The 72,089-nt window shown below is 36.5% G+C and overlaps 1 protein-coding gene and 2 pseudogenes across 1 annotated transcript; all 3 read right to left on the bottom strand.

Annotated features, from left to right (window-relative positions):
* Positions 1 to 268: 268 nt before the first annotated feature.
* Positions 269 to 52,265, bottom strand: TM9SF2 (transmembrane 9 superfamily member 2). Its single transcript, XM_019756917.3, has 17 exons — positions 51,905 to 52,265; positions 39,926 to 39,993; positions 38,172 to 38,265; positions 33,246 to 33,373; positions 28,352 to 28,481; positions 26,713 to 26,837; positions 25,683 to 25,794; positions 24,423 to 24,502; positions 23,545 to 23,653; positions 16,290 to 16,422; positions 13,935 to 14,054; positions 11,713 to 11,770; positions 9,340 to 9,499; positions 7,412 to 7,563; positions 6,228 to 6,339; positions 2,996 to 3,167; positions 269 to 960 (listed from the first exon to the last, which is right to left on the bottom strand). Exons 1-17 carry the CDS (start codon positions 52,073 to 52,075, stop codon positions 893 to 895), a joined length of 1,992 nt encoding a protein of 663 aa, XP_019612476.1. The 5' UTR covers positions 52,076 to 52,265; the 3' UTR covers positions 269 to 892.
* LOC109460978 (high mobility group protein B3 pseudogene) lies at positions 22,479 to 23,401 on the bottom strand (annotated as a pseudogene).
* A 12,588-nt stretch (positions 52,266 to 64,853) lies between the features above and the next one.
* Positions 64,854 to 68,841, bottom strand: LOC148755119 (tRNA methyltransferase 10 homolog A pseudogene; annotated as a pseudogene).
* Positions 68,842 to 72,089: the final 3,248 nt, after the last annotated feature.

The raw sequence follows: 72,089 nt of genomic DNA on the forward strand, positions 1-72,089 counted from the left end.
AATGATAATGCAGGAAGGCCTGTATTAACAAGACTTACATCATTCATCTGGCTAGATATGCACAACTAAAATTTCTAGTACTGCCTAATGGTGAAAATTTTAGATCTGTCACAAAGCCCAGGGTACTGGAATTTCATTTAGATCGAAACTCAGAAAGTGTTACGTTAACAAAAGTTAGTAAAATCTGATAAAATAGTGTAATTAATTGTAAAACACCATTATTTATAGATTCTCGTTAAATATACAACAGGTAATGATGCAATGAAGATGTTTTTACAATATTTATTAAGATAACAAATTTATAAATTGAAAGACTCAGAGGCACATAATTTAAAAGGCCAATACCATGGGAATAATGAAGTCAACATAGGAAAGAAGGTATGAACAATTACAACCAATACAAGATTTTTTTTTAAAAGCCACATCCCTCCCCAATAAACACATCATACGAATCATCCTTCAAAATTACCATGATAAAAAGTTATTTCCTTCAAAGAAAAATAATTCTTTCCACCTATCGAGCCTAGAAAATCCTATTTACAATGAACTGTCCTGCATATCATCAGTATTGTTTAATATGGCCTCCTCTATTACTGCCATTAGAAGTATTGAAAATTTTATAGCTATCATATTTACAAATGCACATATTTAAATTTGCTCTTCACTGAGAACAACTGAATATATACTTAATCAAATCACAATACAAATGTTTAGTCTGGATAACACATTTTGTGGGGACAAGTGTTTGGGAAGAGGTGTATTTAGCATTATGTTGTTTTTGAAGGATTACTAGGCCAATAAGTCTAATAAAACTCAAGGTAGTCACAAAAACAGGTCTTTGTTGATGAAGAATTTAATTTATTTCTGTTTTAACTGGATACACTGGGCTTCTTCAGTCAACCTTCACCACACTGTATATTTTGGTAACAAACCAGAAGCATGCAAAGAAGCCAATTGTTCCTATAAAAGAAAAAACAAAAATCCTTTTTCAAAGGAAGCTTTATAACTTACACATAAATACAGATTTAAAATGACTGATTCTTAAAAAAAAAAGCCACAAAACTATAAACTCTTACTTACCAGGAATAAACCATAGATCCATGAGCTTTTTCGAAAAATATGCAATCACCTCAAATCAAACTTCTTACATAAATTGATAGAAAGAACTTTTTATACTATACCTAAGCTTTTTGTTACATGCAAAAGACTGAAATTAAAAGATGAGAAGGATGACGATTTTCCTTTCCTTTTTAAGAATATTTTATCATAAAATGGAAAGCTGCTATTCAAGTTAATTCAAGGTATGATATGAATAGCTTAAACAGAATATCAGATTCACAGAATAATTAAATGGGGATATTTTCTAAGTATAGTTGTTGGGAATTATCAGTTTTCAAAGAATCATAACAAAATAACTCAAAGTTTTTACAAAGTGTTAAATTAAAAGTAATATAATTAGGATATTAACAAAAATGAACCCCCCCCCCCCACTGAAAATGAAAAGTGTCGTGTAACCAAGAGGACAGAGCAGCTCTGTCAAGAGCTGTGTGTATCATCTTTGGACTAGTGCACTGAAATCTACAAGCCCATTTCTTTATCATACTAAACAGAGATAATTTTATATCTCCTAGCTGCCTCCACAGACTGTTATGTAGTGTAAATGAGATGATTCGTGATGAAATATATGCTTTGATTTTCAGGTATCTTCATCTATCTAGATTCCAAGAAATCTGAATGCTATACAGGTGACAAAAATGAGCCTCCAAGGGGTTAAGTAACTATGTAATACCTCATGGCTGGTAAGTAGGGCCAGAACTCAAATTCCCTTTTTCTGGGTTCAAGTGTAGTATTCTTTTAAACTATACCATGCTTAGATTTACTAAATATAAATTCAGAGACTCTGTTTTACAAAAGGATACATACTAAATCTGTGTGAAACTGTTTTGTTTTTTTTTAACCTCCAAACAATTTCAAACATGCCTTTCTTTTCCATAAGTACACTGATTTTAATCCAGAAATGTAAACATCCCTGGACCTGAAGATTCAGTATCTATATGGAGTTCAACAAATGATTTCCTTGACAGTAGATTCCGCACAGCACTGACGTGATCAGTGGTCAGCGTGTTTGTAAATGGAAGTTCTGAATTCAGACCAGGAGTTACATGAGTGTTACTGCCCTCAGTTTAGAGTTAAATAGCACTGGGCAGAGCCCTGAATTAAAGATATATTGCTTCTTCATTGGGCAAAACTGCCTTTTTTTTTTAAAGTTTTTTTCTTTTTGGCTCCTATATTTGTTCACATAGCATGCAAAACAATCTTAGATAACATTTTTTAGATGTACATTTTATGTGACAAAGAAAGGTCCCACAATTTTCTTTTTTCAGTTCAGTCATTCCACAAATGTTTACCAAGCATCCACAGGACTCTAAGATACAGAAAACTTTTGTCCAGATGGACAGAAAAGATACACACATATAAAGAGCAATACAAAATACTATATATCCCATTAGGTACTTGGATTTTAAAGTGGAGAAAACTGCTAAAATAAGGGATATCCTATGATTATCTTTTCTTGATATCATTAATTCTGAATCTCATCTTGACTTCACCTCCCCAATTTCTACTTCACTCCTAAACTTAGGTAGCTAGAGCTTTTTTATCCTATTTTTGAAATGGACAAAGGAAAGACTTTACCATTAAGAGATTAATACGAGAGAAAAGAAAACCTTGAGATGTACTACTTGGTCCAGGTGACCCTGTACTTTTAGCACAATAATGGACCCTGTTTAGTCTTCTTCCCTTAGGTTCTGCTTTCTCATCTTTATTTACTGATATTCACCTCACAGGGGGGCAGACCAAACTATGCTCCATTGTGCTGCAGACTAAATAAAGGTGTGTCGAGTAGTAGAAGCCTTCACGGGTTTTATAAAAGAAAAATATTTATAAATAATTTGACTAAATATTTATTCATTAAAATAATCATTTTAATTCTTACCTGTAAAAAGAAAGAAGATCAAAACCATTATCATTGTATAACCAAAGTACAGAATTGTACTTGCTGTTCCTGTGATTTGCAGTTTTGAAAAGAAGTAGTGTATTGCATATATTAAGAAATAAACTGCAGTAAAGCCACTAGTAAGGAATGAACGCCACTGCCAATGATAATCCTAGGCAGAAAAGAGAAAATGAAAGAACAAAAATCACTTTCCAATTAATATATAATATGTAGCAGAATAAAGTTACAAAGCAAACATAGCTAAGTGAAATAGGCCCCAAAACCTAAGTTTTGCTATCAGTTCCAGTCTCTTTCTCCTACTGAACTTTGTCTATTTCCCTCCTCACTAAAGGTGTTAAGAAGCACCCCTTATCTTTGATGGAGATACTTAAAGATTAGCTAAAAATGTGTGGAAAAATCTGGAACAGTTTATGAATAATGAAGCACTATGTTTTTAAATGTATGTTTCCCAAAGAAAAGGAATATACTTTTTACTTACAAAACTTACTTACATAGTTCAAAATTAGTATTACCTATCTTATAGCTTAGTCAACTTAACATTAGGGAGGTTATAAGCTCTGGTTGAAACCCATTTTCAGTAATTACTAACATAATTTAGACAAGGTAATTTTTTAAAACATCTCTTCTTACTTTTATGTAAAGTGGCTTATAGTTTAGCAGGAGATCTTGTAAAATAAATACTTCACTATCTCTCCTATTATTTGGAATACGTGAAAAATAAATATATTCAAAAAGAATACCAAGATTAGGAAATCCAAAAGAATCCACACACAAAAACTACTATAGCTAATAAACAAATTCAGCAATGTTGCAGGGTACAAAATCAACATGAAAATCAAGCTGTAGCTTTATACACCAACAATGAACAACCCAAAAAATGAAATAAAAAAAATTCCATTTATAACAGCATCCAAAAGAATAAAACACCTAAAATGAAATAAAATATATTTCCATTTATTTAAGTCCTCTCGAACCAAGGAGGTGAAAGACTTGTACACTGAAAACACAAAGCATTGCTAAAAGAAATTAGAGAGGACTTAAACAAATGGAAAGATATTCCATGTTCACAGATTAGAAAACTTAATATTGTTAAGATGACAATACTCTCCAAGTGATCTACAGACTCAATGCAATCCCTATCATAATTCCAATGACCTTTTATTTTGCACGAACGGAAAAGCTGATCCTCAAATTCATATGAAATTGCAAGGGGCCACGAATAGCCAAAATAATCTTCAAAAAGAACAAAGTTGGAGTACTTCACTTTTCTGATTCAAAACTTACTACACAGCTATAGTAATCAAAACAGTGTGGTACTGGTGTAAGAATAGCATATACACCACCGGAACAGAACTGAGAATCCAGGAATAAACCCATACATCGCTGGCCAATGGATTTTAAATAAGGTTGCTAAGGCATTCAATGAGGAAAGGATAGTCTCTTCAACAAATGGTGCTGGGGAAACCGGATATCCATATGCAAAAGAATAAGTCGGACTCCAAACTAACACCATATACAAAAATTAACTCCAAATGGATCAATGACCTAAATATATAAGCTAAAATTATACACTTAGAAGAAAACATAAGGATACATTTTCATAACCCTAAATTTAGCAATGAATTCTTAGATATATAGCAACAAAAGAAAACAGATAAATCAGACTTCATCAACATGAAAAACTTTCATGCAAAGGACATTACCAAGAAAGTAAAAAGACAATCTAGAAAATGGGAGAATATATTTGCAAATCATTATTTGATAAAGGTCTAGTATTCAGAATACATAATGATTTCTCACAACTCAACACCACCACCACCCCACTTTATAAATGGGCAGAAGAATTGAACAGACATTTCTCCGAACAAGATATACAGATGGTCAACACAAGAAAAGATGCTCAACAACATTAATCACTGGAGAAATGAAAATCAAAACCACAATGAATACTACCTCACACAGACTAAGATAGCTATAATTAAACAAAATAAAAATAAAAATAAGTGTTGGCAAGAATGTGGAGAAATTGGAACGCTGTGCACTGCTGGTAGGAATATAAGATGGTGCAGTCACTGTGGAAACAGTTTGGTGGTTCCTCCAGAGGTTAAATGAAGAATTACCACATGAGTCAGCAATTCCACTTCTACATATATAACCCCAAAATTGAAAACAGGTACTCAAATAAATATTTGTACATGAATGTACATAGCAGCACTATTCACAATAACCAAAGGTGGAAACAAACCTAATGTCCATCAATGGATGAATGGATAAACAAATTGGGAAACTGGGATGGATACACACACACACACACACACAAAATGGAATACTCAGCTATAAAAAGAAATGAAGTACCGATACATGTTACAATGAGCTGAACCTATTCTGTTAAGTAAAAGAAGTCAAACACGACAGGCTACACATATTGTATGATTCCATTTATGTGAAATGTCTAGAATAGGTCAATCTGTAGAGACAGAATTTAGATTGGTGGTTGCAGGTAGGAAAGGGGAATGGGAAGTAACTGCTTAATGGATATGGGATTTTGTTTGGGGGGTAATGAAAATCTTTTGAAACTAGACAGGAGTTTACAAAACACTGCAAATATACTATGTGCCACTAAAATGTTCACTTTAAAATGGCTGATCTTATGTGAATTTAAACTCAATTTTTAAAAAAAGGATCTCAAGTTTAATGAATACAGATTTTATTTTCTGTATAGAAAATAAATATAAAAAAATGATCTAACACAACTTAAATCTTTAAATATCAACTCTACCTACTACATAAGGATGCCATTCTTTTGCCATGGTGCCATGAATATCTCATTACAATGTAATGTTTTAATGAAAATTTCCACTTAAAATCTGTTTATTGTTATTAAAATTTCAGTTTAGAAATATCTGTGTTACAAAAAGAATATTAAGTCAGACACTTAAAAACTAAAAAATGAAAATTTAGCATGATGTGCTATTCTCAGGAAATTAACATTTTAAAGTTAAGCTCTAAGTAAATACTATACTCAACTGGGATACTATCTTAAAGTCATTCCTAAAAAAGGCTACATTTGATTTAGGAATACAGGTCAATTTCTAGCTTAACAACACATAGCTACAAAAATTGTTTCAATTAATAGTATTCAAAGTGGCCTTATGCCAAAATTATAAATACTGTCTACAAATTAACATAAGTGAATATTGCTAATACGTACCTCGGCACATAGGTGGAAATAGCAAAGAAGTATAGTTGCTTCAGAACATGTAATAACCAAAATGATAAACACCAGAAATAGGAAGCCAAACATGTAATACATCTGGTGTGACCTATAATCAAACATGTCAAAATGAAACTATGAATATTTGCTCTTTGACACAGTAAATGACACAATCTTTTTATTTTTCTTGAATTGCAAATGCTTGCTTTTCCTCCCAACTAATCACAGAAAACAAATTCCCATAGGTTTAGACAGTAGAGACGCAGGGGAGGAAGGATATGGCAATGTCACAGGCTTTGCCTTCTTGCTTAGGTACAACCGGCAACTCTTATTTATTCAAATATGCTTAGTCTACTTATCTACTGGTGAGTCAGATAAATTTGATAAAAAATTAACGGAAAGATAGAGCCAAACTAAGAAAAGGTTACAATTAGTACATACTGTTTCTTATCATATATGATAAAATCAGTTGAATTTGGAAAACATTATAACAATCGGGAAGGAGAGAGGTTCTAATCACTGAAAAGCTCAAATTTAGTTCTGACTTTATGCTACCTTGAACTTTGGCGCTTTCTGTAACATGTCAATGTGATCAAATAATGGTCATAATATAACATAACGTATACACCCTAACAGAGTGGCTCAAATGACCACTGAGTTTGTCCATGCAAATAAGAAATCAGAGAATGAAGGAATCTTGGGGTTAGAAAGGACTCTGAAGCTGATCTAGTTCAACCCTGCCTCCAATGCTTGCTCGAAAACCCTCTATCAAGAGCCCAGAGTATCTTCTCCGAAGCACTACAGATTATTTATTTAAGAACATAGGTTTCGAGAGATTTTGATTAATTTTCTGTCACATGATAGCTGTGTGACACAGACAAATTACTTAACTTCTAAAGCCTCATTTTCAGCTCTGTAAAATGGGGACAATTCCCACCTCATAGACAACTGAGAATTAAGTAAGAGTAAGAATTAATAAGCCCTCAATTAAGAAGAGCTGTTACCACGATTATTTTTCCCACATGAAAAAGATAAAATAAACTTTTGGCTCTTAAAATTTCTTATTCCTGGAGAATGGTTTACATTTATAAGATATAGAAAGTAATCCACATAAACAAAAACAGAAAGCTAGTTCTACATATAATGGCGATGGGAATAAGAGGACTTAGTCCTTAGCTTACCAAATACTATTGAGAATGAAGAAAAGCTGTATAAAGATGCACCCAAAGGGTAAAATCCCTCCCATGATAATACCAGGCAACGGCTTTGTGTAGAATGACTGTTCAGGAATCTGACGTGGAATCTGATTGGTTCGAACTGGGTGTTCAATGGCCTTCAGTAAAGAAAGAAAGGATTCATGATTATATATATATCTATTTTTAAAATTCTTCTCTGTACTAGATTATTTGCCTGTTTTCTCTCCGCTTCCATTCTGACACTAATGGCAATACAAGTCTACTTAAGTCATCAAACAGGAATTTGTATTTAGAAACAATAAACCAAACACCTTCAGGTACAATATTCAGTCTGTCTACTGGAACCAGCCACCACTGCTTCCAGCAGTTATTCACAAACTAATCGCTTTACGCCAAGTAAGAAACACACAAAAGGAGATTACACAGTACTTGGGAAATAATAGTTCACAAAAATGTAGTTAGGTTTTCCCTTTTAATTATATACTTACTGTAAGAAATCAGCTGGTTCTGAGGTTACCGTCAATGTATTTTTATTTGGAGATGAGCAATGTCATCTTCATTAAAATTGCTCAATTTTACTAAGTCTTACGAAAATGAAGAAGACAATGAATGGCTATAAGAAGCTTTATGACCATAAGGTACTGGTGATGTTCTCTATTATTCTCCCTTTCATACACTATATGGTAGTATAAAAACAACTAGAATCTAAAGTACCTAAACATAGTTACATGACGGGAAAAAAGGGCATATATGTAGAAATTCATTTTCTTGCAAAAAAGTTCAAAACATACTTCGTGATGATATATCCAAGTTTTCATGATGATACATCAAAATTTAAAACTCGGATGTCTCAGGGATTAAACTCCATGGACTGGATTGTTTTACATGTAGATACATGTGTTTACATGCATGGAATCATTATATATCTTTCTTTAATTTTTATACTTTCAGAATTTTAAGTACTTATTTAATCTATGTAATTAAATAAAATTCAAACTGTGTCAGTTTACTATTTATGCCCTATAGATTTTAAATAATAAATTAAACAAAATGCCAAAGAATTGGAAAATCTTTTAGTAGACTGGCATGGTAGGTATAGTAGAGACTATGAAGCAATGATAGTTTCTTCCAGGGCATTCCAGGTGGCCTCACAAAGTATACTATAATAGTTACTCTTTTAACCTTGTGGACTGAGTATTTTCAGAGACAAGCAAGCACAGTGAAGTGGAGTTAGAAAAAGACACTGAAGAATAAATTCTCATTTTCTTAGCCTGATGGTAGAAGGGGGCAGCAGAGGTGGAGAAAAACAGGCTGGAGGGAGGGACTAAACCCTGATTATAATCTTCCTTAAAATCAAACATTAGTAGGTAAGCATATAAAATTTATTCCAAAGCTACATATTTTAAAAATTGCTATTCTTACTTTATAGTCACTGTTTTTACACAACTTCATTTCCTAACCCATACTCTTGGTTTACTTAGTTAAGTAATGTAAACTAGAAACACTTGTTGCTAAGGAAAAAATGCACATACTTTTTGGATTATAATAAAAATAATTTATTTTTAATGTCAAAAATTCAGTTTTAATTAGTTTAAATTAACTTTTAATTTAATCTATTATTAGTCTGTATTAATAGTTTCTAGTATTAATACTAGTCTTAATCCATATTAGTTTTCACTTACTTAAAAACTTTGAAATCTAAGTTTATATCTGTAATATCTCTACCACACTCCCAAGTATGTACTTCTATTTTAAGAATGATTGCAATCAAACTATGAAGTCATCAATTTTCTATGAAATCCATATCCCACAAGACAAGTTAGTATCTTTTAGACACATATCTTTTTTAAGTTGGCATATGCTAGTTTCCACAGTTGAAATTCACTTGAATAAGTTAACACCTATACACTTACATTCTTCTTAAAACCAAAGTATGCACCAATAAATGTCAGAGGCACAGATATGCAGAACCAAAGGGCCAATATGGCAACCAGCGTTCCAAAAGGAATAGCTGCTGAAGATCCTTCTCCCCAGAGAATCAGATTCATTATAAAGAAGTCAGCAAATACAATCCTGAAAGACACAATAGGCTTTTAGATAAAATTTGAGTTAGAAGCAAAATGATATAGTAGCAACTATATGTAATTAATATTACAATTTCTGTGTTATATACAAAGAAAGTAGAATTACTGAGTCATGGAGTGTGTGAATTTAAAACTTTAGTAAAAATTGCCAAATTGCTCTTCAGATTGGTTTTATCTGACTTAAACTCCTACCAGCAGCTTATGAGTTACCTCTTTACATATTTTCCCAATCACACTTGGGATTGTCAAATTTGTTGTTTTAATTTGCATTTCCTACTGACAACTGCAGCTGAACATCCTGTGTTTTGTGGCTTTTTAGGTTTTACCTTTGGTAACTTGCTGGTTATAACCACTGTTCATTTTGCATTTGAGTTGCATGGCTTTTGCAAAGTCACAGATGTGAGTTAATTATATACTCCAGAAACTAACTACTTGTTATATATCTTGTTCTCCCAGTTTATTCCCAGAGAAATGCAGTTCTCCCAGAAAGCATTTCTCGGGGCGGCCGGGTGGCGCAGGTGGTTGGAGCGCTGTGCTCCTAACACCGAGCTCGCGGATTCAATTCCCACATGGGCCAGTGAGATGTGTCCTTTACAGCTAGATTGAGAACAATGGCTCGACCTGGAGCTCTATTGCCGTGAGCTGCCGTGAGTGGCCGGTGGCTGGTAACCGACTGGCTCAGCTGGGTAGAGTGCAAGGCTCATAATACCAACATGGGCCAGTGAGCTGCGTCCTCCACAACTAGACTGAGAACAACGGCTTGACTCGGAGTTGGGGATGGGAGGGGGAGCAGGGGGAGGAGGAAGTACACACCTACACATCTACTGGTACACACCTTTTAAAGGGGAGATGCAGACAAATCAGAGAAGGGTTGTTCAGAGACATAAAAGAACAGGCATAGGATAATTTCTATGAAGCCAAAAAGGGAAGGAGTTTCAAGGGGAAAGTATCCCAATGTTACGATGTAGAGAGGTAGAATAAAGACAGAGAAAAGGTTTCTAGATTTGAAAATGGTAACATCGTTAGTAACCTTAGAGAGTTCACTAAAGTGACAGGACAAAAAAGACAGATGATGTGTGATTACCCTGCAAATGTACATTGAGAAAATGAGAGTAAGGGAGCATAGATTACTTTTTCAAGGTATTTTGTTGGGAATGGAAAAGAAATAATATGATAGTAGACAGAAGATGCTTATGAGAAGCTCTTTTTAGGATTTGGGAGACCTAAGCATATTTGTAGGAATAAGACATAAAACACATGAACAGAACACAGAGAAAGGGAGAAATGGACGACGTCAGAGATATGGGAAGTGTTTGAAAGGCAAGATTCTGAAGGAAATCGTGGCTGACAGTCTTGGTAAGGAGGGATACTTCCTGAGTTGACACCAGAAGGAAAGAGGACAAAAGACACAGCTTAATTAAAAGCATAAACATTTAAATAAAACATAAATTGTTGAGAAGCATGTGACTCTTCAATGGAGGTGAAAATCTGAGAATATTTATCCCAAATGTGTATGAAAATTCTGGCTATTGTAATGCTTTTATTTCTGGCCTGCAAATGGAACAGTCCTGGCTTCTACATTTAACCTTTGGCTTGCTTTATAGCTGCTGACTGTTCAGAGGCCAGTTCTTGCCCATCATGTGTGGAGAGTCGGGGAGTTGGGGAGAAAGTGGGTTCTACTTCTAGGCCTAGATGTACATCAGATACTTGATACCAGAAGCTATCCTCCAAAGGGGCACAGATGTTTTGTTTTTTAATGTGGTGGGCCTTAAAACTTTTTTAGTATGTTTTACTCTACTTAATGGAATAAACTCTAAAAAGTAGCAATGCTTTTGATAAAAATCTGAAATGTATTCTCACCTGAATTATCTCAGGGGAGGATTCCTTTCCATGATCATGTCCAAAGCTTTAAAACGCACCACACATGACAATATGCCAGACTAACTTCTACAGACTAAGATTTATACTTTTAAAAAAAGAATATAAAAATTTACCATATCTAGAGGTTCTTTTTCCAGATAAGGCATGTAGTAGTCATTCTACAAATGTTTATTAAATATTCATTTTAGCCCTTTTAAAAAATTCAGTTCATTTTCTTGAGTACATGGTTTAGACAGAGAAGATTAAAGACATAAGGGATTAAAAATTTGAGAACTAAAAACTGACTATGTTAAGAAAGTTATTATTGAAAAAGTCACTTACCCAGGACAAAGAAATGATGTCAACAAAACGTTTGTTTTCCACTTCTCACCTCCAAAAGCTGTAGAAGAAAACAGAAATGCTATAACATAGACTTTTCTTCAAAGCAATATTCCAAGTCTGGTACTGGAGAAACTGCCAGATAGCACTGGGTGCCTATTCATAGAAAATGACACCAGCAAATAATCTGATATTCCCTAACCAAGTGATACAAATCAGAGATACACATCACAGGACTGCCGTGGGTAAGTCCAACTCTAAAGATTTTTGCTTCAGCATGAAATCAATCTAGCATCAAAGGAAAGTCATCCAGACCAGTTTTTCTTTTCTATTAATTTTTGTCCCTTTTTACCTCAAAACAAAACAAACCCTTAAATTCTAAGCCAGTTACAATCAATGGGGCTGGACTGGATAGAGAAGGGTGCACTGGAGATTCTCCTTTATCTTGAGGTCTCAGAATTTGTTATAAAGCCAGGAACCCTAAAGCCTGACATGCAGCACATTTAAATTTCCATATTAAGTCTGAATCTTAAGGATTCCTCTAGCATTACAGTTTCTGGTAGGGTATGGGTGGGGGTGGGAAGATGAGCGTGTCAGATCAGGTATCCCAGAAGCGTAGAAGGGTTGTGGTCATTTGACAGAGCAAATTTGCTTATGAACATTTTCTTCTCCTTTGCTCCTCCCCTAATTTTCTCCCCTTTTAAAAAAAAAGTCAAAAACTTAAATGCATAAAGTGAAAAATCAAAGTACTCCTCTGCTCCCAGTTTAAAAGTTGAAGATGAAACTGGCTGAGGTCTGAGAAGAACTTTGTTTTAAAAAAGTTTTAACACAGTTTATAAGCAAGTTTAAGTACCACTTGCCCTAAAAGAAAATGACAATTATATATATGAAATGAAGTCATGGCATTATTGATAAAGAGACTATTGTGAAATTATAAATTTCACAAATTGGAATTATGCAATTCCAATCAAAATTCAAATAATATTTTTTGGAAACATTAGAAATGATTCTATATAATGAAATATTTTGTGACTGGGGCCATGTAACAGCACCTCTCAGAATGTTCTGCCTGATTAATATGCTACTTAATTCACAGAAGGGAGATCTGAACAATGGAGAGGCGTTAAAGAGGGGGATTTGTCTGGGGTGAGGGAGTAGGGAATGGAATTTCAAGCAGAGGGAACAGCATGTGGAAAGGTCCTGAGGCAGGTGTGACGGTCCACACCCTGACTGAAGAACTGAAAGAACGCTGGCATAGCTGAAACAGTCAGACTGGGGGAGCTTATGTGGCAGACAGGGGCGCAACTATAACTCACACATGTTAAAATACATAGTACCACCCTAATCCTGGAAAAAAAAAAAAAAAAAAAGAACTCAATGCAATTCACAGAAATTATACACACAGACATAAAAGATTTCACATATTCAGGAGAAAACTGTATCTTGGAAAGTCTAACTATTTTTTCTACTTGGGGCTGTCTAGTCAACCACGTTTTAGCTCAAGCCTTATTCATATTAACCCTAGCTCTTCCCGTGTTTGGCACTTTATTTCACACAGATTACCTGTGGGACCATCTCAGTGGATTTCAGGACTCCTAAAGGAGGTAAATCCTGGCATTTACTGACCCCAGCAAAGCTTCCCTGTAAGTCCTCTAGTCATATCCCATCCTTACTCTGGCCTCCAAACCGTTTTTTCACTGAACTTTATTTTTGGAAAACTAATTACATTACAAACGCAATTTACTTCAGGCTCTATAAAATAGTGAGATCTTAGTTTACTTTAAGCACAGTTCACTTTAATATATATTAAATTGGTACAATTCTAAGTACTACCTCTCATGTAAGAAAGGTATTCCTTTATGCATTATTTTAGTGAATAAATTGGTGATACTCATTTGTATACTTTCTTCCTTTATGAGTCTATACATGGTTCGACGAATGGAGCAAATCTAAGCTGTTCAGCCGAACTTCAGTCAAAATTAAAAATAAATGGAGAAAGGGGATGGTGGATACGTAGCACCTAAATTTGCTTATCTTACTGTACGAGCATTTTTGAACAAATAAATCTAGGGACAGTCATCCACTTCACAAGCTTCTTTATCTAAGGATATACACTTATAATACGTATTATTTCAGGAGCACCAACAACCAGACACAAAGTCTCAGACGCAGAGGTAGCAGATCAGATGCCTGATCTGACACCAGCCAGGCTGGCTTTTACTTACACTTATAGAACCTGGCAGCGACATAGCCTGCAGGAGTACCCAACAGCACCCACAGGACCACAGCGCAAGTCATCAGCGCTCCTCGGTTGGCAGGTGACAAAAATCCCAGGCAAGCAAAAACTAGAAAATAAGTAATTTAAGGTTACAAATTTCATTCCTGTTTCCTTTGTTGTGAAGTGATACAAGACCCCTCTCATTTTTAAAATACTAAACTAAATGTACAACTTCATGAAAAGACGCTCCTCCCATGCAGCCACACTGAATCTTAGTTAACATTTCAGGTGCTGCATCAACAGGACTGTACAGACAGGCAAGCTCCACCTTGGAAGCTTCTTGTCAGGGTCCACAATACCCCACCTTTCCTGTTATCAGAAGAGGCTGACTGGATGCTCATGAGTGCTTTCAGCTCTTCTAAGATTGAAATATAGCTTTTAAAATTCACATCAATAAAAATATGCCCACTGAAATATTCTCTTTGTTCCTTTTAAAAACAATCCTGGGTCCTCTGGGGTAAAAAAACAACAACCTTAAAACACTCAACATAAGAGGTAAGACAATCTAATCAAAGAATAAAAGAGGGGGAAAAAGATTTCCTAGTACCATTAGCTTTTTGAACACAAGTTACTGAAAGACTTGGTCAAGGACTCAGGTAAATTCTGGCTCCTACCCTTGTTCAGTTGATTTTATTTGTTCTTCCCCATACAACTGTTCCTATTAATAAGGATTAAAATGCTACCTTATATTTCTAGAGACTTGTAGCTTTAAGTTGGGACTCAGAAATTATGATTTGCTCAGAAAGAAATTCAAGTGGCTTTCTAATCCTGGGAATAAGAAAGTTCCTGGTGTTTCCCGAGGTGTCCACGACCCAGCACGTGTCCGTGCACCCCTTCCCTTCAGCACCCGCTGAAGGGCAAGAAGAGAAACTCACGATTCGCGAGAAAGCAGGAAAATGATCAGGGTAACTTGAAAAGATCTACCAGAATTTCAGCTAAGATACACCCTCTCCAATTCCCCTGCAGGACTGAGAGACGGACTTTCTGAAGCAGAAAGTTCATATTCAAGCGTTTAAGGAAAACGACCCCTATCATTTCCTAACCTAGGCTCTCCAAAACTTTCCTTCCTCCTAAGTTCACTTCCTAGCTGACCCCAACAAAGGCCAGATGGTGGCAGAAGGCAGCTCTGGTTAAAACTGTAAAGCAGAATTTCATCTTCAAGCATCGATTCTGCTCTAACTCCACCCTGGCTCTCTATTGCCTTCAAAATATCTACCTTGTGTCCAGATCTTTTTCACGATGACTTCTCCCAACCTACCCTCGAGTATAATATACTTACAAACTGTAGCCCTACCCATCACAGCTGCATCTCCTTAGCTAAGTAGATAACGATATATATTCTAGTAATCTTCAAGTTAGTCTTCAAACTGAGCCTGGAGGAGTAAATCTTAATAACTTTCCTAAACTTATTCAGGTGTCAGACATTTGGAAATAATAATCCTCTCTTTGTAAAGCATTTATGTAGTTAATTCCATCATAAAAATTTGGAACAATTTTACTAACAGAAAATGACTTTAGTATTATATATTTAACATGCATAGAACATTAAGAACAAATGTTCACTAAAAAGTTTTAAGGTCAGTGGTTTCTGAATTCTTCTAATAATATTCATTTGCTACTGTTCATCAGTAAAGGAAACATAAGAAAAATGCAAAATTTAGAAAATCCTATTCATAAACACTTTTTAAATTGTAATTCTTACAATTAGGAAGGCTGGAGGACCATGGAAATAATGTAATCCCAGGCAGTAGTCTCAGAACCACTAAAAAAAAGAAAAGACTGTCCCAATTGAAAAATTTTAGGTGAAACTCCTGAAGGTTTCAGGAGGCACAAGGAGATCTTTTTTGCATAAGAAGATCTTTCCCAAACACTGCTAGGAAAGAAAGAGCTCTGGCTTCCTAACTCCTTCCAAGATGAGGAAGGTGTACCACAAGCTTCCTCCCCCGCCCCTTCTTTTCCTTTTCATCCTCTCAGTGGAAGCCAACGTCTTGGATCCCATCATACTGCTTCCGGCGGGCTGGGATGGTCACCCTCTGTGACCCTGGCTCCAGGCCATGCAGACCCAGATGGTCTTTCAGGACCTAGTCATCTCCAGCTCCAGTGCTGGGTCTCTACACAGCTGAAGAGAGATATGAAGAGTCAGCTACTTCCGCCCAAGTCACACACAGCCAGAGCACGCAGATACGAACGCCAAAAGGACGCTTGAGACAACCTAGCCTGGCTACCTTCACTTAGGAAAACTGGTTTTCAAATAATTATTTAGAAAAAAGTATTTTCTACTTAATTTTCACTTGACACTTACACAGAGTCACAAAAGTCATAATTAAAATCTGTGCTCCCGATCCTAGAAAGACAGATAGCAGCATCCCTTTTCGCGGAGGACGGAATATATCACCATGAACTAATTTCCAGCCAAATTCTTCCTGGGCGTCCTCCTAAAAAAGGGAATGAAATCGTTTAATTGTCACATGATAGCACCAAGACAACTAGACAGTTTATTCATTGTTGAATATGCTGATATAGAAATATTTTTAAAAACTTACAATTCTTAATATTTATTTCAATTTTGAAGTGTAAAGCTTGACTCATAGAGCTTTATGTAGTCTTCCTGAATTGTTTTTAAAGGAATGTTGTGTGTTAAGGTCTATAAATACAGTCATTGAGAAACTTTAAAAGAAATACACATTATGTGATGCCTACCTAGTTCTAAGCTTTACGATGCAACTTGATGTCTTAATTTTTAATCACACTCTATCCTTTTCAACCGACATTTATTAATCTCCAAATAAGCAAATGGTATTAGGTCTCATAGCTACTTTGCTGGCACAGTAGGCTTGGCTGTGAAAATATCAGTAAGTTTGTGTTACCGGCCCGAATTGTCCCCTTGATCTTCAGACACATGTAACAACTGCTTCAATTCCACTTCACTGTTTAATGGACATCTCGAATAGAATTACGCACAACTGAACTGATTCTCTCTCCTCACCTACACCTGCTCTTCCTGCAGTCTCCCCAGTAGATAAAAACTCCATCCTACCAGTTGCTCAGTCCCCAAAACCTTGGGGTAATCCTTGATTCCTCCTTTTTTTTCCCCACACTTCAAATACAATCATCTAACAAATCCTATAGCGTGACCTCCAAAATGTAACCACAGGACCCACCCCTGGCTCCTGGTTCAAGGGGTCACCTCTCACCTGGCTATTGCAACATACTCTAAACCGGTCTCGGTTTTTGCCCTCGTCTCTCCGTTCAGCCGATTCTCAATACAGCAACCAGAAGGGCCTTGTACCAATAAGGTGGCTGGGACCAGAAACATGGGGTCATTCCCTGACCTTTCTCCCTCTTCCAACCTTTCCACTCAACTGGTCAATTAGGATTCCATCCCATCTCCTAAACACCCTCTGTCGCGATCTATCTACTTCTTCCTTCTTCCCTGCCACCATCCCATCTCTGTCAGTTCTCACCAGCCTCTGGCTGGTTTCTATACCTCCTATCTTGCCCTGCTCTGAACGATTCTCCACATAACATTTAAAGTGATTTTTACTAAGACACAAATTTGGCCATGTCACAGCTGCTTAAAATTCTTCAACAGCTTCTCAATGACCTTCAAACTGTACGTGTGGCTTACAAGTCCTTCAGAATCTGGCCCCTACTACTTTTTCAGCCTTCTCTCTTAACATTTCCTCCAGCGTATCTCTGCCCAATTCCCATGCAAACTTCTATCTTTGCAAACAGTAGATAATGCTATTGCTAATACATTACATTTACACATATTTTTAGCAAATATAAATCAAATGAAACTTGAAACATGGAAAATATCATGTAGGTACAAAGCCTGCTTATACAATGGCTAATTTATAAGACAATAGTAAAAATCAAAGTATGTCCTTCCACTGGTACAAAATATTTAAACATACACTGGGAATTAGACTTTACTTGCTCATTTACAATGAATGTACAAAGTGAAGTTTTATTAAAATTACATGGGCTCTAAGTGGATTAAATTAACATTGTACTTGGGACTGACTTCAAAATAATTGAGGGGGGGAAGTAGGTAAGATTCTACAGATAAAACAAACAGGGTAATAGGTATACTAAACTCCTTGTTTTTGTGAATGTCTGTTAAAAGTGTGGGGTCACCCCAACAAATTTAATAATACACATAAAGTACGAGGGGAAAAGTATATGAACCCTTTTTTTAGGTGAGGCAGTATTGGATAGACAAGGGACCGTTTCTTACTTTTTTATTGAATTAGTACTAAAAAATTTAAAGGATGCAAGTGAAAACTAAGTTTCCCATAGAAAGCCAGGTCCCTTTTCTTTGGACAAACATGACTAGTTTCTTATTATCCTTGCAGAGATATGCTACCTATACACAAGTGAATGCATATATACGTACATTTTCTTTTTTTGCACAAATGGTAGCATACTACATAATTTCATGTTTTTTAGTATAATAATATCATGGAGGTGCTTCTACATTTGTATACACAGAGTTGCCTCATCATTCTTTTTAATGATTACACAGTATTCCATTGTATGGATATTCCGTAATTATTAAATTCAGTCCCCTGATGAGTATCTGGGTTTCTTAAAATCTTCTGCTATTATAAACAACACATATTTATTGTTTTAAGGCAAAAAATAAGAACAATAAATTCCATCCAATCCAGATTAGTTTCTAGGAATGGAATTGTTGGGTTAAACAAAATTATAAACTATTGCCAAATTGCCTTCCTTAAGTACACCAATTTACATTCTCATAGTATGTACCAAAGTGTTCATGTCCTCAATCCCCCACCACAGTATCATATCAAACATTTTAATTTCTGCCAATGTACCAGATGAACAAGCTTGCATGGCAGTTTTAATTTGCATTTCTCTTATTATGAATAATGTTGCATCTTTTTACATGTTTCAGAACCATTTGTTTTTCTTTTTTATGCACTGTTTTTTCATGTACCGTGCCCAGTTTCTTATTGGGCTGTTGACGTTTCCTTAATAATTCTAGGATTTCTTTATTTATTGAGGAATTTAATAATTTGTGACAGGTGATAAAGTATTTTCCAATTTGACTTTTATCTTTTTACTTAGTGGTATTTTTGGCAAATCTATGCAGATTCTTTTTTTTAATGTAGTAATCATAGAGCAATCATTTCTTTTATGGCTTCTGGCTCTCTGTCGCACTTATAAACTTCTACCCTCCTCCAAGATTTAAAAATAACTTACCATGTTATTTTTCTAGGGTTTTATAATTCCACATTTTAATTTAAAGCATTAATCATTTAATCGAAAGGAATAAAGTTGGACTCTACCTTTTTTTCCCCCCAGACAACCACTCACTTATCTGATAGTATGCATTCAATCTGTTTTTTCTTTGTTGATACTTTCGTTAACATCCAATTTCAGACTCATTATTATATTCACAAAATGTTTACTTGGAATTTTTGATTCACCAATTCTTCTAAATCTCTCTTTAGGATTGGTTTTTATGTATTTATCTTCTGCTAAATTATTTCTATAGAAATTCCTTCAGTGAAGGTCTGTTTGTGGTCAACTGTTTTGTTAATCTGAAAAAGGTATTTCACCTTTATTCTTGAAATATAGTAGATACATGATTCTATGTAAAGTGTTAATTTATCCCACCAATTTAAAAATATTATTTTGTCTTTGAGCTTCCATTGCTAATTTGTTTTTTCTTTGCAGATGCTATCTTTTTTCCTCTGATTCTAAGATCTCTTTTTTCTGATGTTTTATGGTTTGGACAGTTGATCTAGGTATGGATTTCTTTTTATTTATTCTGCTAGAAATATACTCTGTTTTCTGTATAAATGGATTATTATCTTTCATCTGTTTTGGAAAACTCCTAGCTGTTACTTTTTCATATATTTTATACTCTGTAACTAATAGTTCTAGTATCTGAAATCTCTGGGGGGGTGTCTAAATGTGTTTTTTATTATATTTTTTTGTGAATTTCTGCTAATAGATCATATTTTATTGATCTTAGATTGGAGGAATCCTGAAAAGCTAAATCTGGGGGACTTTTCTTCAGAGAATTTCTACTTGAGCCTGCCAAGAATCGGAAGATACTTACAAATCTAGAATCAGTTGCCTTCCTTCAAGAATCCAGGCGCGATATAGGAGGAGACTGAAGTTCACCTCCCTCACTAATGACCCACAAAGTTTAGTTTCCCAACTGGTTAAAGACTCTATCTAAGCATTGACCCAAAGGATAACTTCAAACTCTCATGCCTTCATTGCTTCCTGCTCTGGCCTTAGCTAACTGTTTTTGGGGGTGTAGTGGAGTGGGAATCCATGTATCTACATTTTTTACGGCACAAATCTGGTACATAAAAGCCTAATTCATTCGTTCAACAAATATTTATTGAGCACCAAGTACATGCTCAGCACTGTTCAAAACACCAGAGACACTACAGTGGGTGTAACAGAAAAATCCCTCTTCTCCTGAGTACGTGTTCTCATTGGGAAGGCAGATAATAAGCAAAGTAAGTAAATAAAATATATAGTACATTAGATGGTGCAAGTGCTACAGAGAAACATTAGGAAGTATGGGTGTGTTATGTGGGGGGAGAGGATATCACTTTCATGGAATGGTCAGGAAGGTCTTGCTGGGAAGAAGGTAAGGGAGCTCGCCATATAAACGTCTGAGGAAGGAACATTTGAGGAGAAGGGAAAGCCAGTGTGCAGGCCCTGAGGTGGGAACACCTGACACGTCTGAGGAGCGGCAGGCGGCCAAGGCGGCTGGAGCAGAGCTCCATGCGGCAGGTACTGCAGGGCCTTCTGGGCCATTGTCAAGACTCCAGCTTTCACACTGAGAAAAACGGGAAGCCACTGGGAGGCTGTGATCGGGACTGAAACGATCTGACATATTTGAACAGATTTGCTCTGAAGGTTCCAGTTAGAAACTGAAGGGAGGAAAAGAATGAGACAAGAGTGGAAGCAGGTTGCCCTGGCCCATAGCCCATGACACACCTGTGCACAAATTAAGAAAAAAAACTTCGTTACGTCAGCAATTATTTGTAATTGCCAATTATAAACAGAGTATCTTGAAATTATCTTGATATTTAATAAAACAATCAATAAAAAATATTGAATGTCAACTACAATTAAAAAAATTTAAAAAGGGGGTGAAAAGGTGAGGGGAATAAGAGGTCCAACTTTCCAGGAATAAGACAAATAGTCATGGGGATGTATGCACAGCATAGGGAATATAGTCAAGAATACTGTGATAGCGTGCTATGGTGTCACACGGTTGCTGGAGTTATCATGGTGTATAAATGCTGAAAAACTATAGTGTGTACCTGAAACTAATATAATATTGTATGCTAGCTGTATCTTAATAAAAATCTTTTTTAAAAAAAATCAGTAAAAACCATGGAAAAGAATTGTAGAGAAGTGCTAAAAAGCTTATAAACATTAATATGTTCTTTTCAAAATTAGAATAGGATAGAAAGGTTGAGGGGAAAAGGCTAAGAAGCTGTACTTTGTATTTTTGTATTTATTACAAGTCACTGTGATTCTTGTGGAAATTTTGTAAAAGAGCTGCTAGTATGAACTGAAAAAGTATAAAATGTGTAACATTATGCGACTTAAAATGTTTGAGAATAAATGAAATTGGGACATTAAATTACTTTTGAGTATACCAAAGGGTTGAAATGATACAAATTCAGTTAAAATTCATTTTAGAAAATTAAATACACACAAACATAAATTGTTTGAGAGTTATTCTGCTCAAGTTTGCTGTTTCACAACCTGGGTGTATGCTGGAGACTCTGATAGAGCTGACGGCAGAGAAATGAACAAAGAGGAAGAGTGGGAGCTGTGCACCTACAGCCACTCTGCACAGTCCACTGACAGACGAGGCTGTGAACAGCTCAGCGCTGAGTGCTGTGGTGACTCGGTTTCTGCAGCATACCAATTCTTAAGGAACATTTTCTTACTTGAAAATGTAAGTTCAGGGTAACTTTTTCCTCCCAATGTAATACTGTTTATTTAACTTCAAAGACATTTCGGCATTCTAAATACAAAAAATAACAAAATGTTGCAAACTGTGTTTAGTACAGAAGGTTCCTGAACTTTCATTGATGCAGTAGCTCTTCGTTTTGCTGACAAGGAAGAGTTCTGCAGTTTGTTTAAAAAACAGTTTAAAACTACCACACTTAACTGAAAAAGATCTAAACACTTCTCAGGCCAGCTGCGCCCCCTTCCCACAGCTAACAATGGCAACAGAACTCTATGTCACTATATACAAAAACAAGACAACCTGAAGCTAAATGGATGCCCATGGCAGTGTCCACAGGTCCAGCCTCAGTGCACGCCGAGCTACGGCCCCTCCAAAAGGCATCTCCCTCACAGCCTCAACGCCAAGCGATGAGCATCAAGAGCTTGTCTCGGTTGTTCTGTTCTTTTTACAAACTATACATACGTACAGTTGATAACTCAGGATTTCTAACCAATAACCTTATAGTTAGCACCACCTTATGGATTAAAAAAAGGAAATGCCAGAAACATCTTTAAATGCCTTGTCACACCAACAGCAAAGGGCATAGAGTGAGGAGAACAGGAGAGCCTTTTCCTTTAAAATATTTGGAAATATGTACAACTTTGATACCGTTTCAGGGTGCTCCAGACAGCCATGGCACTTCACGTAGACCACTGACAATTTCTGGAGCGCACGGAGACTTCTGCTGTATGACCATGATCCAAGTGTAATTAACCCCAGTGAGGGTAAGAGCTGTGTCAGTGACGGCGCTTCCCTCCTCTAAGGTCTTCACAAGGAGACACGAACAGTTTTTCAGTCCTCCTCCTCGTCCCCCCCCCCGCCCCCTGTCCTTGTCTTCTTCCTCCTTCTTCCAGGCAACTTCAGTGGGACCCTCTGTGCCATCAAACTTGCCTTTAGCCTTAGAGTCCGCAACAGCTTCTCATACTTCTCCCTCCGCTCTGCCGCTTACTGAGGGAAGACTGCTATTCACGGTCACAAGTTTTTCCACATCTCGCCCAGCTTCTTTGTGAAATCTCCAATAGAGAAGCTAGGGTTTGAGGATTTGATCTTAAGGCAGAATTCTGAACAGAACAGGAAGAATCCAGACGGTGCTCTTTTGGGGGCATTAGGGTCCTTCTTCTTTTCTCCTTTAGCTGATTCATAATTCCTCATTTTCCGATCATAGTGTACTTTTTATCTGCCTTTGCCATTTCATCAAATTTAGACTTCTCTTTCCCAGACATTGTCTTCCACCGCTCACAGCACTTCTTGGAAAATTCTCAAAAATTGGCAGAGACCTCTGGGTTTTTCTTCCTATGTTCCTGTCTGAATGTCTGCACAAAGGCATAAGCAGACATCTTGCCCTTTGGTTTCTTTGGATCACCTTTATTTAGCCACCCTGACTGTATTGTTTGCTAGTCTCAAATTCAGGATAACCTCTGAGAAGAATGTTTTAAAAGCAGAGTCTGCCTAAAGTTATTATTTAAACCTTTTCCAAAGAAAAAATAAAGACTATTTTTGGAAGACCAAAGAACAATTCAAATGTTTCACTCACCGTGGAATCCATCTGATTATATCTGGCAATATCTTTATGCAGTGTCCGTAGCATAATCATAGCGACCATTCCAGACAAGAAGAGGACAATGACCAGGGAATTCATGATGCTATAGGAATGAGCATGTCAGGATTAATCTGTAGCTTAATCTTTTTAAAAACGATTTACTGAGTAACATTAAAATAGCATTTTTCAAAATCAAAACTTGACCTAAAATCCAACAAATTCAATGAACTGTGTTCTGCCATGTGTCCTTCTAGTGGAAACATAACTCTATATACTCATAATATAGTTTTGTGGTCTGTTGAGAACTAGAATTTTTTTTGGTCCATGGTCAATACTATTAAATAACTGCTATGCCCAAATCAGTGCAACACAAGCTGCAAGAATCAACAAAGGACTGATGTGTCCCTCAAGAAATTTACTGAAGAACAAATTTACTCGGTAAATTAAAGAGTGTCAAAAGGATAGTTCAGCAAAGTAGGAAAAGGAGAGTAATGGCACCATGAACAGCTTTCTAGATAAAAGTTTTGAGTAACGCGTTTAAGAGAAAATGAAAACTAGTCAACAGCAGTAGCAGCTTGTTTACTGAGCCTTCTTCCATGGCAGGTAAGGTGCTTACATGCTCTGCTCCATTATCTCCTTCGATTCTCAGAACAGTCCTATGAGGCAGGTATTTCTAGATAAAGAAATGGACTCTGAAAAATTGAGTGCCCTGGCCTGATTCACAACCAGTGACTTAAGGCCAGGATTGAACCCAAGTCTGAATCAAAAGGTCAGATTTTCAAGTAACTGGAGAGGATTAGAGAGTGAATGAGATGTTCAAAGGCACAGAGTAGAACAGTACAGAGCATAAAGCAGATTAATCTCAGTCTTACCTAAACCACTGAATATGGGTATGAGGCATAGATTCCAGAATATAGTCCCATCTAGATGCCCATCTGACCTCTTTATTTTCCTGAATTTAAAAACAAAACAAATAAAACTCTTTAATTAAGCATTTGCTGACAGGGTATATTAAGAATCTAAAAATTTCCATTCACAGCTTGACCTTCCATTCAGTCAACAAATGCAATTTCTCATTATCATAACTTGGGTTAGTCATGAGATTCTGGGAGTTTCAATTTACTCAAGTCTCAGGAAAATCAGGATGAGATTAAGCAGTAAATAAAACATAGTAAGAGTTCCTAAAGGTACCTACTTGTTTTTTAAGTATTTCTTTAAATTTTAAATAGTAAGGGTTTATTTTAGATATCAAATTTTAGAGTTATATGTTTAATTTTTTCAGAAGATTGAGTAGAATAACTTAATTGCTTTGACGCCATCTATCTATACCTATGAGACACCTAACCAGACCAGAGTCATAACCTAGGTACACTCAACATCTGGCAGATGTTACTTACACTGAGTTCTTAACACCTAGAAAGAAACATATTATTACTTATTGCACTAGGCTTGCAAAATTATACACTATATGGGGATAGTAAATGTCACAACTATATTAGATTGCCACGGTAGTTTATTAAAAATAGAGGTGGAATACTGCCTAAGATTCTCATAAAATGAACTTTTACTTTCCTCCTAAGAAACTTCTCCTTTAATGAAAACCTTCCCTTGAATTCCCTAAGAACATATATAAATCATCTACCACCAAGAAACTCTCCATTTAAGTTTATACTCAAATCCAGATTTTTAAAAATGGTGTTGTTTTCCCAAATGCTTGTTGCATATATCTTTGACATACTCACACCATCCTCTAAGTCTATTTTCTACCTTTTGTCTTACATGTATCGCTTATGGCTTAACACTTAATCAGTCTCAGTTCTCCAATTTCCTGTATTTCTTATTTAAATGAAGACTTAATTTCACATGTGATTATGTTACCTGATGCACTGACAAACTATTCCAAAAATAAGCTCATTAAAAACGTATCTATTTATGTATTACAGAATCGTACACCTGAAATCTATGTAACTTTACTAACAACTGTCACCCCAATAAACTTTAATTAAAAAAAAAAATTTACTAAACAAAAAAAACTTATCTGACAAGCTTAATCATTAATATTTTTGATTAGTTTAAGTAGTATGCATTTAAAATCAATTTCTGGGTTATACTAAAGATAAAAACAAACTCACCTCGAAGCTAACAGAATAAGTATAGGCAATTTTGATCTCCCCAGAAGCTTTGTTACTTATATCCATTGGGGGTCCAGAGCAGTCTGGTTTATCTATATGGGTATGTCTGAAGCTGTGGGAAGAAACATTTTGACAAGATGCTGATAAAATATCGTTTAGAAAAATGGGGTAAAGGTTTGAGATTCTGTACATATTTCACAATGTTACTGATAGCCAAAGGTGAAATTATTCATGTCACACTTAATATTAATACAAATATTTACTTTGTATAAAATAATGGGCTTAGTTGTAAGAATGAGTACAAATTATTACTCGAAATTAGAAACAAACTTTTGAAAACAGTGTACTTAAAAAGCATTAACTAATATTAAAAAAATAAAAAAAACACTGAGGGAATTTAAATTAACTGCCATCTTATTACGGAATACATTTCTTTACACCAGTGGCATGGGAAATTGGCTAATTCAATGGGGGAAGAGGAGTCACAGAAAAAATGGAATACTCAATCAAAAAAGGATCTCACAAATAACTGATAGGTACTTTCACACTAAAAGTTGATAGCCTGAAGAGATACCCGTTCAATGACTTGTCACATACTAACATCTAAATCTGCATGAAGATTTTCAAAATGACAGCACTAATTAGCTCATTTGGGCCTCTGTTAGGCGGTCAAGTTGCAAGTATCTGAGGCAATGCTTTTTCACTGTGAAAGGGAACACTGTTCCAACCACCTTTCCAAGCTGACATGGAAAAGCTGTCCAAACTTCCTGACTGAAACACCAAACAAAAAGGTACCTTGGCTTTATCACTTTGCCATGACAGGAAAAAAAATATTTGTGTGGTTTTTCTGGACAACCCATAACTTAGTAACAAATCATGCTAAAGGGAGTTTTAGTAAAATCAATCCTGAAATACCACATTATATGCTAGAGTACTGATTAAGGAAAAAGTTAATTAGGCCCCAAATATTTATTCTTACAGCCTAAATTTCACTTACATTTATTTACTTCTTATCTGTTTGTATAGTTACCTTTTTGGTTCAAGTTTAGCAGCCACTAATCTTGCTCCCATGGATCCAGTTTCAACAACATGATAGTGTATTGTGATGTCAACATGGTTGAAGATATAAAATGTATCTCTTTCATGGAATTCTGACTATGGAGCAGAACTTAAAGTTAAAGGCAGAAAACTGGCTATACAAGAGTCAAAACATAAAACTTTTAAAATGAGGCACAAGTAGAAAAATTTAAGCTTGGACAGGATTTTAATTCTTCCCCATAAAAATGTTTTAAGTTTTTTAAAAAAATATTTTTATTGGGGAATATTAGGGAACAGTGTGTTTCTCCAGGGCCCATCAGCTCCAAGTCGTTGTCCTTTAATCTAGTCGTGGAGGGCGCAGCTCACTGGCCCATGTGGGACTCGAACCGGCAACACTGTCGCTCAGAGCTCGTGCTCTAACCAACTGAGCCATCCGGCCGCCCCAAAAATGTTTAAGTTTTAAGATTGTAAGCCAAAACTAATTGGCAGAAATACAAATTATGCTTCTTCAATGCTTTAATTCTTACATAAAGCTTAAGTGCCTATTTAAAAAAACACATCTAATATTTTCTAGCTTTTCTCTTACAAACAATAAATTTTAAAATATTACATGCTATGAGCATGCTAAATCTTATACATTTTAACACTTTTCCTCTATGGAAGTTTATAACTTTAGACTAAACTAATAACCTAAATTATTCAAGTGTCTCTGGTCAACTCTCATAAAAGTATTAACGGTTATAACCAGTTTCATGAGCAAGTTCATGCTAACTTCTACTACCAGGTCACATTAATTAAGACATTAAATCAGGGTGACCTGACTACATAAAATTTAATATATATTCCCCCAAATTTTAATCACCATTTAGTTAATGTCTTCACTTTATTATTCTGTGTTTAAATATAAAAGTATGGTCCCAAAGACAGATACCTTTTTAAAAAAACATATAATACTAAACTTTGGCAATACAATAAAATACCGTGTTTCCCCAAAAATAAGACCTAGCTGGACCTAGCTTATTTTCCTAGCTGGAAAATAAGACCTAATACATCTCTTGGAGCAAAAATCAATATAAGAGCCACTCTTATTTTACTATTAAGAGATGGTATGATGTGATGATGTGATGTGATGTGATATATATGCTATAATACAATATGATATAATACTGGGTCTTATATTAATTTTTGCTCCAAAAGACGCATTTAGAGCTTGATTGTCTGGCATGGTCTTATTTTCAGGGAAACAGGGTATTTTATGGACTTAAATGTGCAATGCGAATTTCATGGATTTACGAGATCCTTTTGGCACTCCACTGTTTACATATTTTTATATGTAAGATTTATGAATCTAATTTTAACAGAGCCAGAACGTACAACGTCCCAGCCCTTACTACAGTGCTTAGCATATAATAGACACTCTCAGTAAATGTTGAACTGAATCTGAATTATTTTAATTCTAGAGTTAAATTTGTACACTGTTAATCTGGCTTAGGTGTAAGATCTTAGTAGTTGTACTTCAGAACATCTAAATTGTACTCATTTGATGAATATAACAATTTTCGTCTGGGTGAAAACTGAATACGTCTACCAAAAAACAGTATTTCAAAAAACATAGTTTGTCACAAACTTACATTAATAACACAGGCATCTTTGGCACGACCTTTATCTGTAATGTAACAGCCAATAGGAAACCCAGGATTACAGAACCTCTGACCATCTTCAACATCATAACACCATGTTACAGGCATATTGTCCACAATCCTATTCACAGAAATAAAAGTCAAGTTAAAAATCACCAAACATTACTAAGAATTACTGCCCAAATATGTGTCATCATTTTTTAAATGTAAATGTCTAGAAATGCCTTACAATATCAAAACTACAACCAAAGAATTTTAATGAAATGTGGTATTTCATAAGTAACGGCATTATGCTAATATCTGATACACTGCACTGAAGGAAAAAACTTTATAGCTGAAACTATAAATGTATGTAGGAAAGGGAGTTTATTAATTAATTTATTGCAATTGCTAATTTAACAATATCATTATCTAGACACCTAAGTATAATTTTTTAGCAGTACACTCAAAAGCTCTATATAGGTGCAAATCAATACATCTAGTTCTTTGGGAACACTTTATGTAACAGTATAGATGCAAATGTCTTTTATTACTCAGCAATTCAATAAAAAGGAGAATATAATTCCAAGATATGGGAAAACATTCGCTTTAAGGACAGGTGAAAAAGTAAAAACTATAGTATTATTTATCAAAACTCTAAACACAATTTATGTGTAAAAGAAATACTGCAATAAAGCTACAGAAATAAGTATTTCAAGTTGTATAGTGAAAAAGATTTTTTTTAAACAAAACAGGATAAAAGTAAAAAATAAAGTTCTGTAGCTCCATGTAACTACATTAAAGTCCGAGCATGTGGTCCCCTATGCCCAGAGCACTCTGCGGGATGCAAATAAAAAAAAATTACTAAAAATATACTAGCTGTATTACAGTTACAAGACTACACTCCAGGGCATGTTTTATTTGTTAATTAATATATGCCTTAGGAAGTAAAATTATGATTTTATAGTCACCCAAGATGTACATTAATGACCTAATAAAACATGTCTCGTCACGTTTAAATGCTATTTAATAGTACCCAATGTACCAAATTTTAGAATCACCTAACTATTAAGTTGCTTATTATTATAACCAGCAGGCTAGTGGTTTCCATGAAAAAAACTATAAAATATTAGAAACATGAAAGCAATGCTATATAAATAATTCAGATTTTCTGGAGGCCTAAAATATTAGTTAATTGTTTTAATATTTTAGAGAATAAAGTTCAATCAATGAATATATACTAGTAATATGTGACGTATAATACCTTTATGCTATCATAACAAAGAAAGTACTACATAAGAATTATAGTGCTGGTTACCTAATGAGAAATTAGGGGGCAATTAAGTTTTTTTAAAAGCAAACATCTTAAATTTATCATTTATATAATGCCTTGACTCAATAACCTTTTCCTGGTAATAGGAAGCATTAAAAAAACAAAACAAACTCCTGGAAATAAATGTAAGAAAATTTAAAGAGTGTAATTTTCAATTACTGCCTTGCTAAGTTAGGGAATAGAAGCTACTCCAATTTATAACACAAAAATATTAAATATTTTCAATGTGATATAGTGAAAGAGAGGATAAGAAGAGGACTCAAAGAATAAAGGTTGAATAACTGGCCACAATTTTCTACCATTAAGAACTCCTTTCCATTATTTCCCTCTACCCTCTATGGACTCCATTTGAAACACTTCTATTAATTAAGCCTCATTTATTAATAACTCATTTTCCTAATAAATCAATTAAGCTCCCAGAATTTCAGATCAGAAGGGAATAACCCATGTTGCCACAATACACTCAGAAAATTGCAGCCAAAAGCAAAGAAACTTGGCATTTAGGTAATTCCATGTAGTTTTAACATGAATAAATTTACACTATCTGTTAGGATTTTGAATTGTTGAAAATAGCACATCATTCCCCTTTGCTAGCTTGGTGGGATCCAGGATTGGAATTCACTGGGCTAAAATATCTTCAAAGACCCTTTTCTGTCCAAGCTACAGTTCAGTGGTTCTATGATACTAAGAAAATTTAAGTACTCTGGTATCTAGTTAAAGACTTATACTTTTATAAATAAAATGTCACAATGATTTAGAAACACAGGCAAGAAGTATAATCACAAACCATGTATAGTTGAAAGGAATTCAAGTGTTTGGTGATGGCATCAAAACACTAGTCAGTCTCAAATCAAAGAAGTAACGTAGGTTACTGACAGAATAAGCAAAGAAGATTCTCAAATTATGTTCTAAATTCCCAAATGAGAACTAAAAGTATTCATCAATTTAGGTAAGTAAATTATTGTTAATTAACTGACTATTCTCTATAATGAGAATAAGTTGGTGCATTAACTAATATTCAGTCATTTTAATAATTCAAAAGGTAGTAAGGTTAAAATGTAACGGGGAAAAATGATGGTTCATTCATACAATGGAATGCTTGCTATATGACTATGAAGAGATATAGGCAGATCTACAGCTGTGTTTTACATGGAAAAATGCCCGTTATTTTCTTAAATGAAACAAGCAAGTTGCAGAATGTGTACAATTATTTTGGCTGTGTTATTTTTAAAAGGCACACATCCTTTCATATACCTGCATATGTATAGAAAACCTGGAAACATACATAAGAAATAATAGTGTTACCTCCGGGGAACATGATTAAAGAAGCTGAGGGTGGTAGGAGATTCTTACTTTTTATTTGATATTTTCCTGCACTGCTTATGTTTTTTCACAGGCATGTATGTATTGCTTTATAATTTAGAAAATGATTATGTTCTCCCCAAAATATCTCAGTGCAAAGGTTAATAAGACGTGCTACATTCAAAATTTCATAAAAGAACACATTTTTAAAGATCTTTCAGATTTCTCAAGGTCCATGCTATTTTATTATATCTCTGTTAACTCTGCCATCTATGCTCAAAATCAAGTCATATAGTAAAAACTTTCTGAAATAAGTCAAGGACAGAAATATATTCAACTAATAGTTCAAATAAATTCATCAGTGTGAATCAACATTTGCCAAATGTGTTAATGAACTGATTTAAGGACTAAAGCCCACCGTCTAGAATTACCAGACTATATATTTGTGATATGGCTTAAGACTTTTTGTTAATGGATTCAGACTTAAAATCATGAACTTTTCAGATTCAACTACAAAATCATTATTTACCAGCACTCTTTCAGTTTATTTTTTTTAAGGCAGAATAGTCTAAGTTTCAATTGATACATCTATCATAAACTGTTTAGTAAATTTTACTACCCAATACTTTCTAACTTTGTAAACCATTTAAAATTATTTATCCCTGTTATCTTGGCATCAAAATAGTACCTGTGTTAACTGCATCATAAATTAGTTCAAAATATTTCTAAGTACTTTACTGTAAGAAAGTTACTGAAGAAGAGCTGCTTCTATTACCTTTATGAGCAAGACTTTAAACAGTATTCTAAGAGCTGAAGATAGAAGGGATAGCTAAAAATCACGAGTAGGCCTTCAAGGTCATTCTTTCATTTGATCAACAAATGAGCAGTTAGAGAAAATGGAGGTGAATGGGGTTAATATGTACATGTAAGAACTGAGCTATAAATGTGATTTTGAAGGCTGTACAGAACAATTTAAAGCAAAGAGAATACAACAAGGGAAATTTCAATTACTTATGAATAAACAAATGTATCCCAAGTTACATCAATTCAGCAGTTAAGTAATATTCTCACAGGAGCTTAGAGGAAAAAAGCTGTGGGCTTAGAAACCAAAGAAATGAGATGGAGGAGACTTTCAAGTTCCTCTTTGCACTGAGGGTCAGATGAGAAAGAAACTGACACAAGCGCAGTGTCCAAGTTTCCTTCCTTCTCACAGAGCCCTGCTAAGGGAAACTCGTTTCTATATGGCTCAAGTGTATACTACCCAGGTCTGACTAATCAGAGCGAATTCCCCTAACCACAGACTAGCTCATGAAAGGGAATGTGACCCAAACTTGCCCCTCACTACGACTTTTTTGTTCTATGTGTATGGAAGGGAGGAGGGAGAGGAATCGAGAGAGAAAGAAGGAATGAGGCTCCAACCACAGTATTTGAGCCATAGGATCTGGTCAGGTCCAAACTGACGTCAATGGTTCCTAGCTCCCTGGGTGCGGGTCAATCTGAGACACTGATAGGACAAAAATTCAAGAGAAAGTACACGAAGATAGTCTTACTGTTCACCTCCAGAACTTTGTATTTTTTAGAAGAGGCACACACGTGTAAGCCATGACCCCCAAAGAGAATACAGACATATGGTGGCAAACATCTAGAAGAATAATAATGGTTATACTTGAAAAGGTGGGTTTTTGATACCCTTTTTAAACATTCTGTTTGAATTTTGTATATTTGGAATATTTGGAAGCAGAAATAGAAGCGTTTTAAATGCTTTTTTGACTACATCACAACACTGGTAAAACCTTGTTAATGTTACATGCTTATAAAATAAAAAACAGGTTATGCAAAAAAAAAGTATTTATTTGAAGTAAATTCTATTTATCAAATATCAAACAAAAGCTAAATTTTGTTTTCCAATAGTATTTCTCATGGCCTACAAGTATAAAATAAACAAGTATTTGTCTAGATTGACTCAGGTACTTTCCCCAAAGCGTAAATATGCTCCTGTTAACTATATGTGAATAAAAGAAGTGCTCTATATACCAAAACAAGTACCAGATATTACAGTGACCTAAGTACAGTTAAAAGATGATACTTTAAGCTGTCAACCTTAGTAATCCTCTGGCAAGAAAGTCACTACTTCATGTTAATACTAGTAACAAAAAAGAGAAATCAATTAATTTGCTATATTTTATAGTTCATGAAGTTATTTATATATTCAGTGAAACAGGTTTCATCTTGAAAAGGAAAAAGCCAAAAAGTCAAAATCTCATGTCTTACCAGTGATGTTGATAATTCAGTAGCATGCTTTTTTTCAAGAATTCTAACTTTTGTTTGTCTTCAGCTTTCTCTGTCTGGTATGTTTTTGTACAAACAAGCTTACAGGTCTCCTTTTTATTAAATGTAAACTGTATTAAAATAAAGTGGAAAGCAAGTTAAGAGAAAATATCCAGTTCTTTCAGATCTATACCAGAAATAGAGTAAAAGTACTGGACTCGTTAATTACTTAAGTACATTATATTGATAGCAAACATTTTAAAATTGCTCATAGCTCAATCAGATTTAAATTTCAATCTTACTGTTTCTTAAAAAAATTGTCATCAATTTTTCTTTTGATAAGTTTTTTATTTTTATTTTTGATCATTTCAATCCGCCTACCTTCTAAATGTAAATGAGTTCTTGAAGGAAAAAAATCCCACATGTAGAACATAATGGAATAGCAGTCTCTCCATAATAATGTCTCCTGATAATATTTTGGAAATTATGGATTTAAAGGCTTTCTAGTAACAAGCAGACAAGTTTTTATGTCCATATTCATTTGGTGAACATTTGTTAAGTGCCCCTTACATGCCAAATGATGGAGATTCAGCAGTGAATAACACATACTGTGATGATACAAGTAATCAAATTTAGATGCCTAAAATCAGAGTAAATGCGACTTCTTTTTATTCACATTTGAAGTAATTGTCAATTTTCAGGATTTAATAATAAAGTAGAAACAAACAGTAAAGTTGAAACAAAAATTGATTTATTTTTTTAAACCAAATTTTAAAAACAAAGGATTCCTGCAATTTTGGAGTCTAGGACTTATTTCATATGTATAATAATAATGATATTCACAACATATTATATAATGTACGTTTACTTTATCAAAACCCATTTATATCTTAATATAAAAAATATTTCCTAGTGTTCTGAAGGCTGTAATTTACTAAACTATCTGTAGTCTGTAATTATACACTTCTTAATAAATTTGAAATTCATTACCCAGGGTAAAACAAAAAGCCAACCTGCATATGTTTCACTTCTACTAGTCCATTCTTTTGTACATTATTAAAATCCCTAAGCCAGTTTCTGTGCATCAGCTGTGGAACGTTTCAAGTGCAGCCCACTGCTGCCACCTGTCAACCAAGAGTTTGGTTCTGGCTGCACCGCTACTTCTGTTCACTACAGCAATATTTGTGCAATTATTTAATATTTTTAACCTCATATAAACCTTGTAGGTCCCCTTTTAAAGAGTGGAAATTAAAGAACAAAAGTACACATACGAAGGAATCAGAGAGATAGTGTCAAATTAAGCAGAAATAGACATTGTTACACCAAAAGCGGCAAATCTTCCACCTCAATCCAGTGCTCACTGGGTTTACGCAAGTCCATTGTGTGTTCAATTGTAAGGACAACAGCAAGCCTAAAGATAACGTTTAATCACAACACACACTTCCTTGTCACCACATGCAATCCTCCCAATAACCCTAAGAGGCAGTTTCCTTACGGAGGCTTCCTCATCATCCCGACCTATTAAACAAATGTCCCAAGGCTCAGTCCTTGGAGTTTTCTCTTCACTATCTATACCCACTCTCTTAAGGGTCTCATCAATTCCTGGCTTTACATATCATCTACACACTGATGATTCTCAAATATATCCATCTAGGGCTGAACCTCTCCTCCAAACTCCAGACACATATATTCAACTGTTAACTCAACATCCCTTACTTGACGCCTAACAGACACCTCACACTTACCATGTCCCAAACTAACTCTTCCCACAGATTTTCCCATCTTAAAAAACAGATATTCCACACTCCACATCCCATCCCTCAGCAAGTTTTGGTGACCCCACCTTCAAAGTATAGCCAGTTTCTGAGATTCTGACCACTTCACACCCCCTACTCCCCACCCCCATGGTCTGAGTCACTATCAGACCATACTTATCTCAAATGATTCCAAGAGCCTCCCTAATGGGTCAGATCTCCCAGCTTCTCCCCTACTCTTTCACGGTCCATCCTCAGCACAGCAACCCTGGTGATTCTGTTAAAATCTAAGCCTACTCATAATTCTCCACTAACCATCTCACTCAGATGTACAGGCCAAAGTCTTTACAGTGGCTTATGAGTCACTATATGATGTGGTCCCGTTACTTCTTTGCCATCATTTCCTACTGTTCTCTATCCTGCTCACCTGTTCGAGTTGAGCCAACTTTTTTCTGTGCCTTGAATATGCCAGGCAAGCTCACATCTTGGCACTCTGACATTTGCTGCTCTCTTTACGCAGAACACGTTCTTCTCACTCACATGGCACACTCCCCTTCCTTGCTTCGGGGCTTTTGCTCAAATGTCACTTTCTCAGTGAGACTTTCTCCATCTATTTAAACCTACAAAGTCTCCAACCACCTTCCCTGATTTGTTTCCAATAGTTTTTACATGAGCAATTGATACACTATATATTTTAGTAATTATTTTTTCTTCCTCTTCATCAGAAAATAAGGTCCACCAGGGCAGAGACGTCTGTCTTGTTCACTGCTGTATCCCACACCTAGCATCGTGCCTGGCACATGAAAGGCATTCAACAGGTATGTGAACTGAGCCAGTGAGTGAATATGAGAGAGTAGACTTGAGATGAGATTTTTATGATCCTATGAAATGTGGCTCCAGCTTCACATAACACACACAATGTCTCGTGCTGTTGTTTTTCTGACATCAACTGAAGTCATAGATAAAAGATGGCAAAACAGATTTGGGGTTCTGTTTTGTTGTTATCATTGTTTTTTACTGCAGATCTAAAATAAGGCAAAATTCTTTAAAAATAAAGGACAAGAAATCAATACTGAATAATAGCAAAAAATGTAAGTCAAAATATTGGCTTGGAAATATTTTGGCTTGAAAAAAATCTGATATCTGAGCATCATGAGCATTCCTATGCCTTGGTCTGAAGAAATGCCTGCTCTGTCTCTTTAAGCATAGGGATTAAATAATTTGTTTTAGCACAGCTCTTGATCCCAAAAAATTCTAGGAAACTCATGGAAAACATTAGGTGCACACCTTCCTCCATTTTAAAATACTCCTCTGTTATTAATACAAAATTATATCTGAAAAGCCACAGGCCTAAAAGAAGGGTCTTTTACGTAAGCAAGGCATAATCTTCACATGTAAATAAATGTACCCTGAGTAGGATCTTACGAAGGAAGTAATTTGCCTTTAAAGTCTGCCCCAAAGGAACAAAACTTCTCCGGGGTCTGAATATTTTGCTAGCCTTCCCTCTGTTTACTGCTGTTAAGGGCTGTTTACTACTAGAGACTCATGCTGTCTCTCAAGGTCACTGCAGGTGTTATTAATGCGCTTCCCTCTTCCATTATTTCTCAAGGCCAAGGAATAAACAGAAAGATGAGGCTGAGAGACCTCATGAACATTTTAAGTTAATTGTATAGTTTAATAAATACGTCTGAAAATCACCCTCTGCTATAAAAAGAATGCAATAACTTCCCAAGTAGTCTTTCAAAATATTACATCAGGGAGATGTCACACAAATATGCTTGCCCTACTCACCACTACCAATGTCCATAAATTTTCAATGACAATAGATTTGAATTCCTCCTTTCCCAGTGACTTTATCCCATTAGACTTCAAATCTATTGTCACTGAAAAATTTTTTACATTACTGGTCTCTTTAGGGTGGAAAATCTCAAGTTAGAATATTTTAAGAGGACAAACTTATGGCTGAAAACTATAAACTTGTAGTGGATTGTACTTGCACAATTATGTGTCTTTTCTCCCACTGCTTCACAGTGTAATTCTGTGCTGGAGGAAGAAGGCTAGTGGGCCTAATCTCGGCTTGGACATTTGCTGGACAGATGCTTAATGTAATCAAGTGCCAAGGGAGATAAATAAGGATGATTAGTGAGAAATTAGGGAAGGCAGGTAACCATGCGGTCAGGCCATAGAAGAGAAGGATGTGAAATCAAGAGAGGGAGCTATTAGGCTGGGGAATAAAACTTGGGGTCAAGCCATTAAAAGGAGTGCTCATGTGGACAGATGCCAAAGTAGAGAGTTGAAGGAAAAATGTAGTTTAGAATATGTTAAAACAATAAATCTAATTTTATTTATATATGCTTTTAAGTGCATGGAAAATGTCAGGAAAGATTAACGACAAACTGTGATGTGCTACTGAGTGGGAGGCGGAGAGAGACTTAGTTTTCATTTCATATTCTTCTGCGCTCTTTAATTTTTTTATGCGGGGATACATTATTATTATAAACTAGTTAAATTTTCCTGAAAGGGAGAGACCATTATTCTTCGTGCAGGAGAGCAGATATAAAATGAACAGGGGACTGTGCAATGCAGAAGGATAACGGGCTTAAAAGATACTAGATTTAAAAGGTAGAATCATTTTGGGTGATGATGAAGAACACATATTGAAGAGAATATTTTATATTGTGCTTCGGCTGGTTTAACTGATGTCCTAAAAATATATCAAAGATGTTCCAAATACACTTTTAATGGTTGAAACAGAGAGGTTAGCTTCCCAGAAACCCAATGAGGGAGTCCAAGGAGCGCAGTATTTGCTAACAGTAGAAAGTCTATGGACACTGCTCCGAAAGAGGGGGGGATAGAGGGGGAGTAGCTGGGGCGACTTCTCAGGACCCAGGGCTTCCAGGTCCCTGCGTAAGGTGAGGCCGGGGGTCTGAGCACTGTCCGTAGGCTACTACTTTATCGTTTATAACACTGGTTGTATGAATGCTCATTAAGACAAACTTATCCATGACATATCATGAGAAGGGGAGGGATCCTTCCAAACTGAAACTTTAAGAAACTATTCCTGGATGCAAAAGAGAAATGAATTCCTCCTTAGCTAGGAGGACCAAGTTATCTCAGGATTTTCTGTAAGGAAAAAAAAAAAGCAACTACATAACATATAATACTGAATACAAACCTTATATGGTGAAGGTTCAATTCTTTCCCCGAACAATACCTGACCAAGATTTTCAGATGGGCGTTTTCCTTCAGATGCTTGGCAAAAATCAAACCTGGGGGAAAGAATATTTAAATTTTTAAACACAAAAGGAAGCAATGAAATAGCACACCCCTAGGAAATCTTGAGGGCAGATTAGGTACTGATCATTCCAGAAGCTCCATTAGATGAGTAAGAAATACATTCATACTCCCAGTTCCATGTACCCCAAAACAAAAAAACATGAAACATCTAAAAATTATGTCTTAGAATACTTTGATTTCGAAATAATACTCTTAATTTTATATACTTATTTCCTTTTGTTATAGCTTTCCAATCCAAATGTTTACTTAATAATGATATTTTAAGAAGATGTGTCAATATTCCCCGGGTTTCTGCCTCATCCTGACACACTGGCCAACACATCCCAAAATGAGAAGCATGGCTAGACAGATCCTCTGAGAATAGAACTGTGGAAAAGTCATCACTAGCCAGCTGTAAGCTTAGCTCTGTGTTGTTACTTCCTTGTGTTACTAACCTGATTTTAACAAAGTTTTGTTTTAACAATTACAGCCTACTTTCAGCTCCATGGCAGAAAATTAAAGGACAGTTCTGTGTTCACCTTGGAATGATATGGGAGTACTTGAGACCAGCACAGTGATGGCTGCAGATCAGTTAGATTCCTAGAGGAAGATGAATCTCGGGTGATTAAAAAAACGAAGGGCTGGGAAGGCCCAAATGAAAACTATCTACTGCTTGTAAAAGAGCCATTGAATTTTCCCAGGAATAGCCACAAAGACTTAAGAAGAAATGTTTGTTTATATAATAAAACAAAACCCAGAAAAGCAGTCTCCAACAGTTATATAAATTATGTTTCATCCATTTATGAATTTTGTATTCTCTCCTCATACATATTTAGGCATATAGATTCTTAAAGGATAGTGTGACTTTTTTGTGTGTGCCTTTTTCCTACAGTAAACACGTATTTTCTTTCAAAACTTTTAGCTACCAGAGAAATTTAGAAGCCAACTGAAATGTAAGAACTATGTTTTACACCCAATATGGTACACAATGGTCAAATGAATAAAGGATATTCACATAGCATTTTTATAAAATCAAAAGATGGATGTAATCAGATGCTCATAAACAGTGAAACAAATTACACATGGACTCTAACCAATCTCTACAAAGGAATAATAAACTACTACTAAAAAGACTGAGGTAGTTGTGTATTAACATGGAAGGATGCCCATAACAGACAAAGTGAGAAAAACAAGTTGCAAATCAAATACAATAATCTGAACCTATTTTTGTTTAAAACAAAAACATACAAATGTGATTATATACATTAGCATATGCAGAGAAAAAATGTGGAGCAGACATTAAAGTAATTATTTTTGGGGAGTGATTATGTGGGACTTAAAGATTTTGTTTAAAAATTTGTGGGGTTTTTTATTATTAAAAAATTTAAAGAAAACAAAATGACTTTTTGTCCAGTCAGATGAAAAAGGAAATCCATTCTTTCAGTTGGTGCTTCTGTTGTACTGCAAAGTGACATAAAAAGATCACATTTCACATTTTAATAATAAAAAATACCCATTTAAAAATGTTTTCAAGCCCTGTACATTTTTTAATGCATGTGAATTTATCCACAACTGTGGAAAAAATAAAGTTCTAAATGTATAAAATCCTGATGAGTCACAAAATTTTATATAAACACCGATCTGAAAACTTACGCTGTATATTCATAAGGAAGAACAGATTCCACTGAGTCAAGCCTGTTCACGAACAGTTCTATTTCAGACTGAAAATAAGGAAACAGAATTAGAAGATAAACAACTGAAGATCAAACCTTAAGTCATACTTAGAATTGAAAAAGAATTTGACATGTTTGAAACGTGAAATTTCATGATATCTAACCTACTTTAAACAAATGTTTTACAAATCCATTCACTGAGTATGATTTATATGCACTTAAATTACACCAAAATAACTGTCAGAGATGCAAATGTCTCCAGTATTTTCTAAACATCTTTTAAGTTCTAAATTTTCTAAAAAATTAAACAAGATATTTTAAATAATAATTCATCACATCAATGTAGATGCTGTTTTTAAAAACCTGGTTTTTAAACTCAGTATTTCATTCTGCAGCACAAAATAATTTTTATTTTTTCAATAATATTTTAAAGCATTCTCACAGCAATCAAGAAATGCTCCCAAGTAGGTAAGAAATTTCTAGATCAACTGTACTAGAAATACAGTCCCATGCGCTGTGTACCACTCCTAAGCAGACAGGACATGGACAATGACAGGATGCTCTAACTTTGGAGGACTGATTTGAACAGTTTGAGACTGCCGAACTACACGGTAGTAACAGCGAAGAAATTCACAAGACCAGATCAAGTTCAATAACGGGGGGGGGGGGGGGGGGGGGGGAAGCTGTTATCAACTTCCTAGGATATATGGGCTAATTTAAAGAAGCACCTTCCTGCTGAAGCTCCTAAAATTTCTCCAAGGTGTAAATGAAATTCCATAGGACCTAAAACATAACCCACTCTCTCCGTAGGGCTCGCTGCTATTCATGACAGAATTCTTTAGGTGCAGAAGCCAGTAAGTAATTGGTGTGCCCTGAACTACTTTTTGGTGCTAATGAAAAACAACTAAATAGGAGCTGTTTACATGGGCACAAGTTATTTGTATACAGTTAGCTTGCTATGGCTGCCTCTGGAGTCTGTGATCGTAAGACTCCATGGAATGGCATAAAGCCACATTTGTCATTTTGATCTCATTCACTAGTGCTGTCAGCAGTCCTGTATACTTGTTAGTATCCCAAAAGCAAGACAACATGCTTGATGTACAACAAACTACTAATACACTGCCATTGGAAAAGCAGCAAAACATAGCAGGCAAAAGTGCAGACTCTGGGGACAGTTCGCCTGGGTTCAAATCCCAGTTCTACTACTTATTACTTGTGTGACTTTGGCCAAGTTATTTAATATCTCAGTTTCCTCATGGGTGCTTGTTTCCTTATCAGTAAAATGGGGATAACAGTATTTTCCTCATGGGGCACTGACGAGTTGATACTTATAAAATACTTCTTAAATGAATAAAACCAAATAAATTTGATGATATTCAGAACTGGAAATGGCCTAGGCTACCCTGCTTATCTTCTAAAATGATCATCCAATATTCATGTTATAAGATGGAAGAAAAGACACTAGCTTTTGTATGTAGTACTGAAAACAGTATCATATGCAAACCCTAAAATTCTACTCAAATGAAATGACAACTCAATGGCAACACTATCTCAAACACAAAAAAACTGTGTCTCCTTGCACAAAATACTCAAGACTACGTTACTGATCACTTTAACTAAAAAGATAATGGGATTTGACATTTAAGCATTACAGCCTGCTTAAATACACATGTATGTATAACAGCTGTGAAGGCAAAATTCAACTTAATGGCCTACTCTGCCAAAATAATGTTCACTACTTATAATTTTCACTGCTATGAAGACACATCAGACTCCAAACACTCTTTTTAATATATTTTAATGAAGACTGTAGGCTCCTCTAAGCTAATCCACGTCACATCTCTAGATTTCTTTTTAAAAGGAATGTCGCTATTATATTCAACACAGCTTTCTAGGTTTTGAGTTTCAAAATCTGTACAGCCCATTTTCAGCACATAAGCTAAATTCAGCACATAAGCTAAATCCCATGTGCTACCATTAAGCATATTCCTGACTCTCAACTTTGTTCAGTACAAAGTGATTAAGACCAGGGACTCTGAGCTAGGCTGTCTGGGTTTAAATCCTGACTCAGACATTTACTAGCTGTAAATCCTGGGCAAGTTTCTTCACTTTGCTGTGTCTTGGTTTTTTCATTAGGTTGGTGCAAAACTAATTGCGGTTTTTGCAATTATTTTTAACCTTTTAAACCGCAATTACTTTTGCACCAACTTAACAGAATGGAGGTAATACTAATCCCTGCTTCATGTGGTTTTTGAGAAGATTCAAGAACAATACCTAGCACAAAGTACTACGTAAGTATTTACTATTATGCAGCGATGTCCAACAGAACGTTAAGCAATGATGGAAATATGCGTTATCTGCGCTGTCAAATAGAGTAGCCACTAGCCACACATGGCAACCGGGGAGTCAGTGTGGTTGAAGAACTGCATTTAAATTTTTATTTAATTTTAATTATATTTTAATAGTCACAGGAGGCTAATGGCTTCAGTATTAGCACCATTAACAGAAAATAATAAAATGCTGCTTAGTACCATTTATATACCCTCTTCATACACTTAACATTTTTACTCTAGTCACTACAATCTTTTCTTTACCTGGAAAAATAACTCTAATGTTGTTTGTTAGTCTATTCCAGGGGTCGGCAAACTTGTTCTTAAAGGGCCAGGGAGTAAATATTTTAGGCTTTGCTACTGCAGTGCAAAAGCAGCCATACGGTACATAAGAACAAGCACAAGAGCAGCCCAATAAAACTTTACTTATGGGCACTGAAATTTGATTTTCACTCACCACTAAATATTATTCTTCTTTGAACTTTTTTTCCAATCACTTAAAAATGTAAACAAGTCTTAGCTCAAGGACCCTACAAAAACAGGCAGCAAGCTGGACTTGATTCCTAGTTCATCCCTGAGCTCGGTTTTCTAGGTATTTTTCAATGCTCTCTAAAGTCAATGTTTTTTAAAGTTTCTAAAAGTTCTTTAGGTTCTTAGAGAACCTAAAACAGGGCACAGGATTCAAAGAGCTGATGCTACGCAAAAAATTTTAGGACACTGTTCAAGGGCATATAAATTCAAGGTAAAAGTTTCTTCCATTTCAACCCAATGGATGAGGCAAGAATTTCTGCTCAGCCTGTGATGTTCTCTCTGAAGTTTCATGGTACATTTTTTGGCCACAGGATTATAAGACCAAGAGAGAAAATCCTATTCTCATTTTTTTTGACTTCTCTCATATCTCCTCTGAGTTTTAATATTTCAAAACGGAAAGGTCTTAATCTTTCGAATCACCTGTCTCCTTGATCATGCCGGCTGCTTTTCTCAGGACCTTGCCCTACACTCGTATCTTTCTTAAAAAGTATGTCATGGAGAATTACAGGCAAAATTCAAGGTTTAGACATCAAGTTTCATACAACATGACATTGTTACTTTTCATTAGCTCTTCTGGCCATAAGCATCATTCTTCAATGACACGCTTCACCTCTTTCCTATGTTCTGTAACTGATGATGGATGAGCTTCGAGCTCAGCATCTCAAAAATGTAATTTTTTTCTTTTTCAAATATATTTTCTAAACTTGTCTAGGACCAAATTACCTTATTACTTTTTGCTCTCTCATATAACTTTAAGAGAGCTTCTGGAAATATATTCCCTTGGCTTTACTTTGTGTTACACATGGGAGCTTAATACTATTATGTATAGGTTGGTGCAAAAGTAACCGTGGTTTTTGCAATTATTTTTAACCTTTTAAACTGCAATTACTTTTGCACCAACCTAATATATGAAACATTTCACATTCATTCTCTGCTAAATTTAAGATCCAAATGAGCCTCAAGCACCTCTCCTGGAAGTCTGTCTTCACTTTTACTATCCCCCATGGATCTATTCTTTAACCCACTCTGACCTTAAGCTAACCAACACCACTTTAAATTCCAATTTAACCTTTTTAAAAAACAATATTGTCAAAATGTTAGAAGTCAAACTCACCGGTTCCCTCTAGGTCTACTGTAAGCCTTTGAATAACTCTATGTGCCAGGAAAACTTCTCTTCCAGAAACCAGTCTTTTGTTTATATAATTTAGTATCATTGTAACTGATCATACCACACTTTACTCCATGTCAGTCAATAGCCCGAAGATTCGTAACACCCTTTCCCTCCGTTTTCTTACTTGCATATTATTAGTTTTTAGCCATCTTCTTGGCATTTTATCCACTATCAAGTCCCCCTTAAATTTACCTTATATAACAACTTTTCCTGACCTGGTGAAGCAACTTCAAACTCTACTTTTAGTAGCAAAGGTGTTAACAACGCCACAAAACAAACATATATTTTGGCCTTACTTTGTGCTTTATAAGGATGTCCACAAATATCAAGGGCTGTCCATAGAATTATCCAACATTGAACCCCCCCCAAAAAAGAAAACCCCAAGAAACAATTGTTACAAACCTTTCACCTAAGACAAAATGAATTTTCACACACAGCACGGAACTAGGGAACTTGACTTCAGGGTGGAGACAGCACTGAGCAGACTGCGGGGCTCACAGCGAATACCAGGTCTACTCTTGATACAGCTGAGCTCTTACACAAGTAATAATTTTAATGTGAGAAATGAATAAGATAATAATAAAACAGAAAACACAGAAGCTGGTCCACAGGTGGTAGGCAATGGCTGTTAAGTTAAATGACTAAATAAACGTAGCCATTATTGTCTATTATTTTAGAGAAACTGGACATTCCTGAATCTGAATATGTATCAGTACAAGAATAACCTTGAGGGTTCTATGAGCAGCGCTCCCTCCTCCCCTTCCATGAAAGGGCACTAAGACAGCAAGCCTTCTGATCTACTGTCTATGCCTATTCATTACTCCCTTCTTAGCTATTCGTCTAGGGAAGGGGAAGAGAATAATTATCAAGTACAATTCTCATAACAACCTATGAGCTAGGGATTACTTGCTGTACTTTAAGACAAAGAAACAAGTTAAAAAACTGGACTGCTGCTTCACAAAAAGTAAATTCAACTTTTGCTACCATCACTTTTAATTTCTGCTGTTCTGTCTTCCACTTTTCTCCCTTCTTATCTCTTCTGACACTTTTCCACAGTTACTTTTAGAGGAAGGTTAGTTTATCATTGATATCACCACTAAATTACGGACCTTTTCCTGATGTTCAGTGAACTAATCAAAACACACTGTGGAGTCAGTTCATCTTGGCTATTTCTGTAGCACTTCATTCATTCTTCGTTTTTTAAATTTGTGAAAATCTAAAAATTTAAGAATCGTATCACTTAAAACATGCTAAGAAGTGTAAATTAAAATTAACGATACCTTTAACATAGAATAGAGCAATTTACATTTGTAAGTATGCTACATTTACAATACTCAATTTAAAATATTGATCCTCTAGTGAAATAAGGAAATTTTCATAAGTATTGTAAGAATGAGATACTCGTAGTAATATGGCAGTAGAACAAATGTTAAAAATTGAGAGAAAGGAGAAAGGAAATGCTACTGCTAATGAGTTTATGTGGTTTTGAGGAAGGGCAAAAGTACACTAGACATCATGGCACTCACCCCTAAAAAACAGAAATACGAGTACATACACAGATAAAACAAATAGGGAAAAATATAAACAACTGTTGGCTCTAGGGGGTCTCGGTGGATATATGGGTGATAATTATACTATTCTTTCAAATGTTATGAATTTTGAAAATTGTCACAGTAAGAGTTGGAAAAAGAAAAGGCTTTAAAATTAAGAGCACACTTTAGTCTTAGGAAGTGACAGAAGCCAAATCAAAGAAGTAAGAAATAAAGATAAAAGAGTAAAATTTAGAGTGGCAAAAATGTTCAAGAAGCAGGGAAGATGACTTCAAAAGAAGTATTAAGTAGGGGAAAACTGTAGAATTTGCAATGTGTGTGAAAACTGAGGAATAGTAACAATAACAAATGCTGAAAAACCAGGAGAAATTAATTCAATTATCATATTTATTTAATGTCCACACTAGACATTGTGAGTGATATAATACAAAACACATCAACACTTGTCTTAAAGAATTTATAATTCAGATGAGGGAAAAAAGTGACAAAGCTGTTTATATGTTCTTGGGGCACCTACTAAATCTCTGCGAGATTTAATTTTCTTATCATTAAAATAGCAATGTGCTAAAAGAGGACTGACAGTACTTGATTAATTTTAAGGTCACTTCCCACTCTAAACATCTTTATTCCCCACCCAAAAGTTAATTAAGTGCATCTCCTTCTGGAAATCTACCTTAAACACAGACAGCCAACCCCAAAATATCACTGACATAACTTGCAAGTGCCTTGAAGGTTACTTAGTTTCTTCACATCCCCACTTTCAAAATGTCCCAAAGTTATTACAAGCATGAAAAGTTGTTGCAACATTGAACGTTTTATGGAAGTTACACATAAATCTTAAAGCAAGACTATAAATTCTAAAGAAAGGTTTATACAAAAAGACTGATTACAATCCACCATAAGAAATTTTTAATGGAAATGGTTTAGAGTTCTATGGTCTCCATTCTAAATCCTTCTCCTCCCAAGTGTACAATTTTATTTCTAGTCCTAATCCACCCATTTTACATCTGATCCTCAGCTTTGGTCACAACTACACTCTGTTTTATTGCTTTAAGGTACACAGGCCATGTCACAGGGCTACCTTTTTTCCTATTTCCTCATTCCTGTGTTTCCGCTTTTATTATACTACCCTGGCTGCCCTGCCATCGGTCTCCCACCACACCTACTTTTGGTTTTCAAGGCGGAAAGAAATCTCTGTGAAGAAATGTGACTTTGTACAAGGATCAAGGCAAATGACAAGTGACAAAAGGGTCTGAGATACCAAGGCAGAGCCACAAAAAAGAAAAACTATGAAAGCTTTAACTGTTAAATACTGGAGAAGTCCACAGAGGCAAAAATTCTGAAGAACGGAAATCTTAACGCAGACATAGTAAAAATGCTGGTACACACAAATGGACGGTCATGAGCTTCGAGTTATTTGACCAGCAATGCCCAGAAACTAATCTCCTAGATGCTAAGGTTCTTCCTCTCCCCACCCCACTGAAAAATAAAATTTTAATTTTAGACTCTATCAAAGAAAAGAATATAAAATCTGACTACTTAAAAATCGATTCCACAGGCAAAGAGCTTTTTGTTGAGAACTGTATTGCTTGTGGAAGGCCCGGACTAGGAGCAGCAGGGATTTCCAGAGTAAGGCAGGAGGAGGAGAGGGCTCCGCGTGGAGCTTACAGCAGTGCTCCCATGGGAAGAGCCCAGACTTGGGATTCACACGCTGGGTTTGCACCTTGGATTCACTACTTACAGGCGATGTACTCTTCAGAGTTACTATGTCTTACCCAACTTCAGTTTTCCCAACTAAAAATCACAGGTTTGTTCTCAGGATTAATGATACAATTACCATTAATAATAATAAAGACTACAGTTGTGTTACTTTGTGTGTGCCAGGTATATAATAATAGCAAAAGGCAATAAATAGGTTTGACAGTTGAGACTAAGAAGAGCAAAGAAAATTATTTACAAATTTCCTCGAAAGGCTTTCATGGATACTTAATTTTAATGGCAACAGAGAATCACCTTGTAGAACACATTTAAAGTAGCTACAATTAACTGTAACACTTACTGAGAAGACACTGACAGAAAACTGCAAAGAACAGGAACTGGGTTCTTAAGGCTAACAGTACAGGCCAGTCTCTGGAACTCACTTGTGTCTGCGTGCGGGGAGGGTGTGGGGTCTGTGGCTTTGTTTCCGATGTTCAAGTCTACACCTTTGGAAGGGCTTCCTTCTGTGCAGAGCCAAAGGCAGCAGGACACTATTTTATCCGTATCAACCTTGCTTGCTTTCCCAATCCTAGCGCTCAGATCACCAGTATGAAGAATAAGTTTTAAAATAATTTTGTTCAAAATTTTTATTTTTGAAAGCAAACTTTCTAACTCAGCTCCATGTACTTTTTCACCAGAAGGAAGAACAACAGTCGGAATATGAATTTATCACAGTCAAAGTCATTCTTTCTAACGCCAGATTTCATACTTGAAATATCAGTAACCCACACACCATTGACTAGTTTCCAGAAGCTAAGAATCAATGCTCTATTATTCTAGAGAAAACTATGAGAATGTGACACTAAGTATCAATCAATCAATATATATGTCAGTTATATTGATAAGTACACATGTAAATGATATTTTTTCTTTAGATATTTCAAAATCTTCAAACTATTTCTATGGTAAAATGAAAACAGGTAGATATACATTCATACTTGTGTCTGTTCAGAGCAACTTTTAGAACTGTTTTCTTAAATTTGACTTATTCCATATTTATAGGAAACTGCTCCCCAAATAATAGACACGCCACTTATTGAAAGCTTCTAAAAATAAATGCCAAGAAAGTTAAGTTTAAAAGTATGATTCTGATTAAGTTTCCCTTTTGTCAAAAAGTTGTTAAACTAATTTATTTAAATATTTTTTTCTTTTTTTAAACCACTAGTGGGTCTGTTTGGTCATTTTTCCTTACTGCACAGGAAAACCTTAATCTTTCATCTAAGAACATGATCTATATGCATCAAACAATTAAAGAGTGGCAGATATTTTATAGAGTTTAGTTGTTAAGTTTGAATTCATGTTGACAAACCAGTAATTACTTGAAATTTAAAAGCAGCAAGGGTAAACTGCTCACTAGTCTTCAGCTATTAGCTATCAGAATGCCACTCAGCACTCTTAACACTCAATCTAAAGCTAAACAGCATGTGGTAACTAACTGAAATTGCCAAAACTTTTACAAAGTAAATGAGAACTGCACATTTTACCCTGTGAAGATCTATTCCCAACTAATCAGAGCTTTATCCTACTTATTGCAGTCAACTTATTGTTCCTCGATTTTAAGAAAGTAAAATGGATTCTAGAGGAAAGGAATACTATGCTTCAATCCTTTATTATTATGGTTTCAAAAACTAATAAGGCAAATAAAAGAAAAAAAATTAAAAGACAGAGAAACCTCAATAGCAATGAAAGTAATAATGCAGCATTAAAAAATGTCTTATGTACCATCACATAACTATTAAATCGATAAATAAAAGTTATAAAATATTGTGGAGACACAGAATCATTTAGCTAATGGCATTGTAAATAAAACCTATCTTTCTTGAAAGAACCCTGGCAATATTAACTAAAGCTTCCTGCCTTTGACCTAGTAATTTTATATTTGGGAATATGCGAGTAATTCCTGCTAAATACATTCTCGCAAAGCTATTTATAATAGAGAAAAATTGGGATCAATCCAAATGCTCTATAAGCAAGAAATGGTTAAACAAACCATACATAGCACACTAACAGAATGAAATACTATACAGTCAATAAAAACCAATGAGAATGTTCACCACGTTGATATTCAAATGTACATGTAATGTACATGTAATGATAGCATGTAAAAGAACAAAAGTTAACTCACAGAATATAGTCACAGCACTTATGACGGCTAAAAAGATCATAAATGGAAGTCAGAGCAATATTAATATAATTTTATGTTCACTGAACTTTGTCCCTCTGCCAGTGAACTGAAAGTAAAATATTTTGAGCTAAATGCAGGATACGCACGCTACAGTACATAAATTACACTTATGCTGAAGATATCCATACTCATTTCATCTCTACACTTATATGTTACAATATCACAAATGATGTTAAATACTGTACTTTTCCGCTAAGAAATGCAAAATATCTTTAAAGGGGACTATATAATAAGCAAATACGATTATCCCTATTTACAGATGGAAAAACTGATGGAAACGATCAATGATCTGCCCAATTCATCCAACTCCTGATTCCCTACTCCAACAGCATCTTCTAGAAATAATTATTCCCACTTCACAACTCCCATTTTTAACTTTTAAAATAAGTCCCTTCAGCTTTTCTGAACAGGATACACAAGACTATCCTTCTTAACAGATATGGAATGGATGAGGAAAAAAACTGTTAAAACCCTGATTGAAGCATGAAATTTTAAACTGTTTACTGTTTTCCTCCTTTGAGAGGCAAAGAGAATACATATTAACATTTACTTCAAACTCCCTACACCAGTTAGTCATATTGTAGGAAAAAACAAAAACTGTAGGAAAAAACAAAAACTCCTAAAAGTACATCTTTCTTCTCATCAAAGAGTTGTTTCCATTGACCAAGATGTGAAAGCAACTGGCAACAAAGATGAAATCCAAACATTTCGGAGAAATTATGTACCTTTGAAAATTAAAAATGCAAAAGGACCCTCTGAAATTAACCAAAAGGTAACTGAAAAGTACTACTTAAAGAAAAACCTGAGGAGAAAACAAAAATCATCTAACTGGCAGACCATCTGTAAATTTCTGTCATAATATTTTCTTAAGTTCTTCTCAAATGTCACTTCCTTGCTGTAGCTTTCCCTGAAGACTCCAATCCACAGATGTTTCCTCATTTGTGTTTTAGAGCACTTTGGACATGCATCTTTTATAACATATCAGATTTCAATAATCTGTTCATAAACTCATGTCCTTTACTTTGAGGTTCTTAGAAGACAGGGATGCATTTTTATTTTTATTTTTTGTCTCTAAAGGCACTAGGAATACAATACACGATTGCTGTTATATTTAAAGACCAAAATATAGGTTTTAAAGGCCGGTTACTAAAATATTTAATGGAAAAACCAGTGTGCTTGTGACACTAGCTGCCCCTTCCACCTGGAAGCACTATATTCTTTCAGTCAGAACTGAAAGCTGCTTGCACTGCAGGGTATGAGAGTTACAGTTTCAAGCGCTACTGACCTGAGTAAACCTTAAAGATCCTTAGACATTTTTAGAGATCCAAGTTTTTAAACAGAAACTGTAAAATGCTATGAAAAGTTTAATAGCTTCTTTAATGCCCTAAAATAAGCTCAAAATTAACAGCTACATAAAGCTGGCAGATATAAAATAAACACCAGCTTTAGAACAAAAATCAAACTTAGTAAATAAACCTATTTATAGATTGTAAAAGTTTGCTGAACGATTACTTGAATTGTTAAAATTATTAATGGTTTCAAAGAGATCCTCAAGCCCCAAATGTTAAGTTTCACCAACTTAGAATAATTGTGTATTATAGCATATCATCATGTCCTATGCCGAATAACCTAAAACCAGGTTACTTATGTCTCTTTTACTAGCAGTTAAACTGAAAACCTTGAGTATGAAAGTCTTAAGAGATCAACGTTTTCAAGACTTGCTCTAGGAAGAAAATGCCATTTTCTCCAAGTGTTTAAAACAATGTCAGAGAAACAAAATAGTGGGATCTTCTATATTTTTTGTATATTAAAAAAAAATTTTTTACACTTGAAAGCTAGAAATTACACAACTTAGAGATCCAAGTCGTTACACAACTATTAATGCGGTTCTGGGTGTTATATTTCACAAATGACTAAGTAACAGCTAAACGTGAAGTTAAAATACCGAAGTCCTGGAAACAAGCTCTCATAACCAACCAGGAGTTCCGGGAAAGTAGAATAAAACAAGGAAGCAATAAAATAAAGTTATTGGAAGACCTCCTGGTCCACATACTTGGAGTGCGTGACACGGGGCTGTGAGTGAGCACTCGCAGTAGTGGAACGCTCGCTGCTGACACGCACGCTTCCAACTCCAAGGAAGCGCCATGCACACAGACACAGTCCCTGTTCCAGGAAAACAACACAGTTGCTCGTGCAACCTGGCCCGCCAGACGGGAGGCGAGCCTCACCGAGGCCCACTGGGTGCGACAGAATCTACATCTCCACAAGGGCCGTTCCAGAGCCTCCGACCCACAGCCCGGCCGAGCCGAGCCGCTTCTGCAGACACTCGACCCCACTCACTGCTACGCCCCCTTCCCCTCGGACCCCAGCTTCCCGGCAGAGGGAGGTTTCCCCTACCGACAGTGCACCCAGAGGTCCACCAGGCCTCACCCACCTTGCACTCATCGCTCTTTTTCCCTTCTTCGCAGAAGTTAACCGGCGCCAGGCCAGGCAAATAGAAAGCGGCGCCCCGACGCGGGCCCGGGGCCGCCCCCAGCAGGAGCAGCGACAGCAGCAACAACCGCGGCCACCGAGGTGGAAACAACGCCGGCTGCCTCGCGCTCATGACGGCTGTTTCCGGGAAACGGCAAACAAGCCGAGGGGGTGAAGAGGGGATGAGGGACGGGGAGGATCGGAGACTGCAAGGCCGCCCAAGCTGAGGGAGGCCAGCCCCGCGCCGGACAGTTCCGGTTGCGTTAGGAGACACCGCTGGTCCCGCAACAGAAACCGAACCGGACCTCGACGGAGCATGCGCAACGCCGCCTGCACATGCTCAGTGAGAGCGGCCGCAAGCACCCCCCCCCCCCCAGGAGTTTCCGGGAGGGAGTGTAGGGAAATCCACTTTCCAGGTTTTCAGCCGGCTGGCTGGGTGGTTGCTGGGAGAGAGATTCCGATGCTCGCGTTCCTTTTCCAAATTCCGATCTCGAGCTCCTTTGGGGCGCCACGGAACGTCCCGCTTGCCTGGCCCCGCTGGCTTGTTGCTTTGTCTCAATTTCTCTGAAACATGTTGAAGTTTCCTCACCACGCTGCCCGCAGCCCGCCAACCCCTATTACAGAATTGGTGCTCCAAAGAGTACTTGCTGATGGAGGCGGACTTGGTGGTGATAAGAAGTTTGGTAAACTCCTGATTGAGAGCAGGATAAGGAAACAAATGGGGAGGAACTGGCCTAAATTCTCAAAGAGACAGTTACCCAGAGGTGCCTGCACAGACAGGTTCCAAGCATTGGATGCGGTGGCGCATTCTTGCGTGGGACAATGAATGCACAGAACAAACAAGACCTCTTTAAGAGTGAGTGGGAAAGAGGTGGGAGAGAAAAACGGGAGTAGGTGAATAAAAGATAGTGTTTACATTTCTTTGCAAAAGGAGACGTGGGCACACCCTAGAGCTCATTGAGGAAAGTAGTCCTAGTGAAATAGAAATTTGCTATGATTATCCTTCAGCAAGTTTCTGTCACTTTTCCTGTTGAAGTGACGTCATGTCCATGACTGTATGTGCACATAGGTGTGTGTGTGTGGTGGGGTGGTGGTGTGTATTTTGTATTGATTTTCAAGGAGAAATTTGCTTTTGGTGGTTTGCACTAAGAGCTTCAGCTCTGGAACAGTAGTCATATGACCTTGAGCAAGTTAATTAATCGTGACAGGTAGAGAAAACTGGGAAGCAGAGAGAAAAGAACATCCATCTTTTTAAGGTTGCTGTGAAGATTAAAATTTTTTTAAAGTATATGAAGCACTGAACACATTGCTTGGCACAGAAGAATGGCAACCATTTTTACAAAAGCCAACCTCGCAGTAGGAGTATCACTTCCCTCGCCCCCACTAGAACCCTCTCCCTCAAGCAAGTCAGGCTAAGGAAAAGGATTTCTGATATTCTGTACTTGAAGTCATGAAGATTCCCACTATGATATGAAGAAGCAGTTTCATATCAATTTAAAAAGGGGAGGAAAACTAACATTTTTGTTCACTAACACCTATTTATCTGGCACCATTAAATACTCGACCTTCACTGTCTCACTGTCTTCACCCCAATTCGTTCCTCCCCCGTTTTTCCCACTTCAGAAAATGGCATCGCGGCCTCCCTGCTTCTCAGGCCCCCAACTTTGGAGATAACCTAAATTTCTTCCTAGCTTGGAATTGGAATAACTACTCAGCCTTTTGACATGATAGCGCCCAGAGGGAAGCACCCACAAGCCAAAATCTTAGTTGCCCAGGACCACTTAGTGTAACAGCCTCTCAGCTTCCAGTCTTGGCAACTTTAAAATCTTTACATCCCTTGACAAGGGGAAAATTCTGAAATGTCTTAAATTACAGCAGGCTGGAGGGTGGCAGGAAGAGACAAGAGAAGTTAATCAGTTAACAGCTACAGGCGGAAAACATCAAAGGACTGATAATATTCCTGAATGTATGCTGAAATTTTGAATTAACTTCCAGGTGGCTATTTCCACAATGATCTAGAGACTAGCCTACAGCTAGGTACCACGGCATCTTCCAGACGTTTGCCTACAACCAAACCAAAAGAGCACACTTCTTTAGGACCTACCTACCCAAGGACTAGCCCGCTTCACCTTCTCCCACCTGCTTTATCTATAGCCAGTGTAAATTTCTTCAACACACCTTACATCTGTTTGTATCAAAAAAAGCCCCATCAATCCCAGGACAGCAGATATGTTCGTCTTTTCATCCAGCGCTGCTGCTGGTGGTTTAGACTGCGTGCCCCAGGACCCCGTCCTTTTTCTGGCAAGCATATGTCTTAATAACTCAGTCTTTCAGAAAAGCTTTTGGTGGTTAAAGAAAAAAAGTTTTTAATACCCTCAATACCACTCTTCTGCTTAACCTGACATCCCACACTACCTGTTTACCGTCTCACTCCCCACTTACATGGGAAACTCATGGTGTAAGGACATCTCTACATCCTGTATCTCTACATCCCTAGAACCTAGAGCAGCGTCTGGCCCCCAAAGTAACCGGAAAGCACTACAGGACTGGTACTGGCCAGACCACAGAAATACTAGAACAAAATTTAGAATCGTAGACTTTCAGCATTGATATAAACCTCAAGTTTTCCAGGCAAGGTTAACCTTCTTTTACAGAGGACGTAAGCGGTAGTGACTGCCCGCAACCACTGGGCTACTCATTGAAGTGGAGCCCACAGGGGCCTGGGAGTCCAAATGGTTCCCCAATCTTCTTCCCTCCGGAGCCCGCCGCCTGCTCAATCTTCCAAGATCAGCATCAGCCAAAACCCGGAGAAGTGGAGTCTTCCTCAATAGAAATGGTTTCTGGATTCCTGGCACAATCCGGTCCTACTAGTGCGCCGATTGCGCATGCGCAGCGGCCGCACCGCGCCGACTGCTGCCCCGCGACCTCTTTCCGGCTTCCGCCTCCCGAGTTCAGACACGTCACCCCGTGCGGCGGGCCTGGTAAGGACAGAGGACAGGGCTGGGCCGCAGGGCGGAGCGGACGCCTTACTTCCGGATCCGGCCTCTGCGGGGAGTCGCCCATCCCGCTGTTCCCTTGGTTACCTGGCGCGTGTGTCTGAGCGGAGTCCAAGGCGTGACGTAGAGAGATCGCCCCGCTTCTCACTCAGGGAACAAAAGGAAATCCTCCTGGCTTGTGGGTGCTTCCCTCTGGGCGCTGTCATGTCAAAAGGCTGAGTAGTTATTCCAGTTCCAAACGAGGAAGAAATGAAGTTTTCCTTCCATCCTCCCCTAGATTGTGATGCTCCATTTCCCAAAGTACTAATTAATGCTTCTGACTCGGCTGTAAAACTTGAGAGATGATTTATTTCCTTTCCTCTGCTGCAGATAGCATTTTGCCGGCTCCTGTTTAAGATTCAACGGTATTTGTTTTCTTCGAGGCATTCCTCTCCAAAGTAATTTGGACAGACTTTTGTGTGTGTGTGTGTTTCCCACAGCTTCGTTGTGTTTACTCTCAAATAAAAGTACAGAATGCCCAGTTAAATTCTAATTTCAGCTTAACAATGAATAATATTTTAGTATATGAATGTCTCAGATATTCCATAGGACTTGCATGTGTTTTATCTGGCAACGCACTTCTACCACACGTTGCAGAAAGGGCAGCTATACTAGTTGTATGCTTGTAAATGAACGGGGCTTTCAAGATTTTGTAGAAGATGAAAATCGCCTCATTGACCTTAAATTTCGGATATAAAATTGTGTTACTCCAAAGGACAAAAAATGAGTTATGCGTAGACCCCCTTCCCTCCCATGTGAACACTGCAACTTGGAAATAAAACTGGCCCTGAATAACTGGCTATAAACACACTTGGTGGTAGTTCAAAGTATCAGAGCTCTTCATAAGTTTTAGGATCAAAGAATGATTCCCAGGACCACAAGACTTGGTTTGTAAACTAAAATAGGACCAGAAAAGGGATTATTTGCACAGCAGAATCTGGAAAAATGAAAGCCACAGAGGCAAACAGTGTTACTTGGGGAAGACAATGGCCTGGCCCAAAGACTCCATAGCTGCAGTGCTGCTGGTGGTGTATGTCTGTCTCTATGATGTAGCTGGACATATTCTAATCATGTACAAGCATACCTTGGATATATTGAGGGTTTGGTTCCAGACCACCCTAATAAGGCGAGTATTGTAATAAAGCAAGCTGTAATCTTTTAGCTGGTGGAGGGTTTTGCCTTCAATTTGTAAAAAAATTTAAAAAAATGCAACATCTGTATAGCCAATAAAGCAAAGTGCAACAACACAGGTATGACTGTAGCCAATTCAGCTTGCTCTGAATTTATGCCTACCAACCAATTTTCTGTTTACCGTGTAGCTTGCTGTGTAGTTTCCTTATAAGGAGAGAATGTTTGCTGGATTCAAGTAGCTGGTCGCTAGGATTATTATTTTAACAACTTTAATGAGCTATGATTTATATACTATGCAGTTCACTCACTTTAAGTGTACAGTTCAATGATTATTTTTAATCAAGTTTACTGAGTTACACTGCCATACCCATAATGCAGGCTTAGAACATCATCCCTATAAGATGACCTTTGATATTTAATCCCCTTTCTATACACAGCTCCAGGTAACCACTAATCTACTTTATATCTCTCTATATTTGCCTTTTCTGACTCCTCTTGGTTTATTTTTTAAATTAATTATATTTATTCATCAGTTTCTGTGTCTGTGGCTAATGTAAATTCACCCCAGAGTTAGATCCATCGTCACTGTTCTGGCAAGTAAGTTGTCTCAGGCTGCTGGATTGTCCAGAATTCTCCAGTGCCAATGCCCTCCAGCCAGAGACGACCAGGAACACAGCAGTCGCTGGGTTTATTATTCATCCCATTTACTACTCCTTGTTGCAGTGAGGGGGGATGCGTACCTCGGGAAACATGGGATGTCTTAGTAAGAGGGTGTTAGAAAGGAACCCATTCTAGGATTCAAGTATGTGTTTGATGATTTGGGGGAGTGTTTAAAGAAGTAGAGTTTTGCTCTATTGAATGCTGCCAGGAAGTGGAGGTAATTCTTAAGACTGGGTAGCTTAATAAGACTTATCTATGTAGAAGGGGGGCAGAGTAAACTGTGGCTAACATTGTAAATGGTAAAACAAACAAAACCAAACCGAAAAAACAACAGCAGTCACTATTCTTAGCCAGAGTAGGGCAATGTTTGGCCACTTTGGGGTTTGGACAATGTTGAGGTTTTTGTCTGTTGTTTAGACATAATTACAGAAGGGTCATGTTTTGATCATGGTCAGAGTGGCTTTGTCTCACGTTCATGTTCTGTGAAATTGTTTATACTCAGGAAGGCCTAGGGGTGAGTACCAGGCCAGCTCCTCACACCAGGGGCTGCTTTTCCCTTTCTCACCAAGATAATGCCATCTAGTGGGCACCTTGTCTGAGTAACTGCCATAGCCAGTCACTCACTCCTCTGTATCACTACATATATTTGCCTTTTTCTTGAAACTTCTGCAAAAATATTAGGCCACTGGGTAAACTCCATTTCTTAAACTCAGATTGTGTTCATTTGTATGGGTGTTTAAATGATCCACCCTTCATTTTATAAGTGAGGCAATGAACCACAATAAGAGTACTCTGCTTTCTTTAATGCCCCTGCATCATTTAAATGCAGTTTAGCAACCTTTGCTGTGCATATAACCACTGAAGTGTTCCTATCCAAGATGCAAGAACTCTTATGAATCAAAAATTTTTTCAAAAAGACAACTTAGTCAAAAAATGAGCAAGAGATAGATTTTGGGGAGATGGTAGAAGAGGGTAAAGAGGGTCAAATATATATATGGTGATGGAAGGAGAACTGTCTCTGGGTGGTGAACACATTATGCAATATATAGATGATGTATTATGGAATTGTACACTTGAAACCTATTTGGTTTTGTTGACCATTGTCACCCCAATACATTTTAATTAAAAAAAAGATACATTACAAGAGTAGATAGCCAATGGTCAAGAAAAATGAAAACTTGTTCAACCTCATGAGGAAATTGCAAATTAAAACCTCAATAAGAGTGCTCGCTTCGGCAACACATACACTGAAACCTCAATAAGATACAGCTACACACCCAGCAGAGGAGCTAAAATTTAAAAGACTAACATTACCAAGTGTTGGCAAGGATGTGGAACAACTGGAATGCTTATATAATGCCAGTGGGAGTGTAAATAAATTGGTGGGAAATTGTTTGGCACACATATTCTATAACCCAGAAATTTCACTCCTAGATCTAAATGTCTACTTACTTTCTCCAAAAGATTTGTTCACCAAAACAGGACTCTAAAGTCTGTCTACAGCAGAATGGATAAATAAATTGTAGTATGGTTCTACTGTATGTAGAATATTACACAGCAATGAAAACAAATGCTATTACACACAACAACATATATTATTCTCACAAACATCATATTAAGTAAAAGAAAAGGAGAGCACTTGTATGATTCCATTTAAAGTTCAAACATGGCCAGAATCACTCTATGATGTTAGAAATGAGGATAGTGGTTACCTTCTGGGAGTTATAAAGAAGTAACGATTGTGGGGTAGCTGCAGGGCTGATTGTATTTTGTATCTTTATCTGGATGGTAGTTGTCTGGGTGCTGTCACTTCATAACAATTCATAGAACTGTACACTTAACAATCAGTGCACTTTTCTGTGTGTATGTTATACTTTTAAAAAGTTTATTAAAGATATTATTGTGAAAAAGTTAATCATTGAAGTTGGGTGCAGGAAGATTGTACCATTCTCTCTACTTTTTTGCATTTGAAATTTTCCATGATAAACAGTTTAAATATATGTATGCCAATGTTCATGTGTATGTATATATGTGTACATATATATTTACACGTATGTATATATGTATACATATTTATTCGTAAATGTTTGAGTTGCTCCTTGACCTGCCTATCTCTTCAAAAGTGAATAAGATTTTCCAGAGACCATACCAATATGACTAGAGCCATGCGACTCTTTTATACCAGGTTGGATTTGAAAATTAGCATATAAGGAGAAAGTTAGTGTATTTAGATAGTATTAGTGAATAAAAGCAATATAATATGCAAAATGACAGAGAGAACATTTTAATACATGTATTGATATATGTTGAATATGTATTATATGTATATTATACTTATAGATATAAATGTATAGAAGAGAATACAGACAATATGACAGTATCTTTCACTACAGGCGAAATCCTATTAAAATAAACTTTAGCAAGGATTACAAACTTTTTTATTTTATGGGAGTGTTTTGAATATTCTATAAAATAAATGAAATTTGATGTCATTCACGAATTGTGTTTGAGAGAAATGAATATATCATTCTATACATTTTACTTTGGAATCCTACTTAATGATTACTTTGAAACTTCTGAGTATTGCTAGGTATATTTCATATAAATAAATGTTGGGCAAAGTTTATAGAAAAGCATCCATAAAAAGAAACAAAGACAAAGGATGCATGAAACAGGACATGATTGCACAACATGATTACACAAGTGAGATGAGGTCCTTCACCGTGATTACTCTTAAGTAGCTACTGATTGAGCCAAAATACACAAGTTCCTCCAGAAGAAAAATATTGAGTAATTTGGGGGTAGAATGTTTATTGAAAATAAAATTTGAACTGAGGGGATTGGGGAGCATGGATTGGAGGGTAACTGTATAAAAATAATTCAGTGGAGTCACAGCACTATCATGTTTTTCTTGAGCGCTAACTTTAGAATGTAAGACCCACGTGAGATGAATTTCTCTATTGTATCTTGAACGACCACAACTACCAATAAATACATGTTTAAACATTTTAGAAAACTGCTATAAAATAGAAAAAGCCCATAGACAAACAGAAACACTTCACACAAGAGCGAAATGGTTTGAATGACCAGACATCTGCCCGGGGACGTTCCTTTTTTTTTTTTTTTTTTTTTTTAAAGATTTTATTGGGGAAGGGAACAGTTCCTTTTATTCCTGAGAGGTTCTTAACTTCACTGAGCGTAAGAATTACCATATAGTCTAGAAGGCAGAAGTCCATGCATCCTGAACTTTGAAAGCTACTTAAAGGACTTGAATGGTATTTTTAGCCTTATACAATTTTTGCCAATTTTAGAAACTGACACCCAATTCAGCCACACTCCATTGCGTGTGTGACTCCTAGCTAGGGTTGCTAGAAAAGACACAGGATGCTCAGTTACATTTACATTTCATATAAACAAATATTCTTCTAGTATACATATGTCCCGTGTCTAGTTGGGGCATCATTATTTTTAAAGTATTTGTTGTTTATTTTTATTTGCTAAATCTGGCAATCGTAGCACTGGCAAATCCTTGGTTTAAAAGGATTTGAGTAAGGACTCAAAAGGGGCTGCACAATTAAAATGCTTTGAAACAAAACTGGGGGAAAACAATTGCAATAAAATAAGGAGTTATCACAGAATAATAAGAAAAAGATGAGCTACCCCTATATAAAAATCCATAAAGAACAAGAAGAGAAAATTCACACATACAAAAAAGGTATACAAATGGCAAAAAGCAATTAAATATTCAGCCTTATTTGTAATGAAGGAATGGCATTTAAAAAATAAACAACCCATTGATATACTTTTAAAAAGTCTACCAAGCTATTGATAGTGTCTGATGTTATTTCAAACTCTGATGCTGAGAGTTAAATAGCCTTTCTGAAGGGCAATTTGGGGTTATATATTTTTGAAAAGGTCTTTAAAATGTATATATAATTTGAAAGAACAATTCCACTTTCAGGATCTGTCTTTGGGAAATATTTGGAATATGTGGAAAAAATTAGCTCTAAGTACATTTACCAGTGTAATACTTTTAACAGTGAAAAATAGAAAGCAACCAAAATGTTCAACAGAGGAGTTTGTTAAAAAATCATGGTACATAATAACAAAGGAGTCATGTTTTGTCTTGATCATGGTCCCAGAATGGCTTTGTCTGATATTCATGTTCTGTGAAATGGAATACAACAGAATAGCCTGCAGCCATTACAATTATATCAAGAAGAACTAATAACATGGAAAGATGTTTACGATACATTGCTAAGTATAGTATAAAATACCATGCCCATTATGACTTCACTTTTGTTAATGTGTACATATTGCTAAGAGAATGAAAGGACAAATTACAGACTGGGAGAAAATATTTGTAAATCACCTGTCTCACAAAGGGCTTTATTCCAATATATAAAGAACTCTCAAAACTCAACAGTAAGAAAACAAACAATCCAATTTAATAATGTGAAAGACTTGAACAGGACACTTTACCAAAGCGGATATATAGATAGCAAATAAGTACAGGTGTTCAACATCATTAGCCAATAGGAAAGTGCAAATGAAAACCATACAGGTTACCATTGAATGGCTATTAGAATGGCTATTAGAATGGCTAAAATGAAACATTTTGACAATATCAAAAGCTGAGCAGGATGTAGGCCATCTGGAACTCTCGTATATTGCTGTTGGGAATGTCAAATGGTACAGCCAGTCAGGAATACAATTTAACAGTTTCATACAAAGTCAACATATACTTTCCATATGACCCAGTAATCCCACTGCTAGGTATTTAAACCCTAGAGAAATGAAAACATGTTTACACAAAAATTTGTACACAAATATTTATAGCAGCTCTATTCATAATCACTAGAATTATGAAACAATCCAATGTCTTTCAACCCATAAATGCATCAACAAACCATGGTACATTCATACAATGGAATAGTACTCAACAATAAAAAGTAATGAGCTACTGATACACACAATCTTGGATGAATCTCATATACACCGAGTGAGAAAGCCAATCTCAAGAGGTCACAGATTCTATGATTTCATTTATATGACATTATACGACATTTTCAAAAACCCAAAGCTTTAGTGACAGAAAAGTGTTTGAGAAAGCCAGAGATTAGGGGTGAGGGAAGGTATGATTATAAAAGGATAACAAGGGGAATTTGGGGGGAAATGATAGAACTGTTTTGTATCTTGATTTCAGTGGAGGTAACACAAATCTATGTATATATTAAAACTCACAGAAGTGTTTAAAATTGAAAAATATACATCATCACAGAAAAAAGAATGGAAGGACACATGAAAATTCTTCGTGAGTTATTTCTATGCAGTCGAACATAGGGTGAATTTCTTCACTCTTAACTATGTATTATTTCCATTTTTAAAATAGTGAACATATGTTTCATTTGTCGAGATTTTATACAGACAGGCTATGTACCTATATATGTAAATAGATCATGTTATAGGAAAACTTGAGTGATGCCTGACATTATTTCATGTGGGTTCAGCCTTTGGGGGACAAAGAGGCTTCACTGCATTATTTGAAAAATGACTTTTGGATCACTTATTTCTCTTACTTATAAAAGAACAGGCAGTGCTACCATTTCTCCACAAATCGTGTGCTTTGCCATGGGCTATAGCACAAAGTGTCCTGGCCTTCTGCTGCACCATTAGGCTTCCCATTAACATCCATTAACCTACAACTTCCACTGCAGGGTATGCAGCCAGGATTCCTTATGAAATGGAAAAATGTAGAAGCAATGATGCAATCATAGACTAAGTATTTGTTTTCCTTTCTCATCAATTCTAGCTTGTCTTACAAATGGATCAGAATTCTCATCAAGCATTAAGCATTAGGAAGCTGCCAGGAGTCCCAGTAGCAGTTGGCTTATTTGATTTTGCTTTAGGAAAGTCACCAGTTATGTGAGGCGAAACTTTTAAATGTTTTGATCCAAGCACCTAGAAAGTAGAATTTAAACCCATGCATTTGGCCTCCTTAGTCATTATTTGCCACATCCGTAACAGAAGCCTGAGATTCTGAGAGCAGAATGGGCACTGAGAAGCAGACCCCTACTGGACGGGGCAATCAGCACTTCTCACACTCCCTGGAGGATCCCAGCCTCCCTCATCTATTCCTGCCACAGCTACCAACGGGAAGTGAAGCCACAGGCATCCTATAGGCCACGTTGTTTCTCCAAAAATCCATAGTTACTATCGGACATGGGTTTGGCAGTTTGACAGTGAGCCACTGGCTGCCTTGAGAGCTATACCACACAGGGCAAGGATATTACAATAGGCTAGGGCAGGCATGTTATAAATTGTGAGGAGTTTGGCCTTGACTCTAATGGATAGTTCTGCGACTCAAAGCAAAACCAAAAATTCTGTGTATTCCTATGGCTACCTAAACATATATGTACATGCACAGAAAACGATCTGGAAGGGTACACACCAGCCTGGTGACAATAGTAAAGGTTGAAAGTGGGGGAACTTCAAATTTATGTACAGCTATTGAAGTTTTTACATCTTATATTACCTGTATAAGTTAAAATTAAGTTAAAATAATTTAAGTCTTAGGATCCTTTTGGTGGGGGGTTGAGGAGAAAGATGGATAAGTTCATCATTTTGTCATTTTATAAAAACAAATGCTCTGTCAGAGTTCAGGACAGAAAAAATTAAGAGGAATAAGGGCCTTCTACTCTTTCCTTAACTATGGAAGTCTGGAATGGTTCACAGCACCTAAGGAAGGAATTGGGATCTGAATATCATGGAATAGGGAGGGTAGTTTCATAGTTGGGGAAAGAACCTGGGAGAAATGATACAATAGGATTTGATGGTTTAGTGAAACCCAAGCAGTGCTCAGATTGGATTATTTCTGTTCTAACTGCTGAGGGAATATGAAGTGAAGGAATATCCAGAAACAGAGTGACCACAGGGCCGAAGAAAAGAGATGAGATCTGGAAGGGAACATGTGGTGGACAGTTACTGGAGATAGGAAAGCAAGCTGGGAATGTGGGGTAGGGCGGACTATCCACTGCCACAGGGAGGTCCAGATTTCATGGAAAGGAACATGAGAGGCCAGGCGAGAAAGAAACTCCCTGAATCTGTGTCACCTCCAAAGGAAGGTGGCATTTTACTGGGTAGAAAGTGAAAAGAAAGGGCATCATTAGGCTTTCACTGACTTCCCAGGGAGGGGCATTTTAATAGGTTCCTGTCCTTGAGGAGCTCACTGTTTGGTGAAGAAGCCAGACAAGGAAATGATGATAATTCAGAGTGATAAATTCCGTACAGAAGTGATAAGGGAGCAGAGAGCAAGTTGTGACAAAATTATCCGGGCAAACTTTTTAGAGGACTTGATAATAGGGCTAGTGCCTGAAGGCTACGTGTGACATGGGGCACAGAGGCTACAGCTTGAGCAGGAGAACCAGGACCATCAGAAAATTAGATCTGGTAGCAATGAAGGTTTCAGAGGTTCAGCATAATACAGGATAACCTGTGGTCCGCTTAGAGGGGCATCATAAGTGATATTGTATGTGATGTAAATATAACGCTCACAGAAGAGAGGAGGCTGAATGAAAGAATCTTAAGAAATAACTGAAGAGTTGAGTCTCTGTTTAGTTTGCCTTGAGAAGCTGACTTCTGAACCCAGGTCAGTGATTGCCAACAGTCGAAAGCCTTTTTCTTTCTTCCTCCCTCCATCCCTCCCTCCTTCCTTTTCTCCTCTACCTTCCTCCCTCCCTCCCAACCTACTTCCCTCCCTTCTTTCGTTCCTTCTTTCTTTTCCTCCTTCCTCCCACCATTAAGGAATTCTTTTTCAGGCGAATCAAAAATGAGAATGTTTCAAAGGGACCATAACAGATAATATAATGACCTTTTACTAGGAAATTACAGTCAGTGATTCAGTGCAGGAAAATGAGTCACCATGTTAGACAAAAAGCAATAGAAGTTTACAGAAGTAACAAGGGTGAACGTTTTATCAGAGAAGGAGCAAATCACTAAAATGAAATACCATAGTTATTAAAGATAACTCACTTTTAAGTATTCAGAAGTTCCAAGTAAGTAAATTAGACTCCTGATGCCCTTAAATTGTATTATTATTTTTATTCTGGGTACAATCTAACATTTTTTTCATTTTGTTTTTTGCATGTCAGTTCCTGTTTACCATTAATAACAGAATCATACATGATATGGACAAACATGTATATACAAGTGTATGCATATTTTCATACATGCTTATCTTATTTACAGAAATATACATTTATATTAGCTAGATTATATGACAGTAGGCAGATGCATATGTAAAGTTAACTTCATTTACTTTAAGAACCAACACATATGTGATTTAATAAAAGTATATATAGAAGGAAAAGATAGCTGCTGAGAGATATTTCTTCTTAAATCTAGGTAAAGACAAAATTGATCCTTTAACAGCCTTTAAAAATAATATAGCCTAAAAAAAATAAATTTCGTAATTGAAATAATTTACCACCATTATTTGAATTAAGAAAATATATTAAAGAGTGATTGCTTTAGAATCACAAAAAGGCATCACAAAAGAGGAATAGAGTCAGGCTCTATAGTGAAAAGAAATAAATTACTGAGCTTATCAATCTGATGCGTCTTCCTAAAATCACTATATTCCTTCAACGTTATTAAATTCAATATAAAAGCTGCAAATAGATGGTAACCTCCCATACAAAACGTTTTGGTACCATACAGGAGATTTATGATTTATGAATATCTGCCTCCACAAATAAGTAAGCAGTAAATCAGAAAGACATTGATATAAACATAAAATAAAAAAACGGAAAGGTCATAAGGCACATTCTGAAGAACACAACCCAGTAAATAAGAGAATGGAGGTTTAATAAAGTTAATAAAGTAAAATTCTCAAAAAAACTCTTGAGGCTTAGAAAACTATTTTTAAAAATTATACATTTAAATCACATGCAAAAACAAAAAGTGCTTTCTTACAAGGGCTTTTTATCACTTAGCTCTGAAAATTTTTTTTAAATGCACAACAGAAATAACAAAATGAAATTTTCTTCCAATTTGAATGTTCTATGAAGAAACTCATTTTCTCCAAGTTTTTCCTTAAACTAGAAAACAAAAACACAGATGATGCCTATTTGTGGTACAGAGTCTGTAGATTCAGTGCTATTTTCTTTATCCTACTTTTCTACTTCATGTGGTAAATCTAGTTTTTTTCCTGCTATTTTCTTCCTCATTAATCACTATCCAATTCACCTTCAACCCTGGCAGACTTCTTGTCATGGGAAGAACTTTCACAGGCATTGTCTATGGGAACAGTTCCTTTCCATAGGGGTTAAGACAGAAAAAAAAAAATGCTTCTTGCAGTCTCTTGTTTCCAGGTATTCAAGAATAATCTCAAACACATGATTAATTGCCAAAACTTTTCTGCTATTCATCGTCACAAAATTTCCAAGGGGGAGCTGTACACCATCAGTTCCATGATCTGATGTCTGTTTATCTGTGAGTCCCTTGCGATGGTGGTCATCTCCTAATCGTCCAGTCACACAGGCCTTTGATTCATCTAATTCCTTCAGTATATTGGGTGAACGTGATGTAAAATAAATCAGGTCCTCTTTCTTTATGAATTCACTATAGCGCTCTGGTGTGAAGTGTATATCTTTCAAGTGACCCATCCTTTGCCATTTTCATCCATGTGCTTTGTTTTTTGTTTCTTCCCAGAAAGGAAAGAAATTTAACCCAGAAACTAAGTATCTTTACCTGCAGAAATAAAGCTGTGGGGTCATTTTTTTCCTGGATAGCATTTTTAAAAAACATTTTTATTAAATTAGAGCTAGCATACAATATTATATTAGTTTCAGGTCTACACCATAGTTATTTAACATGTATACACCTAAAGACCATGGCTTGTCAAGTAAAACTGCACAGGATACAGTGCTCGTGGATTTTCTGCATAACATCATTGAATCTGCTTATGAAGTTTCTTAATGTCCTTTAATACCATCAAGCTGGCAAAACTGCCATCAAAGATAAGGCGAAGTGTACTATGAACAACATCACTTCGAATACTTTTCTGTCATTTCCATCTGAGTTTGATTCCACTTGACATTGTCACTCTAATTGCTTTCTCTTGCATTTTTTCCTTCTGCTTTTGTTTGCAGAGCTCTCCTTTTTTTCCCCCATTGTTTCTGTTTTATTAGCTTTTTCATTTAGATATTGGTTCAAAGTCCTTGCCTAATCTTGGTTTCTGGCTCTTTTGATATTCACTTAAGTCTTGCTATCTTTCAACAAAGAACCTACATGGGAAGAAGGGAAAGATTTTCCTCCTCTACAAAATATAGACGCAGATGTAGGTACCGTTGCAAATATAAATTGCAAAAATTCCCAGGACTCAACCCATAGGGTGTGCGATTTTGTAAAGTAAGTTTCTAATAGCTTATTTTCTTATATGTTTGTTCTCCCTACTTAAAAGTCAAATGCAGAGGAAAATATTCTGGTTAATTTCACATTGCACATGTTAAATTCTCTGGTTCATTAAGGTTTTACCATTTTTCATAGTTGTTCTGGAAGTGTTCCGGTGACTTAAGATCGTGCGTCAGATGGAAAAGTAAACTGAACACTGCATTTCCAGAAAACTTATGTCTGCACAAAAACCTGCACACAAATGTTTATAGCAGCTTTATTCATAGTTGCCAAAACTTGGCAGCAGCCAAAATGTCCTACAGTGGGTAAATGGATAAATAAAGTGTGGTACATCCAGACAATGGAATATTATACAGAGATAAAAATAAATGAGCTGTCAAACCATGAAAAGACACGGAGGAACCACAGCTGTATACTACTAAGTGAAAGAATCCAGCCTGAAAAAACTGCACACTGTATGATTCCAACTATATGACATCCTGGAAAAGGCGAAACTCTGGAGGCAGTAAAAAAGATAAGTGGTGTCAAAGATATAAACAAATCCGAATGTTATAGGTTGGTGCAAAAGTAATTGCAGTTTTTGCAATTATTTTTAATCTTTTAAACCACAATTACTTTTGCACCAACCAAATAGTTAAAAGTAGTAAGGACAGATTTTAATCAAGTGCAATAGGGAAAAGAATCCAGTGTAAACTGAACTAGAGTTTGATCTACGCAGAGAAGACTGAATGTTTGTTTTAAAGAGGGAAGGAAGAAGTAGGGAGAGGGAATGGCAGGAGCTTGAGAAGAATTAGGGAAGTGCAAAATTACAAAAAGGGGAAGGGAGGATTGGTCCCTGTGAAAGCATCTGAGTTTGCTAACTGGCAAATGTCAAAGATTGGCTCCCGCCCTCCCACAGAGGCTGGGAAACAGGAGCCCTGTCTTCCGGGGTTGGCTGGAACAAACAGTCAATTCTTTTGGTACCTTGAGTTTCCTCAGGCAGGTACTTTAAGCAGGACTAGGGTCATCCTAGGAATGCTGCCTTGGGATGTTAGAAACTATGCCTGTGTTTGTTCAAGGCTTTATAGGTCAAGGTGAGACTTAGCCAAGAAGAGGACTCAGAGGAGCCTGGCTAGAGTTTGGAGAGAATTATTGTCAGTGGTTGCCAGGGATTCTGGGGGAGGGAGGGATGAATAGGTGGAGCACGGGGGATTTTTAGGGCAGGGAAACTATGCTGTATGATACTGTCATGGTGGATACAGGTCATTATACATGTGTCAAAACCCACAGAATGTACACCACCAATAGTGAACCCTAATGTAAACTGTGGACTTCAGTTAATAATAATGTGTCCACTCTGGCTCACCCATTGTCACACAGTGACCACATTAATGCAGGATGTTAATAGGGAAGGAAGAATGCGGCAGAGGTGGGTATATGGGGACTCCGGGTGTTTTCTGTTAATTTTTTCTGTAAACTGAAAACTGCTCTAAAAATAAAGTTTATTTATTAAAAAAGGGAATTTTCAGATGGTATTTTTTCATTTTTATTACATTTGAGTGGAATGAATAAATGCGAAGTGAATAATACTAATTGTTGTTATAGTCAATGTAACACCTTATAAACTTGAAGACATCTTTAGCACTCTGTGTAAAGGAAAAGTTATTATTGAAAAGCTGATTGCTTCAAATGTAATGTCTAACATTTAAAATGCCTACAGGAAAAGGAAGCCCCCTACCTCACACAGATAGATAATGGCTCTTAGGAGTTTGAGGTCTCCCCGCCCCCAGTGGGCCTTGCTAACGTGGTCCTCACAAAAACTTAGTGAGATAAGCAGGGAAGCCATATGGCGCCCGCGCAGACAGCCAGTGCCATGGAGTCTCTGGAGACAGTTTTCAGCATGTGGTTTGGCTGAGTTTCCCTGAGAAAACACCCAAAAGGCACCTATTCAGTGCCTGGCACAGAGGAGGTCCTGAAGAAATTAATCATATGTTCCCTCTCTTCCCTGTAATAAATATTTGGAAATGTACCTATTTATTTGAAGTCAAGCCTTTTTAAATGTGCTCAAACAAAACGATTGAAAACTCTATAAGTAAAAAGCGTTGTTTTCTCCCCTTCTTTCTTTCTTTCCTTTTTAAATTTATTTCCAGGGACTAACTTTATTAAGGCATTAGCAAGCCCAGTTCCAGGGAAGCATAGCCTTTTGAAGGAAAATCCCCAGTGTTCAGAGAACATAGAGTAGGGTGCCCTATTTGGGTAATGACTCACATTAGATATCCAGCTGCCAGTAATGTTAGCATTTGCTTGGTTTTTATGAAATCTTTCACTGACTTAGGCATTCTGATCTTGTTTTTTTATTCTCCACCTGTTTCTGGGTAAATTTTATGACTGGTGTGGCATTCCTTATTTTACCCACTTGCTTATATTTCATGCTTGATATTCAATGAAAGAAATTGGGCCGTTCTTTCTATTGCCTTACGAGCCGGGATCCTGGGGTTATAGGTGTAGTGTGACAAACCAGGACCAGTAGAAATACAAGAGAAACAAGCTTGGAAAAGAGAGGTAATTACCTAAAATTAGATCAAGCAAAAACTGCTGTTAGGAAAATCCTGTTGCTAAATTGCCTACAGCAAGCTCAGCACAGGATAATACCGTGTTCTACGAAAAAGAGGTGTTTTTTACAGCCTTAGTAACAGGAAAGTGTGTCAAATAGCTAGTGTTATCAAGGCCTCTAATTTTTCTTTATTACTTTTCCAACTTGAAAGAAGACCTGGGGAAGTGTAGAGACAGCTGATGTAGGGCATGGAAAAGGGTGACGCAATTTTCTTTTTCTTTTTTTTTTTTACAATTTTCTGAAATGCTCTCATAAATAAATTAGTCACTTTGAGATCAAGTGATATTTCGGAGAAGTGAGTGATCTTCTAGAACTTAATGGACAAGTTTGTTTCCAGAACTCACCATTTGTTCTATTTGCCCTACTTTAATTGTAGTCTCAGTACCTCTACAAAAAGCGTTAAAGTATCCTGGGGATTGAGCTTCCCCAAGAAAATGGCTGTAAAACAAGTAATGTAAAACCAAAAACCAGGTATCTTGGTGAAGTTGTAATTACAGCTGTTTGTAAAGTTCTATTGGAATTTCTTCTCCAGGACTATGAATTCAGCCCAGTAAGAGAACTTTGAACTTCGTGCTTTGCCTAGCTACCTGCCACCTGTTGGGAAAATCGATGGGATGTGGAATGTCCCAGTGAATAGGAAGAGAACATTATATTGTCTTTCTTTTCTCTCTTCCTCCACACCCACCACACATAATTTTTAGAGCACAGACATCTGGCTTAAATCAAAGTGGCCCCTGATAAATCATTAAGATAATAATTTTGAACATTATGTGTGATTACTTTCAGAAAATTCATATGACATAATGTTGCAGCAAGACACAAAAATGAACTTTGCTGTGATTACAACTGTGTAATAATTATAGATACACCCAAACAATGTCTCCAAGAAAGCAGGTAAAAAATGAAGACCATCTGATTACTGGGGAGATTAAAAAAAAAAAAAATCTTATAGTTGTGTTTGCTTTAATCTGCTATAGCTGGTGAAAAGAAATGCAGGGTGACATTTCAAATATTGAATAATCTGCATTATATACCATAGAGGCCACTCCAACAAACAGCTGCTTTAATTATGGAGGGAGCCAAATGCAAACATGGCCTTGGAAAGCCAGGTTGGCACTGGGTATTTCCCCTTGGATCTGAGGGTAACAAATTGGGTGGGAGATGTGGCAGCCCCAGCAGGTTGCTAGTGATTAGATGCCAGGGCAGCCCCTCAGGTGCCTTACCTGTGGCCAGAGTAGGGGGTGGGTGGGAGGCTTGGACATCACCTCGTTACCACCCAGGACTGTAGTGTTGCCACACGTGTAGTTTATCAACTGGTATAGACGCAATAGTGCCTGTGAGCTGACAGGAGTCCTGATTAAAAACAATCCTGAAAGAGAGGAACAGAGATAGTACTTGTAAAGGTCTTGCTGATGATAACACTTACCACATGGTCAAGTTCCATGAAGGTTGGATGCTGTCATAGTGTTGCATTCTTATTTATACATTTAAAATTATTAATAAGCAAAAAGTACACAGCCTAGAGGTTCCTTGAGGAGAGGATGGAAGTAGGGTATGGCTATCAATCCCAACAGTGGAAATATTTTGTGCAGATAGAGGCTTTTTATTACTTAGCTCTCCTGTCCCATTTCCCCAATTTTTGCCAATCAGGTATTGCCTTGCTCAGCAGCCCTCTGGTCTTTGGTGTGCAGATGGGAACAGAGAAGAAGGGATAGCAGGATACGTGAACCTGGGAGATGGTCCCAAATTGCCATTTAGTATCAGTGATTTCCTTCTAAACATCACTTACAGAAATATGTGTGCATACACAATTGGGTCAGGGTCCAGGAATTAGGGAACCCCAATGAAAGTATCAGGTTCACTTTCACTAATAGGAAAAGAAGATACACAACATATTGTAAATGCTAAAACAGAACATTCTAAATGCTTAAACAAAGACCTGTGGGAACTCAGCAAGAAAGAAATTGAGAACAGTGTTGAGTTCTTTACCTTTTCATCAGCATCAGTCTAAGCCAAGGAATAAATAAATGTCTAGTTCCAAAGTGAAATGAGTTCTTTTCCTCTCTAAATTGCCTTTCATCCTTTCAAGGTTTAGTGTGAAAAAATCGGGAGAATTCATCTCTAGCCAAACAAGGCAGTTAAAGGTTACAACTTGTAGCCATCAGGAACAGAAGTGTGTCAGTGTGTGCTGCTGGTGGAGAGAAACAGAGGGGTCCTCAGGGAACCCACTTCTGCCCCACTCTGGTTAGAAGAGGTACGTTGCATTCTGACAGTGAACTTCAGCAGGTTCAGTGTAGCGAAGCAGATGCCCTTGG

This window comes from Rhinolophus sinicus, chromosome 16, assembly GCF_057876585.1.
Source record: "Rhinolophus sinicus isolate RSI-liver-muscle chromosome 16, RSI-T2T, whole genome shotgun sequence".
Classification (NCBI taxonomy): Eukaryota; Metazoa; Chordata; class Mammalia; order Chiroptera; family Rhinolophidae; genus Rhinolophus; species Rhinolophus sinicus.

Excerpts from the sequence above, each read along its gene's own strand:
- TM9SF2 (XM_019756917.3), bottom strand. The coding sequence starts at position 52,075 with ATGAGCGCGAGGCAGCCGGCGTTGTTTCCACCTCGGTGGCCGCGGTTG. Across the intron at positions 7,564-9,339 it reads ACTTTGGTTTTAAGAAGAAT|GCCATTGAACACCCAGTTCG; the intron begins GTAAGTGTATAG and ends TCTTTACTGAAG. Across the intron at positions 6,340-7,411 it reads TTCATTCTCAATAGTATTTG|GTCACACCAGATGTATTACA; the intron begins GTAAGCTAAGGA and ends GTTTGATTATAG.